This window comes from Mesoplodon bidens (assembly GCF_964165515.1).
Source record: "Mesoplodon bidens genome assembly, chromosome: 2".
Taxonomy (NCBI): Eukaryota; Metazoa; Chordata; class Mammalia; order Artiodactyla; family Ziphiidae; genus Mesoplodon; species Mesoplodon bidens.
Window position 1 is genome coordinate 77848154 of NC_138177.1, and position 69661 is coordinate 77917814.

General features: G+C 43.7%; 9 protein-coding genes and 3 pseudogenes across 12 annotated transcripts; 6 read left to right on the top strand and 6 right to left on the bottom strand.

Moving 5' to 3' along the window:
- Positions 1-675: 675 nt before the first annotated feature.
- H3C15 (H3 clustered histone 15) lies at positions 676-1585 on the bottom strand. The gene has a single exon (XM_081224071.1). The coding sequence runs from the start codon at positions 1566-1568 to the stop codon at positions 1158-1160; it is 411 nt and encodes a 136-aa protein (XP_081080197.1). The 5' UTR covers positions 1569-1585; the 3' UTR covers positions 676-1157.
- A 704-nt stretch (positions 1586-2289) lies between these two features.
- On the bottom strand, positions 2290-3383 carry LOC308611917 (histone H2A.J-like; annotated as a pseudogene). Its single transcript has one exon. The product of its transcript is annotated as a histone H2A.J-like (transcript).
- A 16-nt stretch (positions 3384-3399) lies between these two features.
- LOC308611919 (histone H2B type 2-E-like) lies at positions 3400-5736 on the top strand. The gene has a single exon (XM_081224072.1). It carries the CDS (start codon positions 3497-3499, stop codon positions 3875-3877), a length of 381 nt encoding a protein of 126 aa, XP_081080198.1. The 5' UTR covers positions 3400-3496; the 3' UTR covers positions 3878-5736.
- A 17470-nt stretch (positions 5737-23206) lies between these two features.
- On the bottom strand, positions 23207-24116 carry LOC308610906 (histone H3.2). Its single transcript, XM_081223624.1, has one exon. The coding sequence runs from the start codon at positions 24097-24099 to the stop codon at positions 23689-23691; it is 411 nt and encodes a 136-aa protein (XP_081079750.1). The 5' UTR covers positions 24100-24116; the 3' UTR covers positions 23207-23688.
- A 705-nt stretch (positions 24117-24821) lies between these two features.
- On the bottom strand, positions 24822-25694 carry LOC308610895 (histone H2A.J-like; annotated as a pseudogene). Its single transcript has one exon. The product of its transcript is annotated as a histone H2A.J-like (transcript).
- Positions 25695-26027: 333 nt separating this feature from the next.
- On the top strand, positions 26028-28863 carry LOC308610917 (histone H2B type 2-E-like; the record flags this gene model as incomplete). Its single annotated transcript, XM_081223625.1, has 1 exon — positions 26028-28863. The coding sequence occupies one exon, from the start codon at positions 26028-26030 to the stop codon at positions 26406-26408; it is 381 nt and encodes a 126-aa protein (XP_081079751.1). The 3' UTR covers positions 26409-28863.
- A 4209-nt stretch (positions 28864-33072) lies between these two features.
- LOC308612300 (histone H2B type 2-E-like) lies at positions 33073-34046 on the bottom strand. Its single transcript, XM_081224689.1, has one exon. The coding sequence runs from the start codon at positions 34034-34036 to the stop codon at positions 33656-33658; it is 381 nt and encodes a 126-aa protein (XP_081080815.1). The 5' UTR covers positions 34037-34046; the 3' UTR covers positions 33073-33655.
- A 332-nt stretch (positions 34047-34378) lies between these two features.
- LOC308612298 (histone H2A.J-like) lies at positions 34379-35232 on the top strand (annotated as a pseudogene). The gene has a single exon. The product of its transcript is annotated as a histone H2A.J-like (transcript).
- A 715-nt stretch (positions 35233-35947) lies between these two features.
- LOC308612299 (histone H3.2) lies at positions 35948-36857 on the top strand. Its single transcript, XM_081224688.1, has one exon. It carries the CDS (start codon positions 35965-35967, stop codon positions 36373-36375), a length of 411 nt encoding a protein of 136 aa, XP_081080814.1. The 5' UTR covers positions 35948-35964; the 3' UTR covers positions 36376-36857.
- A 13096-nt stretch (positions 36858-49953) lies between these two features.
- On the bottom strand, positions 49954-50293 carry LOC308612363 (histone H4; the record flags this gene model as incomplete). The annotated part of the gene is made up of 1 exon (XM_081224833.1): positions 49954-50293. One exon carries the CDS (start codon positions 50291-50293, stop codon positions 49982-49984), a length of 312 nt encoding a protein of 103 aa, XP_081080959.1. The 3' UTR covers positions 49954-49981.
- A 4719-nt stretch (positions 50294-55012) lies between these two features.
- On the top strand, positions 55013-55605 carry LOC308612739 (histone H3.2). Its single transcript, XM_081225391.1, has one exon. The coding sequence runs from the start codon at positions 55169-55171 to the stop codon at positions 55577-55579; it is 411 nt and encodes a 136-aa protein (XP_081081517.1). The 5' UTR covers positions 55013-55168; the 3' UTR covers positions 55580-55605.
- An 843-nt stretch (positions 55606-56448) lies between these two features.
- Positions 56449-57109, top strand: LOC308612134 (histone H2B type 2-F). The gene has a single exon (XM_081224416.1). The coding sequence runs from the start codon at positions 56634-56636 to the stop codon at positions 57012-57014; it is 381 nt and encodes a 126-aa protein (XP_081080542.1). The 5' UTR covers positions 56449-56633; the 3' UTR covers positions 57015-57109.
- Positions 57110-69661: the final 12552 nt, after the last annotated feature.

The window sequence follows — 69661 nt, forward strand, 5'->3', positions numbered from 1 at the left end:
CCTGGATAACTTCTCATATAACTACACAGAGGTCACGCCTATGCCTCTCGGGATGTCTTCCAGCAAGAATCAGTCTCCTGCCGTGGAGCCGAGAACAATACCGACAAGACCGAGTCCCCGGGGAGTGGCCTAGGTTATGGCGGCCCTTGAGCTCCCGGCCGTCTATCCTCTTCCCCACAGCTGCTCCTTTGGCTCAGGCTGGTCAAACCCACCCGACTGCATGAACTGAATGCCAGGCCGCAGACACCAGATCCTTCCTCGTCCTCTGGTCTATTCCTGCACAGAGCTACCGGTACTTGTCTGAGTGGGGTTGGCATTTGAAAGAAAAGGAGCAAGGCTGAGGAAAGTGAGAATGTCAAGGGTTTAAAATAACAGGCGAAATCGTTCAGGCCCGCGCGGGAGTTTTGAGAAAGAGAGGGTGGAGTGAGGGGATGAATGGCCTCCGCTAAACTCTTCGCTGAGGAGTGACGCCCGGGCATTATCGACATCCAACACGCAGCCAGGTTGCAGGAACCCTCACTTTCCCCGGCAGAAAGGGGGCGGGAACGACCGACGTGGCGATTTCCCTCCGGAGCCGGAGAGCCACGCGGGGCGGGGCCCTTTCCGGCGCGAGTGAGGAGGTCAGACCTGCGCGCGGCTCTCAGCTGCCTGAAGGCCAGCGCCCGCGCGCTCAAGCCCGCGAATCCTGAGCGTCCCCTAGTGACTCCGCCTGGTCTAACCTACCCCCCCCACTCCCCCCCCCTCCCGGAACAGATTACAGTTCTGGGCCAAGGTCGAGTACGAAGACGCCCTAGAAGAGCCCGACCCTACGGGAGGACCCGTGGCTGCCTCCAAGAAGCGAAACTGGGCGCCCCGTCCGCGCCCAAGAACGCAGCGGCAACCTCGCCAGTCCAGAGAAGCCGACTGACCAAACTCAAAGATCCTGACACCCCGGAAGGCGGCCAGTAAGCAGGGGACCAGGCCGGATACCTGGCCTTTCTTTAGCCTATCTGTCGGAGCCCAATGCTCTGCCCGCTCTAACGGCCTCTCCTCCCGGGGCATGCGAGGGTCCGCCGGGAGAGCACGGACAAGTGGCACAGCTTCTTCCAAGTGCAGTTGTGGGTGGCTCTGAAAAGAGCCTTTGGATATGATGGAACCTCGAGCCGAGCGCACACTTCTTAAGCCCGCTCCCCGCGGATGCGGCGGGCCAGCTGGATGTCTTTGGGCATGATAGTCACGCGCTTGGCGTGGATAGCGCACAGGTTCGTGTCTTCAAACAGCCCCACCAGATAGGCCTCGCTCGCCTCCTGCAGCGCCATCACGGCCGAGCTCTGGAAGCGCAGGTCAGTCTTGAAGTCCTGCGCGATCTCGCGCACCAGCCGCTGGAAGGGCAGCTTGCGGATCAGCAGCTCGGTCGACTTCTGGTAGCGCCGGATCTCCCGCAGGGCCACGGTGCCCGGCCGGTAGCGGTGCGGCTTCTTGACGCCGCCGGTGGCCGGCGCGCTCTTGCGGGCCGCCTTGGTGGCCAGCTGCTTTCGCGGGGCCTTGCCACCAGTCGACTTGCGGGCAGTCTGCTTTGTACGGGCCATAGCGAACCGACACACGAGCTCACCGGCGCAGCGATGCGCAAGGAGAGGAACCGGGATCCAGCCCGCCGCAGCGGTCTTTATAGGCACAGTCTTTTTCCCGATTGGGCGGGACAATAATTGAAAGTCCCGCGCTGGCTGTCCATTGGCTGTGACGTCATCGGCCCTAGCGCCACTGATTGGCTTGGGCGGAATCCCCCCTACCCCCGCCCACCCGCCTCCCTTTCTACTTTCCGGTTTGCCAACGGTTTTCCCTGCCTTGCTTTTCCTTTCTTTCAGGGTGAGAGTCAGTTTTGAGCGTAACTGTGTCAGAATGTTCCTCCTCAACCCTTCGCTCCCTTGGAACGCGCTACCCGCGAAACCCTCTTTCTACGCTTTCTAGCTCCCGAATTGAACCTCAACCTTCTGTTTGGCCCCGCCGCCCCCGGAACGCCTTGTTGCCTTCTCAGAGCCCCCTAGCTTAGTTGGCATGACGGATCGTTGTGGGGTTTTTTGTTTTGTTTTGTTTCTGCCTTTCGGTGCTCTTCGGATCGGAAAGTTATCTGCGCACCCCTCCGGGCGCAAGATTCCGCCTCCGAAAGCCTAAGTGGGTACCTGTATCTCCGCTGCGAAGGCGCCTTTTTTTCCCCCTTTGAGACAGTCGACTCACTTAAGCCAAACCCCAGGTCCGCCACACTCCCGAAAACTGTCCGCTCCCCTAACCGACTGGGGTGAACGGGGCGTGTACGTGTGTGAGAGAGAGGGAACGTCCCCTTGGTACTAGACCTCAAGTGTTGGGCAAAGGCCTGGGGGACAACTATACTATAGAGTTGCTCACTAGGCATCCGACTCCGAGTTAAGGCATCGCGGGTCGCCTGACGGAGTACTTAGAACTGAGTCGACCCTGGCGCCCAAGAGGCTTGCTCCCTTCACCTGAGTTAATTACCCTCCCGGATTTACAACCCGTCGCCACCCACCCACGCATAACACCGGTAAGGTACTCAAAGATTCCAGAAGGTGGGTGAATGGCACTCCCTCCCCCTCTGTACCCCTGGGCCGCACGTCTACTACTGACAAAGCTGAAATTGAGCAAACTAGGTGTTGGAACAACCCTTTTTATTTGAAAAAGTGGGTGGCTCTGAAAAGAGCCTTTGATTTCACAGGTGCCCCTTCGAGTAGGGGGCTTGAGAAGGCTTCCGGAGACCGGCCTCACTTGCCCTTCGCCTTGTGGTGACTCTCCGTCTTCTTGGGGAGCAACACGGCCTGGATGTTCGGCAAAACGCCGCCCTGGGCGATGGTGACTTTGCCCAACAGCTTGTTCAGTTCCTCGTCATTACGAATGGCCAGCTGCAGGTGACGAGGAATGATGCGCGTCTTCTTGTTGTCTCGGGCCGCGTTGCCCGCCAGCTCCAGGATTTCAGCGGTCAGGTACTCGAGGACTGCCGCCATGTACACGGGCGCGCCGGCCCCCACCCGCTCGGCATAGTTGCCTTTGCGCAGCAGGCGGTGCACTCGCCCCACTGGGAACTGCAGACCTGCGCGGGACGACCGCGACTTAGCTTTGGCACGGGTCTTACCTCCTTGTTTGCCACGACCAGACATGACAGCCACTGGTGACACAAACCGCTCTCGCTTGACGGCTAATAAATTCGCTCTCAACAGCGCCGCTTCACCCTTTTATAGGCAGAACGGCGATTGTCTACGGAACAATTTGATTGGCTAAAACACCTCTTTGTCCTGATGGCCAATAGGATAGCTCAACCAGAATCCTCTCATTTACATAACCTCGTCCCCCTCGCAAGAGAGCCACTGAAAACTCGCGAATCGCAACGCGGCGTAATCCGAACCCTAATTTGCGTACAGCCTCTATAAGTACCGAGTCGCTTCCGGTAGCCTCGGTGCCGCTGCTGTGTTTGCGTTCCTGGTGGTCTTTGCAGCTCGTGCTTCCCGTTATGCCTGAGCCGGCAAAATCCGCCCCGGCGTCCAAGAAGGGCTCGAAGAAAGCTGTCACCAAAGCCCAGAAGAAGGACGGCAGGAAGCGCAAGCGCAGCCGCAAGGAGAGCTATTCTATCTACGTGTACAAAGTGCTGAAACAGGTGCACCCAGATACCGGCATCTCGTCCAAGGCCATGGGCATCATGAACTCGTTTGTCAACGACATCTTCGAGCGCATCGCGGGCGAAGCGTCGCGCCTGGCGCATTACAACAAGCGCTCGACCATCACCTCCCGGGAGATCCAGACGGCCGTGCGCCTGCTGCTGCCCGGCGAGCTGGCCAAGCACGCCGTGTCCGAGGGCACCAAGGCGGTCACCAAGTACACCAGCTCCAAGTGAGTCCCTGCCGGGACGCGGCGCTCGCACAAGTCGCCGGGCCGCTTGATTTTCCAAAGGCTCTTTTCAGAGCCACCCACCTAATCACCAGAGAAGAGCTTTGTTCACTTGTTTTCCCTCAGTCTCTTCTCACAAAGTAAGTTGCAGTAGTTGGATAAAAGTAATGGCAAGTGGCACACGTAGCTTTTTAGGCCCTTATGACTTGAGGTTCCTGGCGCGTGATTGGCTTTGCTTTTGAATCTAGGCCGAGTCAACTCCTCACTGTGCTGCTTAGATTTCTTATGAGTCAGTTCTAAATTAGGATACTGAGACTGCTCCTTCCCACCCTCTGCTCGTAGACTGTTGTGTCCTGGTGGCTCTGTTGCGTACGTTTCATCGGTGTTCTAAAACAAAGTGAGTGATTTCGGCCATCCTCATTTAAGAAAGGACCCCAGGACGTAAGTAAGCCCGGGTTATGCGAACACTGCATCACAGCCCTGAAGAATTCTCCCGAGAGTTTGGCAGCTGCTTGGGTGCCCAGTCACCAGTTATGCCCTGCGACGTGACCTGTGGATACCAGTAGTTCGGGGTACTTAGGACTGAACCCGCGCTGCCTGGTCTCAGCCTTTCCCTGATTGGACGACATGAATATTCAAAATCTCGCGCCGCTCCAGAATTCATAGATTCCGGTTTCCACCGCTCACTTTGGTGCTTTGGAATCCCTGTTATTTTTTGGTTTGTGGATCATTTTTGCATTTAATTCTCTTATCTTGGAATGTTTCGGCCTCAAGTAACTGTAAGGCACTAGTCATTTTAGTCTGGGCTCAAACGTCACCTCTCAGAAACCTTCCCAAGTCATCCACTCAGGAGTTTGCGCCTCCTTCCTGCCTGTCCTGGGCCCTCACTCTATTTTATCTTCCTCCTAGCAGCGGTCAGAAATTGTCTTGTTCGTTTATATTCTTGTTTATGGTCTTTCTCCTCAAGCCCTTGACAGAAACTTTGCTGGTTTGGTTTTCCTCTATATCGTCAGTGCCAACCAGTACTGGGCGCACAGAGGACACTTCAATACTTATTGAATTAATATTTGTTGAGTTAATTTTTCTGTCCCACTCCTTTTTTAATCGCTTCCGTGGATGGATGGGTGCGGTTCATTTTCATTAGATGTATGTGAAGAAGTGATGAAAATGGAAATGCTTTTGGAGCTCCTTCCCCAAGTCTGTCCGTGGTCACCTCAGGGCAACAGCTGGGAGGAGGACTTTGTTAAGATTTTTTTTTTTTTTTTTTTTTTTGCTTTAAGGGGGAGGTGGCAGTTTTGTCCCTCCTTTATGTTTCTCAGTTTGGCCTAATCTCTTGGATTTTCATTAAATTCAGAACATTGGTCACTGGAAATCCTTTTCCTTTCTCTATTTATGACATCCTCCTTCCATCCTGATCCTTTGTTCCTCACGGAGATGAGCTTTTAATTTATGTTCACCATCTCATTTGCTTTTCAGGAGACCGTATACAATAGACAAGATTAATATCCCTTTAAAAACGAGATTGAGAGAAGCAAAGTGATTGGTCCACTGGTCATGCAGCTAACCTTGTCCACCTTTGTATCCTCAGATGCGAGGACAATTGTATTTTAGTTTTACTTCATGTAATTACAGAATGTTGAATCTTTCTGTCCAAGCCTTGATTTTGCTGATAAAGACACTGATGGTCTGATGAGTTATTCAACTCTGCTTTTGGATAGGGGTCCTGGAGTTAACCGCAGGGGTTTCATGAATCCAAATGGACTCCAGACATTATCAGAGACTGAATAAATCTATGTTTCTTATATGTGTGTTTTCAGATGTGTGTAGATGCTATTGTTATTAATAAAGTTACCAGTTAATTTAAAAGCTTGGCTGGATTATTGTATCTGCAATATAGTTTTTAACTAAATGAAATGAACAGATAAAACCACTACTGGGTCTGTGGAAAAGCTGAGTGCCTCTGACTTGGAAGATGAATATTTATAAACCATCAACCAAACTTACTTCTACTCCAGAAGTGCACTGGGGCAGAAATAGCCTGTTATGAGGACACTGTTAATGCTCAGTAATTGAAAAATACATGACCACAAAACCAAACAAAAATCACCACAAACAAGAAGCACTATAAACAAGATAGAAGAAATAAAGTCCTTAAAGTTTAGATGATACCTGCAGAGTACTTACTGTATGCCAGACGATGTTCCAGGTCCTTTACACATATTGACTCATTTAATCCTCACAAGAACCTTATGAAATAGTTACCATTATTATGTCCCATTTTACAAATGAGGAAACTGAGGCACAGAAAGGCTTCTTCTCGGAAACTCTCCAGAGAATAAACTCATAGTTCAATGTTTAACGGACTTGAGAAAGTAAGACCCCTCTCCGAAAACCTGGATTTTGGGGGAAATATTTATGCTTTAAAATTAAAATAAAAAGAAATACCGCCTGCTTTATTTTCAGCATGCACCCTGGATATGTCTATGGTGGTGGCTGAAAATCTTGGGTGGTGTGCTCTCATTCTCCATTCCAGAGACCATAGTTCAGCTCAGTTTAATTTGTCCCCATAGTTGTAGGGCTCACCAGCTGAAATACTTTTACTAATGTGAGAGAGCTTTGGTTATTGACCATGGGCTCCTCCGGTGTTTACTAGGCAGGAAGTTACAGAGTGAGAAAGGGGACGGAGGTGTTAGAGTTTGGTATTTTAACTCTGGAGGGGAGGTGATTAGTGATGGTGAGATTTATCCTCCGAAAGAACCTCTTTGATCTTTCTCCTTCTCAAACATCTGTATACATTTGCTTAAGTTGGAGTTAATAACAATACTTGTTATAATAATAATTGCTTCTACTTCTTGAGCACATAAATATTTACCTTGTCCTCTGCTAAGCGGTTTACAAGCATTGCCTCATTTAATCTTCACAACCACCACTTAAGATGGGTTCCATCCTTATTTTATAGGTAAAGGAGATTGAATTTCAGAAAAGTTAAAGAACTTGTCCAGGGTTGTTTAGGAAGTAAATGGTGGAACTACAACCCAGTGCACACTTTTAAAAAGCTTGATGTTCAAGGCCTTCCATAATCTGCCTCTTCCTTCTTCCACAGCTCTATCTCTTACTGCTATACAGGATTTCTGCTCTAGTTAACATGGTCTAGTCACCTTCCCCTAAACCCGTTTGCTCTTTCTCAGGGCTAGACTGGACTGCCCCTTCTTTCTGGCTTGGCCAGAGCTTTCTTTCAAGCCAAGGCCATAATCTTCCACCTCAAATGACATCTCTCAACTAATTTCTGTACCACCCTCATCTCTTCTTTGAACAAACAAACAAACAAAAACAAAAAAAAACTTTACTGAGGTATAATTGGCATACAATAAACTGTACATGTTTAAAGTATACTTTAAGTTTAGACATACGTATATACCTATGAGAACATGAGTACAATCAAAATAATGGACATATCCATCCACCCCCCCAAAAAAGGGTTTCCTAGTGCCCCTTTATAATTCTTCCCCCCTGCTCCCTTCACCAATGTCCTCCTTTGGCCCCATCCCTGCCCTCAAGCAACCACTGGTTTGCTTTATGTCATTATAGGTAGTTTGTATCATACAATGTATCATTTGTATCTGGCTTCTTTCACTCAGCATAACTGTTTTGAGATTCATATATATTTAGGTGCATGTATCAGTAGTTCATTCCTTTTTATTGCTGAGTAGTATACCATTGTATAGCCGCAACTGGTAATTCAGTTACTTGTTGATCGATAGTTGTGTTGTTCCCAGTCCTTCCTCCAGTTTTTTTTCTTTTTTTTTTTGGCTGCGCCCACATGGCATGAGGGATTTTAGTTCCCCAACCAGGGATTGAACCCGCGCCCCCTGCAGTGGAAGCGTGGAATCTTAACCACTGGACTGCCAGGGAAGTCCCCTTCCTCCACTTTTTAATGCACTCCAACTTTGTGTCGTGTTGGTTCCACAGATGAGCACAATAAACTTTCTGCCTTCAATTGGGAAGGAACTCAGATGGTGGATGAGCCATATACACAAATACTTATTCTATTCAAGTGGGAGAAAGTATTAGGGTTTCACTTTTGTTCTCCGAGGCTCAGAACGTCTCTAATCCATTTTATGTCCTGTGGCCAGAGTAGTCATCTAAAGCACAGACGGTGGCCTTCCTCGCTGACTCAGTTTGGCCTTCAAAAGAAAAACATGAGAGTAAAAAATGTAAATGTTCTTATACCATATTTGGTCTCACAACATGGTCTGGGGAGCTCCGCTCCTTTAAAAGGGAGGCTAATATAGCTCACAATATGGCTAATCAGTGGTTGTGACACAGGGAGGAAGCCTGAGGGACAGCTCTGTTCAGGTTTCAGACACTGACCCTTAACTAGAAGACTGTCCCTGTGGCTTGGGAGACTAGGTTTAATCATTCATTTAATATGGGTGATTGAAAATCTGTATCTGCTAACTTAATAAATAATTATTAAGTATCTATTAATATTATTAAGTTCTGTAAGAAAGGCTCCCTAGGACCACTCTGACTCCTGAGCATTGTTAGGCATGATATAATTAAGTCATTCTTTCATTCAGTGATTTATTGAGTATCTGTTAGATAGCAGGCAATCTAGTTTAAGGTTAAACGGAACAGAGTGGCTTCTGCCTTCCTGGACTTTTAGGGGCTAGAAGGGAAAATAGATATTATACAAGTGACTATAATAAAATGTGACACGTGTTAAGATGGGAGAAGTACAGGTACAGAGAGTGTAATGGAGGGAGGCCTAACTTAACACCGATGGGGCTAAGGAAGGTCTCTCTGAAGAAAGACTTGAAGGAGAGTGAAAGACAGCAAGCTCAGGGAGATAGGAGGAACTGCAAGAAATTTAGTATGGGTAGTATTTAGGGGGTGAGGGGGTAGGCAGGTAGAGCCAGACCTTGAGGGATTGGCCCAGACATATGGAAACGGACTTTAAAGAACCCGATTAGCTTCTGGGCCAGCATGACTGTGGAAACATCTGTACCCGTTCAAGCAACCTCTACTGCAGATGACACCTTGACCCTCGAAAGAGTGTCCATTCATTTCAGTGGCTTCCCTTAATGTGGAAATGGCTTCATCAGGCCATGAAGGCTGATGCCAGCCACCATCATGCTCTGAGGGGACCATGAGGTTCTGAGGGGGACTGTGAGATTCATAATTGGCCAAATGCAAAGGTTTGCCAATACCCAGAGCTGGTTGGGCTAGAGAAATGAGGTATTCTCATACACTAGTAGTGAGAGAAGAATTTGGTGCATACTTTTTAGTGGGTAATTTCACAATAACTATCAAAACTCTCTTTTTATATACGAATACAAAACAAAAGCCCCTAGCAAATCACTCAAAGATATTTGTGCAGGGATTGTAAATAGCAGCTTTTAAAAAAACGTATTTTTAATTCTTGATAATTGAGAAATTAAAACATATACACAAACAGATGCCAATGTACCCCTTATCCAACTTCAACAATTATCAACTCAAGGTCAATTATCAGCTCAAACCAATTATCAACTCAAACCAATTATCAACTCAAGGCCATCCGTCCTGTGTCATTTTGAAGCAGATCCCAGGCACCATATTATTTAATCCATAAAAATTTCCTTATGTTTCTCTAAAAGATAAGGACTGTAGTACCAAATCATGTCTAAAATAATTAACAATAGTTCCTTAATTTATCAAATATCTAGTTAGTGCTCAAATTTTTAATTTTAATCTACCTATCTAATCTAATCTATATGTTTTTAAAGTACTTTATCCGAATCTGAATCCAAATAAATCTACACACAGTGGTTGGGTGATGCCTTTTAACTCTAATGTATGTTTCCCATCCATCTCTTTATTTCTTGTAATTTCTTTGTTGAAGAAACTGGGTTGTTTTTCCTGTAGAGTTTTCTCAATTCAGATTTTGCCAATTACTTCCTGATGTAGTTTATCATGATCTTCTGTCTCTATATTTCCTGTAAATTAGTAGTTGGATCAGAGGCTTGATTAGATTTAGGTTTACTTCTCCACTCCCTGGCAAGACTACTTCATAGATAGTGCCATATATATATATATATATATATATATACATACATACATACACACACATATATATATATTTTTTCATATCAGGGGACATAATGGCTAATTGCTTCTCTTTTTGTGATAACAACACCTATTGATGCTTAATACTTAGATCCTTTAAATCACTAGGGGCTGCAAAATAATATTCTAGCACTTCTCTTTTATAAGCTGGAATTAAGAGAAAGCAGTATTATTTTTAATAATAAACACATAGAAACTACTTAGATATCTATTAGCAGGTGAAAAGAAAGTGGTAGGATCCCTTTTGGTATAAGTAAAAAAGGATATGTGTGTATGAATTGGTGTGTCTGCACTGGTAAGTAAGTAAAACATTTTTCTGGAATTTCATATATTAAAGCTAATAATAGTGGCTACTCATCAGGAGAGGAATTTGGTTAGTCCAGAAGGAGGCTTTTACTTTTTCCTTACATCTTTCAATATCATTTGAATGTTTGATTAATGTGCACTTAAAAACACTGTCAACAGAAGTAAGTTATTTGGGCAGTGTGGGATTATTGGCCATAAAAAAAGCCCAAGTGATGTGATAATAATTTTGGTGAAAATAATGTATTTCAGATACCTATCCTAGTGCCTGGCACACAGCAGATCCTTAACTTTTTTAGTTAATTGTAAAAAACAGTTTTTAAAATCTTCAATAATATAACCTAAACAGTAATAACAACAACAACAACAAACTCCAAAAGTCCTTGGGATTTATGAACTGACCTACAGTTCTGGGGCTGGGACTCCACTAGTCCCAATCCTGCGAAAAAAACAATCACTTTAAATTGTGAACATCCACTTTAAAGAAGGTATTCTCTGAAGCGATTTTCCTGACTGGTCAACTTCACTGATGAGGCTTCGGCTACAGATTTGGTCCTCAGCCAGGCTAGGAGACTGGGTCACAGAGCGAAACAAAATCAGGTGAAGACAATGCGTAGAACGTGCCTGGGAGAGTTGGTGTGGGTTACTGAGCAAGTCAGGAGCAGTATTTTGGGAGGATTATTCTGACCTTTAAATCTTTATGCTGACTAAGACTTGCAGGATAAATTGATGCTCCTGAATTTTACTCAAATTTTTTCCTAAAATTTGCAAATCACAATCTGAGGATCTCTTACTGTATTTGCTGTATGCATTTAATAGAACCATTTCCCCTGTTCTTATTTATCATTCCTTTTTATGTTCATTATTTGCTCCCTTTCAGACAATCATTCTAATTTCGCTTCTTTGTGTTCCTGCAAAAAGTGTATTGCTTTCTATGCATTAAAAATTATCCTCGCATACTATATATTCCACTTATGTGGCATTCTCGAAATAGCAAAGCTACTGAGATGAACAGATTAGTGGTTTCCAGGGGGTGGGTGTGAGGTAGGAGGTGGTTGGGAGTGAATTGTGGAGTTCTTTTGAGGTAACTGAACAGGTCTGTATCTTGATTGTGGTGGTGGTTAGAAGAATTTATACATGGAATAAAATTGCACAGGACTTGGGCTTCCCTGGTGGCGCAGTGGTTGAGAGTCCGCCTGCTGATGCAGGGGACACGGGTTCGTGCCCCGGTCTGGGAAGATCCCACATGCCGCAGAGCGGCTAGGCCCGTGAGCCATGGCCGCTGAGCCTGTGCGTCCGGAGCCTGTGCTCCGCAAGGGGAGAGGCCACAACAGTGAGAGGCCCGCCTACCGCAAAAAAAAAAAAAAAAAAAAAAAAAAAAAAAATTGCACAGGATTACATGCACACACACACACACATATGAATGCAGTTTAAAGAAACTGTGAAAAGTAATTCAGGTCTGTAGACTAGTTAACGGTAATGTACCAATGTCATTATCCTGGTTTTGATATTGTACTACAACTCTAAATCATGTCACCCTTGGGGGAAGCTGAGTGAAGGGTACATGGGATTATACTATTTTTGCAACTCTCTGTGGATTTATTATTATTTCAAAACAAAATTTTTAAAAAGCTGCAGAACATACTTTACTACTAACTAAATAGATGCAAAGTTAAACTAGAATGGCATATGCTTTTTCTGTTCCTACTGCTTATATACTCTTCTTTGGTACCAGACAATGTTTTAAACACTTTACATGTATTAAGTCATTTTATCCTCACAATAACCCTATAGGTAGGTAGTATTATTATTTCCATTCTACAGATGTAGAGATGGAACCACAGAGAGGTTAAGTAATGTGCCCACAGTCACCCAGTCATATCAGCAAGAATCATATCCTATCAGCCAATTGACCAAGCCAAGATAAAAATTCAGTCTCCTTTTAGTCACTGTACTACACCACTAATGTCAAAGAAGCAAGATGTTGATGCAGCATTTATAGCAGTTAACAATGTTAGAAATAATCAACAATTTAGGAATGCTGAAATAAGTTATATCAACTCTAAGGGAAAAAAAATTAGTAGTTAGACTTAGTCTAACAAGCCCAGTTTATTGATTTGTTTTCAAGGAGGGAGAGCACACACCAAAAAAACTGTGAGGTGTCTCACTAACAAAAGAAAAACATGGAGTTATTGTAAGCTGTGGGGAAGGATAAACTATAGAGTTTTGATGGGCTTAAAGCAAAGCAGGGCTGTGTGAAAGGAGGGACATCAGAACTAGGCTTTCAAGTGCATTCAGGGTCCTGTTTCCTTGGAAACTACAAAGTATTGATGAAGGTGGAATGTTGTGTTTAGAAATCTCTTGTTTGAAGTTTTGTACCTGGGTTGAAAACCAAGGCTGCTTCTCTGTGTCAGAGTGATTTAGGTCCTCTGGGCAGGAGGGGGACATTTCATTCTTACTGATATGATTTCACACAGCAAAAGTTCTGATAATCTACGATTTTTAAGAGAACAAAGTTTCTCAGTGAATAAGAAAGCAGTGGTCCCTCAAAGAAGGGGATTCTGACTCTTTATAGCTACAGCATGTCCTTGGGACTTGTGTTTCCTGCTAATTTTTGACTAATTCTTTGACGTTCATCGCAGCCTGATGAATGGCAGAACAGATTTTTTACTTTCTCAGTCCTAGCAAATGTCTACTTTCTCAGAATGCATTAAGTGGTATTGTGTTTTATATTTTATTCTCTTTTTTTACTTTCCCCCTTTCTAACGTATATGTTAGAAATTGGCCTTTCTTTCTCAACTCCCACAAAACCCTGCATCTCTCTTTTGTTATCCATGTTGTGATGTGAACATGCACTCTATTGACTGAAGTGCTGCATTGAACTCCAGGATGTGCAAACACCACATCCCCCCCCCACTCTCCCACTGACAGACCTCCACATTTGCTCCAATTCCCCATCATCACAAACATGCTGTTATAAATAAACATCATTGTGCATTTCCCTTATGGACCTATGTAAGAATATCTTTTGGATAAGAACTCTCATTACTAGGGTCATTTATTCTTTATTGAATGAAATAGTACCAGGCTCCGCTCCAGAATGGTAGGCTCAGACTTCCAACACCAAGGCATCAGGACTCCCATGAGACCACTTCCAGGTTAACGCTTGGGTCATCCAACTTTCTAAGTTTGGCCAGACTATCTGGTGTAGAGTGATATCTCATCTTTACTTTCATCTTCATTTCTTTGATTATTAATGAGTTCAAGCATCTCTACATGAGTTTGATAGCTTCTGTGTTTGCTTTTCTGTATATTGCTTACTTATAGACTTTTCCCAACATTGTTTATGGAGTAAAACCTAGCCACTCCATGGTTTGGCATTTGAGGCCCCTAAAACTGGTCACTGATGTCCCCAGTATGAAGAGCTCATTTCTCATTACTGCCCTTTGTCCAGGCTACCTGTGGTCCAACAACAATTCTTCTTTGTTTTCACTTTCCCTTCTGCCTGGGTTACACCACCTTCCTTAGCTCCCAATCTAAACATATCTCAGATCCTAAATATTCCTGAGAACCCACCTCAAATATCACCTCCTACAGGAAGGGTTCCCTTGTTTGCTCAGCTGGAATTGACCTTTCCCTCTCAGCTCCCACAGAGCTCAACCTGACTCTCTTTATCATCCACTACAATAAGCCTTCCACTTTTGTTATTCATGTGGGCATCACCTCCCCATAAAGACAGGCATCAGGTTATGTGTGCAAGAACAGAAAGATTCATAAGGCATGTTCAGAGAAATATTGACTTTAAAGAATAAGTACGATGGTTTTTACTTTATTCTTTGTAGTTTCCTCTAGCCAGTGTTTTTCTAACTATAGGTTGTAACTCATTAGTGGGTTATGAAATTGGTTTACTTGATAGAGAGCACCTTTTTCTCCCTTTTTTTAAGAAGAAGAGAAGAGAAAATATCAGAGTATATCACAAATAGTAAGTATCATTTTCAAAACCTGTTGCAATTTATATTCTTTTGTGAATGTGACTAGGAGGCCATGTAAAATGTGTTTCTAACTGGGGGTTGAGGTCAGGAGAGGTCTGTTCTACTGTACTGAAAGGGTCATAGAACATGCCATCCCAGAATGCCACTTTGGCATATTGATCATTTTGAGCTGTAGGCACTTGAAAAACAGGAAATGCAGGGACAGACTTTCTTTGAACTCCCCTTACCTGCTAAAGGACAGATTCTCCAAAGGAACTTAATTGTCATAAATGCCCTCCCCAGAGAGTTTCACTGACCAGGGAACATTGACTCTTCACAGGATAGGAGACCAGAAGTCGAGACCACACTCAGACAAACTTTGTCACAAACCATCATACCTCCCATCTATTCTTCATTTCTCCTCAAAGTCATTTCTTCTCCCCTAATAGGCTTGTGTCCCCTGTCCCCTTTCCCTATTAAGAAAGATATTTAAGTCTGAATTCTAAGCCACCTCGGTGTGTTACTCATTTTTTTCCTGAGTATCTACCATGTATACATGAGGTATACATTGTTAGTAATCTTCTGTTTGCTTTTTTCTTGTTAATTTCTCTTTTTATTATGGGGGTCTCACCTAAAAATTCAAAAGGTCAGAGGGAAAATTAGTTTTCCTCCCCTACAGTACATGTATTGATGTTATTTGTATCTATTGTGTATATCACTTTTCCTTGAAACACTGACTCTAATCCAAAAAAAAAAAAAAAAATGTAAAACACAAAACTTTGTTTTTCCCCCTGGCTTTAATGGAAGCAAACTCATGAATAATATTTTCAAAACCTATTTCTGGGGCCTCCCTGGTGGCGCAGTGGTTGAGAGTCCGCCTGCCGATGCAGGGGATACGGGTTCATGCCCCGGTCTGGGAGGATCCCATATGCCGCGGAGCGGCTGGGCCCGTGAGCCATGGCCGCTGGGCCTGCGCGTCCGGAGCCTGTGCTCCGCAACGGGAGAGGCCACAACAGTGAGAGGCCCGCATACCGCAAAAAGAGAAAAAAAAAAAAAAAAAAACCTATTTCTTTGCTTAGTTCATTTTCTTTTTCTTTTTTTTTTGAATTCTTCCAATTCATCACACCCCCACCCCCACCCCCACTTTCCCCACTTTGGTGTCCATAAGTTTGTTCTCTACATCTGTGTCTCTATTTCTGCCCTGCAAACCGGTTCATCTGTACCATTTTTCTAGGCTCCACATATATGCGTTAATATACGATATTTGTTTTTCTCTTTCTGACTTACTTCACTCTGTATGACAGTCTCTAGGTCCATCCACCTCACTACAAATAACTCAATTTCGTTCCTTTTTATGACTGAGTAATATTCCATTGTATATATGTGCCACACCTTCTTTATCCATTCATCTGTTGATGGACACTTAGGTTGCTTCCATGTCCTGGCTATTGTAAATAGAGCTGCAATGAACATTGGGGTGCATGTGTCTTTTTGAATTATGGTTTTCTCAGCGTATATGCCCAGTAGTGGGATTGCTGGGTCATATGGTAATTCTATTTTTTAGTTTTTTAAGGAACCTCCATACTGTTCTCCATAGTGACTGTATCAAGCTACATTCCCACCAACAGTGCAAGAGGGTTCCCTTTCTTCACACCCTCTCCAGCATTTGTTTGTAGATTTTCTGATGATGCCCATTCTAACTGGTGTGAGGTGATACCTCATTGTAGTTTTGATTTGCATTTCTCTAATAATTAGTGATGTTGAGCAGCTTTTCATGTGCTTCTTGGCCATCTGTATGTCTTCTTTGGAGAAATGTCTATTTAAGTCTTCTGCCCATTTTTGGATTGGATTTTTTGTTCTTTTAATATTGAGCTGCATGAGCTGTTTGTATATTTTGGAGATGAATCCTTTGTCTATTGATTCATTTGCAAATATTTTCTCCCATTCTGAGGGTTGTATTTTTGTCTTCTTTATGGTTTCCTTTGCTGTGCAAAAGCTTTGAAGTTTCATTAGGTCCCATTTGTTTATTTTTGTTTTTATTTCCATTACTCTAGGAGGTGGATCAAAAAAGATCTTGCTGTGATTTATGTCAAAGAGTGTTTTTCCTATGTTTTCCTCTAAGAGTTTTATAGTGTCCAGTCTTACATTTAGGTCTCTAATCCATTTTGAGTTTATTTTTGTGTATGGTGTTAGGGAGTGTTCTAATTTCATTCCTTTACATGTAGCTGTCCAGTTTTCCCAGTACCACTTATTGAAGAGACTGTCTTTTCTCCATTGTATATCCTTGCCTCCTTTGTCATAGATTAGTTGACCATAGGTGCGTGGGTTTATCTTTGGGCTTTCTATCCTGTTCCATTGATCTATCTTTCTTTTTTTGTGCCAGTACTGTATTGTCTTGATTACTATAGCTTTGCAGTATAGTCTGAAGTCAGGGAGTCTGATTCCTCCAGCTCCGTTTTTTTTCCCTCAAGACTGCTTTGGCTATTCGGGGTCTATTGTGTCTCCACACAAATTTTAAGATTTTAAAACACAAAACTTAGGCTCAAATTCCATCCTGGCCGCTTTTTAGCTTGGTGATCCACATACCCAGGTGTCTCATCTTCACCAGAAATTTTCTTAACTGTAAGACAGGAAAACAAACCTCTTCTTCCTTTCCTGGGTTCTTGTGGAATCAAATGAGAGGACATAAGTGAATGGCTTTTGTGATTCATAAGGCACTCAGGAACCCAAGTATTCTTAATGTCTGGGCCACAGTCTAGCAGAATCTCAAGATGCTAATCATCTAGAGATTAAATAATGTACCAATTGTTTCCTATGTATTAGTTTTTCTTTCCACAACATGATTGTAATGTTCCCAAAGGAAAGATTTAGGACTTGTATCAATTAGTGTTTATCATAATGTTAATTAAATTGACTAATAATTATTAATTTATTGCCATGTTGAAACCCTGCTCTAAGTCTTTTGCATTACTTGTATTTATCTCATTTTATCCCTATGGTAATCCTGTGAGGTGTCTACATTTATTGTCACTATTTTACAGATATTGAAACTGAGACATTGAACTCCTATTCTAGCTCCATATCTTTTCTCTTCCAGCTTTTCCCAGACAAATGAATCCGGGAACATTCTACTATTGCCCAGACAGTTCAGGCTGTCTCATTATTACCAGAGGCATCTAACCAAGGGCCAAAGACATTTCCCTGCACTGCCCCTGAAGCCTGGACTTCCTCAAGTGGAGATACAGCCTCTCCTCTAGGCTCCACACTCATGGGCACAGAGAGCATTAGTAAAAATGCAAAGTTATTGCTCTTAAGTTTTAATACTCAGGTGCAAGTGACTGACAGATGGCCTTTTGGAGGTGGAGAGTTCATGGGCACCTAGACAGAGGGAAACCAGGGGAAGTCTGGGCCTGCTTCCAGAGGGCCCTAGGGGCTCAGGGCTCAGCATCCGTAGTGGTTTGAATAGTGTCCTCCCCCCAAATTCATGTCTACCCAGAAGCTCAGAATGTGATTTTATTTGGAAATATGGTCTTTGCAGATGTAACTAAGGGTCTTGAGATGAAATCATCCTGGATTGAGGGTGGGATAAGTGAAAGGAGAGGGAGAGTTGGACACAGAGATTCAGGGAAGAAGGTCATGTGGAGACAAAGGCAGAAATTGGAGTGATGCTGCCAGAAGCCAAGGAACGCCAGGAGACACTGGAAGCTGAAAGAGGCAAGGAAGGATTCTCCCCTAGAAGCTCTGGAGAGAGCATGGCCCTGCTGATACTTTGATTTCAGACTACTGATCTCCAGAACTGTGAGAGAATAAATTTCTGTTGTTTTAAGCTAGCAAGTTTGTGGTAATTTGCTATAGCAGCCCTAAGGAAACGAACACAGCATCCTTGCAACAGTTTGGGTGTGAGCTGTCCTGAAGAGCAAGAAGAGTTTGCCACTGCCACAGACCACAGCGGAGTCAATCTGGGTTCTTCCTTCCCTGGTATGGCCTCAGGGAGCCCTACAGACGTCCATGGATGGGAGAGGTCAACCAGTGTCTAGAGGCCCTCAGTGCCGCTTGCGAAGATGGAGATGCCCTGAGGAACTCTGGGTTGAGCAGGTCAAGGGGCTCATGAAGGGGTCAGTCTGATAGCTTTGGAGTACCAAGTCTCCCATTCTTGAGGCATTTTCTTCTCTGCCATCTCCCTTCCCTCCCTCCCACCTTTCCTCCAAGTACACTGCATACTCTGCTTATCACACTCAAATCTCCCTTCCCACAAATAAAAAGAAACTAGTGTCTTTCATGAATACAGGATGGTGTATTAGTTTCCCATTCCTGCTTTAACACATTACCACAGATTTAGTGGCTTAAAACAACACAAATGTATTCTCTTGTAGTTCTAGAGGTCAGAAGCCAAAAATGAATCTTAAGGGGCTAAAATCAAGTGCCAGAAAGACTGATTCCTTCCGGAGGCTCTGTGGGGGAGAATCCACTCCTTGTCTCTTCTAGCTTCTAGAGGTTGCTGGCATTTCTTGGCTCCTGGCCTCATCGCCCCATCCCTGCTTCTGTCATTACATCACCTTCTCCCCACTGAGCCTCGTGCCTCCCTCTAATAAGATCTGTTGTGATTACATTTAGGGCCCACCCAGATAGTCCAGGATAATCTCCCTGCCTCAAGTCCTTAATTTAATCACATTGGCAAAGTCCCTTTTGCCATATAAGGTAACATATTCAGAGATTCCAGGGATTAGGATGCAGGCATGCTAATGGGGGGCTGTTATTCAGTCTACCACAAATATGAACCCCTCCCTAAAGCACCTCCCTTCAAGCACTGATCCCATTAAGCAGGTCACTAGTGGTGAACTCTGCCCTCAGCAAAGTTCACCAGAAGCAGTTTAGTGGTTGGCTTTAGCCATCTGTGGGCAAGGGTTACAGCCCAGGGAAGCTACCTTCTGCCCTTTTCTGGAGCCAACCTGCAGGAAATTCCTTCCAGACATGCTGTTGGCCTGCAAATTCCTGAGAGTTCCCTGAGAGCTGGGAGGGGCCTGGATACTGGGTCCTTTTGAGTGAGGATTCAGAAGCCAGCGTTTCTGGGTAAGCAGGAGGAAGAGAGTCCACTGAAGCAATGAGGCCCTCAACCCTGTGTTCAATCAGGCACCTCCTGTCATTTCCCTTCCCAGCTTCCAGTATGTGCCCTTTACTTGGTGTTTTCTGCTTAATATGAACTTTGGAGTCCCAGCACTTTGGTCAGAATCCCTGGCCCTGGCACTCACTAGCTGTGAGAGCTTGAGCAAAATACTCAAAGCTTCCCAGTCTAAAATGAGGATGATAGACCATCTACTTGCCTTGCAGGGTTGTCATGGTGATTAAAAGAGATATAAAATATAAAGCATAGTCAGAAGAGACTGAGCTTAATGCATAAGTGGTTGTTATTTCTGAACTTCAGTGTACAATATGTCCCTATGATGATCACAGTTGCCCCTTGGGACACTTTCTCCTGGTGGTCCTCTTCTCTTTCCAGCTCTCCTTCTGCCTCTTGGTGTTCTCTTCATCTACCAGCCCCATCACTGGTCCTGCGTGCCCAGGATGCCTGCCTCAGTCCTCTTCTCTTCTCCTTGACCCCTGGGTAGATCTCATCTCATTCCTTGCCTTCTGTTACCCTTATCTATCTGCTAAGGGCTTCCCCCAAAGTAGCTCCAGCTGAGCCCCTTTGCTGTTTAAATTAATATTCCCAACTCTTAGTGAATGTATCCTAGATGGATAACAGGAATCTCAACTTCAATGTTGGAAGGGACTTTATGCAGCTTCTTTGTTCCAAAAGCAATTTCTTCTCCTTAAATTCTCCACCTTAGTGAAAACTACCATTATCTCCTAGCTTCTCAAGCCAAGGAGAGGCTCCTTCCTCTCTTCCATTCTCCAAATACCTAAATCTTATCAAATTTACTTTCTACAGTTCCCTCAAGTCCATCACTGTATCTCTGTCCACTCCTAGCCACTGCCTTAACTGAGGCCCCCAACAGCTCTGATTAAAGGACACAAAGTCCAATAAACAATCCAGTTCCATGGCCAACTTTTTCTGGAAACAGGCTGGACATGATGAAACTTTTAAAAAGAATGTGAATTTCTTTTTGCTTGATTTTCTTTTTTGTAATCTGAAAGTGGAAGATTACTTAAGTACTTAAAATAATTAAATTTTGATATTGACATTAAAAAAATTGGGTACTACTTCACACTAGATTTTTAAACCAATGAAGACATTCCAGAAGTTTCCTATTAGGCCTAGGAAGTTTGACCTTCACAGAACAGTGGCAGGAATATCATCTTTGTCCTATTACCCAAAAGGTGTCAAAGCTAAAATGCCTGTGGCAGTTTGGGAAGCCCTGAAGGCACTGGAGAACTCCTCACGCCTCCCAGAACAGGCTCACAGTGAGAACCAGCTTCTGTTGTCTTGGCCTTGTGTGGCAAATCCCCCAAACAGCTGCTGATTGGTGGGGCAGCAGTGTTTTGCCAAGGTCTGACTCTCCACTGGGTGAGAGGGAGTGGGTCAGACAGGCCCACTTCCTCAGAAAGTGAGTGTGTACACACCTGTTTCCACTGCCTGTTGTTTCTTGGCCCCATGTGAGGGCAGGGGGCTGTCAGCTGAGTAGAGAACACTTCCATGGTTGAGGCCCAGAGCCCGGCTGTGTAGCAGCCCTGGAAGAGGGATCAATGATGCAGACAAGGCCCTGCCTTTAAGGGGCTCACCTTTGACAGGAAACCAGGAAAGACCAACCAGGGAGGGCCTCCCCTGTTCCACCAGCAAGAGACCAGTGCTCCTCCCTCTCTGCTTTCTTTCATCATTATCCTTCCACACCCTGCAAGCGTTGAGTTTGGTAAGTGAGCAATCCACTGCTGTGGCAGGAGGACAGAGGTGGGTAGAAAAATGAGGAGGGGGTGAAGGCAGGATATAGACATTCCTGCTAAGCTAGGAACCCCTGACCTGCCTTAGCCATGACAGATGCCCAGGCTGATCCCAAATTTCAGGGCCACAGGGAGATCTTAGATATCTGCTTTTAAATCTGATGTAGTATCCCTTCAGGGAGTATGATCCTGGGGAGGAAGAGCCCTGACATGGAAATCTGTGTGCTCAGGGGTCTGCTGAGCCACTAATGGCTCAGACATGCTGGAAAGTCACTCACTGTCTGAGAACTTCAGGCTGCCTCTTTGAAAACAAACTACAGTGGATGAGATGCTGGGTGCAAATGTGCCATCCCTGCACAGCCCTGAGTCACTGCTGCTTCTGCTTATATCTCACAGAGTATAGATCCTCAGGATCCCATCTTGCAGTGTTGGTCTGAGCAGGGAATGAAACCCTGGGTCTGTATTAGTTTTCTAGGGCAGCCATAACAAAATACCACAGACTGGGTGGCTTAAACAACTAATTTTATTTTCTCACAGTTCAAGAGGCTAGAAGTCCAAGATCAAGATGTGGGCAGGTTGGATTTCTTCTGAGACCTGTCTCTTTGGCTTGCAGATGGCTGCCTTCTCATTGTGTCTTCACATGGATATCCCTTTGTGTTGTCTGTGTCCTGATTGCCTCTTCTTATAAGGACACGACTCATTTAGGGTCCATCTTAATGACCCCATTTTAAACTTAATTGCCTATTTAGGGGTCCTATCCCCAAGTACAGTTACATTCTGAGGTACAAGGAATTAGGGCTTCAACATATGAATTGTTGGGGGGGCACAATTCAGCCCATAACAGGCCCTATTCTGAAAATCTGTGAGCCTGGGGCTGCAAACTGGGGACCCACTGTCAGGACAAGCTGCGGTCCACATTGGTCTTCTTTTTTTCCCCACACTCCTTGCAAAGGGCAAAAAAGTTTTCAAAAGTATGTCTACTTCAGTTTCTATTCCCCTCAGTGAATTCTCACCCATCTCTGGTAGTGCTTTTATCTATCAACTGTGCTGAGACAACAAAAACACAAACTCTGGCCTCTCCCAGGTGCAAACAAGCGATGATCAAGGTTAAAAAGAGATGTCATCTGAGACCCACATAGTAGCTCCTATCTGAGTCTTGTGTAGTGTGGGCTCTACAAGATACTGTCCCACTCCCCCAGTTGAAGAGGTTCATTCCTAAAAGACAGTAAGAGACCTTAGACTTCTGCTCTCATCTGGTGCAGGAATTGCCCCTCTGAGACCACGTCAAATCTCTGCCCTTACAGATCCTGGGGCCAGCAAATGGGTGCAAGGGAGAGGAGCAGGGTCTGTTCTGCCTTCCATTGGTTCACTGCCTCCCACAGCTTGAACTCTGAGCGCCTTGACCTGGATAACTTCTCATATAACTACACAGAGGTCACGCCTATGCCTCTCGGGATGTCTTCCAGCAAGAATCAGTCTCCTGCCGTGGAGCCGAGAACAATACCGACAAGACCGAGTCCCCGGGGAGTGGCCTAGGTTATGGCGGCCCTTGAGCTCCCGGCCGTCTATCCTCTTCCCCACAGCTGCTCCTTTGGCTCAGGCTGGTCAAACCCACCCGACTGCATGAACTGAATGCCAGGCCGCAGACACCAGATCCTTCCTCGTCCTCTGGTCTATTCCTGCACAGAGCTACCGGTACTTGTCTGAGTGGGGTTGGCATTTGAAAGAAAAGGAGCAAGGCTGAGGAAAGTGAGAATGTCAAGGGTTTAAAATAACAGGCGAAATCGTTCAGGCCCGCGCGGGAGTTTTGAGAAAGAGAGGGTGGAGTGAGGGGATGAATGGCCTCCGCTAAACTCTTCGCTGAGGAGTGACGCCCGGGCATTATCGACATCCAACACGCAGCCAGGTTGCAGGAACCCTCACTTTCCCCGGCAGAAAGGGGGCGGGAACGACCGACGTGGCGATTTCCCTCCGGAGCCGGAGAGCCACGCGGGGCGGGGCCCTTTCCGGCGCGAGTGAGGAGGTCAGACCTGCGCGCGGCTCTCAGCTGCCTGAAGGCCAGCGCCCGCGCGCTCAAGCCCGCGAATCCTGAGCGTCCCCTAGTGACTCCGCCTGGTCTAACCTACCCCCCCCACTCCCCCCCCCTCCCGGAACAGATTACAGTTCTGGGCCAAGGTCGAGTACGAAGACGCCCTAGAAGAGCCCGACCCTACGGGAGGACCCGTGGCTGCCTCCAAGAAGCGAAACTGGGCGCCCCGTCCGCGCCCAAGAACGCAGCGGCAACCTCGCCAGTCCAGAGAAGCCGACTGACCAAACTCAAAGATCCTGACACCCCGGAAGGCGGCCAGTAAGCAGGGGACCAGGCCGGATACCTGGCCTTTCTTTAGCCTATCTGTCGGAGCCCAATGCTCTGCCCGCTCTAACGGCCTCTCCTCCCGGGGCATGCGAGGGTCCGCCGGGAGAGCACGGACAAGTGGCACAGCTTCTTCCAAGTGCAGTTGTGGGTGGCTCTGAAAAGAGCCTTTGGATATGATGGAACCTCGAGCCGAGCGCACACTTCTTAAGCCCGCTCCCCGCGGATGCGGCGGGCCAGCTGGATGTCTTTGGGCATGATAGTCACGCGCTTGGCGTGGATAGCGCACAGGTTCGTGTCTTCAAACAGCCCCACCAGATAGGCCTCGCTCGCCTCCTGCAGCGCCATCACGGCCGAGCTCTGGAAGCGCAGGTCAGTCTTGAAGTCCTGCGCGATCTCGCGCACCAGCCGCTGGAAGGGCAGCTTGCGGATCAGCAGCTCGGTCGACTTCTGGTAGCGCCGGATCTCCCGCAGGGCCACGGTGCCCGGCCGGTAGCGGTGCGGCTTCTTGACGCCGCCGGTGGCCGGCGCGCTCTTGCGGGCCGCCTTGGTGGCCAGCTGCTTTCGCGGGGCCTTGCCACCAGTCGACTTGCGGGCAGTCTGCTTTGTACGGGCCATAGCGAACCGACACACGAGCTCACCGGCGCAGCGATGCGCAAGGAGAGGAACCGGGATCCAGCCCGCCGCAGCGGTCTTTATAGGCACAGTCTTTTTCCCGATTGGGCGGGACAATAATTGAAAGTCCCGCGCTGGCTGTCCATTGGCTGTGACGTCATCGGCCCTAGCGCCACTGATTGGCTTGGGCGGAATCCCCCCTACCCCCGCCCACCCGCCTCCCTTTCTACTTTCCGGTTTGCCAACGGTTTTCCCTGCCTTGCTTTTCCTTTCTTTCAGGGTGAGAGTCAGTTTTGAGCGTAACTGTGTCAGAATGTTCCTCCTCAACCCTTCGCTCCCTTGGAACGCGCTACCCGCGAAACCCTCTTTCTACGCTTTCTAGCTCCCGAATTGAACCTCAACCTTCTGTTTGGCCCCGCCGCCCCCGGAACGCCTTGTTGCCTTCTCAGAGCCCCCTAGCTTAGTTGGCATGACGGATCGTTGTGGGGTTTTTTGTTTTGTTTTGTTTCTGCCTTTCGGTGCTCTTCGGATCGGAAAGTTATCTGCGCACCCCTCCGGGCGCAAGATTCCGCCTCCGAAAGCCTAAGTGGGTACCTGTATCTCCGCTGCGAAGGCGCCTTTTTTTCCCCCTTTGAGACAGTCGACTCACTTAAGCCAAACCCCAGGTCCGCCACACTCCCGAAAACTGTCCGCTCCCCTAACCGACTGGGGTGAACGGGGCGTGTACGTGTGTGAGAGAGAGGGAACGTCCCCTTGGTACTAGACCTCAAGTGTTGGGCAAAGGCCTGGGGGACAACTATACTATAGAGTTGCTCACTAGGCATCCGACTCCGAGTTAAGGCATCGCGGGTCGCCTGACGGAGTACTTAGAACTGAGTCGACCCTGGCGCCCAAGAGGCTTGCTCCCTTCACCTGAGTTAATTACCCTCCCGGATTTACAACCCGTCGCCACCCACCCACGCATAACACCGGTAAGGTACTCAAAGATTCCAGAAGGTGGGTGAATGGCACTCCCTCCCCCTCTGTACCCCTGGGCCGCACGTCTACTACTGACAAAGCTGAAATTGAGCAAACTAGGTGTTGGAACAACCCTTTTTATTTGAAAAAGTGGGTGGCTCTGAAAAGAGCCTTTGATTTCACAGGTGCCCCTTCGAGTAGGGGGCTTGAGAAGGCTTCCGGAGACCGGCCTCACTTGCCCTTCGCCTTGTGGTGACTCTCCGTCTTCTTGGGGAGCAACACGGCCTGGATGTTCGGCAAAACGCCGCCCTGGGCGATGGTGACTTTGCCCAACAGCTTGTTCAGTTCCTCGTCATTACGAATGGCCAGCTGCAGGTGACGAGGAATGATGCGCGTCTTCTTGTTGTCTCGGGCCGCGTTGCCCGCCAGCTCCAGGATTTCAGCGGTCAGGTACTCGAGGACTGCCGCCATGTACACGGGCGCGCCGGCCCCCACCCGCTCGGCATAGTTGCCTTTGCGCAGCAGGCGGTGCACTCGCCCCACTGGGAACTGCAGACCTGCGCGGGACGACCGCGACTTAGCTTTGGCACGGGTCTTACCTCCTTGTTTGCCACGACCAGACATGACAGCCACTGGTGACACAAACCGCTCTCGCTTGACGGCTAATAAATTCGCTCTCAACAGCGCCGCTTCACCCTTTTATAGGCAGAACGGCGATTGTCTACGGAACAATTTGATTGGCTAAAACACCTCTTTGTCCTGATGGCCAATAGGATAGCTCAACCAGAATCCTCTCATTTACATAACCTCGTCCCCCTCGCAAGAGAGCCACTGAAAACTCGCGAATCGCAACGCGGCGTAATCCGAACCCTAATTTGCGTACAGCCTCTATAAGTACCGAGTCGCTTCCGGTAGCCTCGGTGCCGCTGCTGTGTTTGCGTTCCTGGTGGTCTTTGCAGCTCGTGCTTCCCGTTATGCCTGAGCCGGCAAAATCCGCCCCGGCGTCCAAGAAGGGCTCGAAGAAAGCTGTCACCAAAGCCCAGAAGAAGGACGGCAGGAAGCGCAAGCGCAGCCGCAAGGAGAGCTATTCTATCTACGTGTACAAGGTACTGAAGCAAGTGCACCCGGACACCGGCATCTCGTCCAAGGCCATGGGCATCATGAACTCGTTCGTCAACGACATCTTCGAGCGCATCGCGGGCGAAGCGTCGCGCCTGGCGCATTACAACAAGCGCTCGACCATCACCTCCCGCGAGATCCAGACGGCCGTGCGCCTGCTGCTGCCCGGCGAGCTGGCCAAGCACGCCGTGTCCGAGGGCACCAAGGCGGTCACCAAGTACACCAGCTCCAAGTGAGTCCCTGCCGGGATGCGGCGCTCGCACGAGTCGCCGAGCCGCTTGACTTTCCAAAGGCTCTTTTCAGAGCCACCCACCTTCTCAGTGGAAGAAGCTGTTATCCAATTTATTTTCATTTTCTGTTATGGTTCTTTTCCGTACCACTTACTCCTTTCGTGGTGTAAATTTGCCATTTTCCTTAGGATGAAGGGCAACACCCAAGGTAGGACCAGATTTTGTCTATCGATCAAGAACTAGCTAGAGTAATTGTTCATTCTCATGCAAGTAACTTGCCTTTTCCAGTGAAACGGTTAGCGATGGGTGATGATCAGTGTAAATCTATCTACTCGTTAGCGATGGGTGATGATCAGTGTAAATCTATCTACTCAGGAGAATGGGGTAAAAAGTTAAGCAGTGGTTGCTCTGCAGCAATTAGATTGGGTCAATACTTTGTAAATGCATTTTTCTTGAGCTCAGAAAACCAAATCAATGTTACTGTTAAAAAAAAAAGCAATACTTTGAGACCACGCCCCAGCACGTATAGAAAATCTATACGTCGACTAAAAAAAAAAATCTGCGTTAAGAATCAAGTTTTATTCGGTGACTTGCTGAGGACTAAGCCCAAGAGACAGCCTTTCAGATACCTCTGAGGGTCTGTTCCAAGGCGGTATGGGAGGAACCAGAATATATACCAGTTTTGCAAAAACAAACCAGGTAGTTGAACGTCAAAAGAATTCTAATTAATGAAAAAAAAACTAAAGTTAATGAATTTAGCATTTCTCTATGGGAAGGTGAAAGAGTGGGCTGATTGAATCATTCATTCGGTATGCACCTTAACTGTCTAGGCCCAGTATCCTGTTTTTCTCCATCCTGAATCCCCTCAGGGTGCACAGTTGGGGTAGCTGCAGCGGCTGATGGCTTGATGGCCACAACATCCTTTGATTACTGATATGGCAGGTGACATTTTTCATCCACATTTCATCTAGACAAATTTTAGTCTAGACGTACGTCGTGTCTCACTTTGCTATTCCTTCTGGTTAATATTTGAACAGAGGCCTGAATGAAGAAAGTGAGCCATAGGATATCTTGGAGAAGAGTATTCTAAAAACAAAAAACAGCAAGTGCAAAGGCCCTGAGGCAGGCACAAGTTTGAGGAGTTCAAGGAATAAGCAAGGCCACTGTGGCTAAAGCACAGTGAGCAAAGGAAAGATCTGCAGGGAGATGTGATCAGAAAGGTAGTTGAGAGTCATTATGTATGCCATTGAAGGGCCTCTAGGCCATTGCAAAGATTTTGTCTTTAATTCTAAGTAGGTTAGAGAGCCTTTGGAGAGTTTGATCAGAGTAATGACATTATTCGACTTACGCTAAAGCTCACCCAGGATGCTATGTTGAAAAATAGACTATAGGTGAACAAGAGTAGAGGCAGGGTGAATACAAAAGGGCTACAGTAATAGCTCAGGAGAGAGATGAGTGGTAGCCATGGAGATGGTGAAAAGTAGTCAAGATATATTTTATTTTTTTATTTTTTATTTTTTATTTTTTTTTCTTTTTGCGGTATGCGGGCCTCTCACTGTTGTGGCCTCTCCCGTTGCGGAGCATAGGCTCCGGATGCGCAGGCCCAGCGGCCATGGCTCACGGGCCCAGCCGCTCCGCGGCATATGGGATCCTCCCAGACCGGGGCACAAACCCGTATCCCCTGCATCGGCAGGCGGACTCTCAACCACTGCGCCACCAGGGAGGCCCAAGATATATTTTAAATGAAACATGAATTGTATATAGATTATGACAGAAAGAGAGAAATCAAGGATTAATTGCAGGTTCTTGGACTGAGCACTTGGAAAGAGCTGCAATTTACTGATACGAGAGGCAAGTAGGTTTGGAGGGGGAAAGCCTAGAGTAATGTCTTGGACAAAATTTTGAGACTACTGGTAGCTATCCAGGTGGAAATATCAAATAGGAAATACCAAATTCCCAGGTTGGGAATACGAAATATGAGAACTGGAGTTCAAGGAAGAGAAAGGACAAAGGGGTAGATTCTAAAACCCTGATTCTTGCTCATTTGTAGGTGATCTATCGTTTTTTTTTTTTCTGGATGCTTTTAGAATCGCTATAACATGTCTAGATATGTTTTTTTCGATATCTAGCTTTGGTCTCAGTGTTTCACTAAAATCCCCTATCCAACATCAGTTTCAAGCTCCAACCTTAGAAGGCAGAATAATGAAACGTCTAAATCAATGTTAATTGGGCATCCCTTGGCTATTGCAACCACATAAATCACTGTTACCTCTAATAAGTGTAGCAAAATATGAACAAAGGATATCATTAAGAGTTCTAGTTAATATATAGATGATCACTCTCAAACATACATAAGACTTAAATATAATGGAGTAAAAAAATCTTATATGTTCATATGTTGAAATTCTATCAGTTAACATTATACTGTAAAAATAAAATGGAATAATTAACGTCTATGAAAGTTTTCTGTACTAGCTTTTTAAGTCTGATTACAAGTTTTTTAAATTTTCTCAATTTTTTGTTTTGTAAAATTTAAACCTATAGAAAAGTTGAAAGAAACTGTACAATGACCAGCATTATCTTCATCTAGTTTCACCAATTGTTACTATTTGCTGCATTTGCATTTTCTGAACGATTTGAAAATCAGTTGTAAACATCTTGACATTTTTCCTTACTTAACATTTTTTAAAATTTTTATATAATTTTTGAAGTTTATTTTCTACTTACAGTTATTACAAAGTATTGGCTATATTCACCGTGTTGTACAATACATCCTTGAGCCTATCTTACACCCAGTAGTTTGTACTTCCCACTCCCCCACCCCTAAATTGCCCCTCTCCACTGGTAACCACTAGTTTGTTCTCTGTATCTGTGAGTCTGCTTCTTTTATATTTACTAGTTTGTTGTAATTTTTAGATTCCACATATAAGTGATATTATACACTATCTTTCTCTGATTTATTTCACTTAGCATAATGTCCTCCAAGTCCATCCATGTTCTTGCAAATGGCAAAATTTCATTCTTTTCCCTAAATACTTTACGTCTCTCTTAAAAATAAGGACAGTCTCCTATATAACTACAGTACCATTATTACGCCAAAAATGTAATATTGATTCAGTAATATTAACCAATATGCAATCCATATTCAAATTTCTCCAGTTGTCAAAAAAGTATCCTTTAAAGCAGCGGTCCCCAACCTTTTTGGCACCAGGGACCGGTTTTGTGGAAGACAATTTTACACGACGGGCGTGGAGGGCGGTTTCAGGCGGTAATGCAAGCAATGGGGAGTGGCATTTGAAGCTTCCCTCGCTCACCCGCCGCTCACCTCGTGCTGTGCGGCCCGGTTCCCAACAAGCCGTGGACCCCCACCGGTCCGCTGCCCGGGGGTTGGGGACCCCTGCTATAAAGGTGTTGCATTAATTTCCTATGGCTGCTGTAACAAATAACTATAAACTTGGTGGCTTAAAACACAAATTTATTCTCTTAAAGTTCTGGAGATCAGAAGCACAAATATTAGTTTCACCAGGCGGGTCTCAAAACTGCTCTCTCCAAAGGTTCTAGGGGAGAATCCTTTTCCATGCATTTTCCAGGTTCTAGAGGAGCATTTCTTGGCTCATGGTTCCTGCCTCCATTCTCAAAGTCAGCGTCGTACCATCTTCAAATCTCTCTATGCTTCCATCACCTTCTTCCTCCCTTGGCTTTTTTTTGCCTCTCATGAGGACACTGATGATTACATTTGGGTCCACCCAAATAATCCAGCATAATCTCCCTATCTCAAAATCACACCAGGAAAGTCCCCTTTGACATTTAAGGTAATATTCACAGATTCTAGGGTTTAGATGTGGACGTATTTAGGAGCCCTATTCAGCCTACCCCAGCTGTTGACTACTGTTACAGGTTGAATTGTGTCCCCTCAAAAGATATGTTGAAGTCTAACTCCCCAGTGCCTTAGAATGTGGCCTTATTTGAAAATAGGGTCTTTGTAGATGTAATCAAGTTAAAATAAGGTCATTAGGGTGGGCTCTAATCCAGTATGACAGGTGTCCTTATAACAAAATGTAGAAATGCACAGGAAAAAACTGAGACAAATGTCAGGGTTTGTTGTAAACCAAATAATACCTGGGGCTACCAGAAGCTGAAAGACAAGGAAGGATCCTGGCCAAGAAGAACCTTCAGAGGGACAGGGGCCTGCCAACACATTGACTTTAGACTTCTAGCCTCCAGAAATGATGACAGAATAAATTTCCGTTGTTTTAAGCCACTCAGTTTGTGGGAATTTGTTATGGCAGCCCTAAGAAACTAATGCAAACTAAAAATTTTAATAATAGAATTATTTAATTTTTAAATAAAATTTCAGACTTTTAAAAATCCTAGACTGTCCTTCATTTTAATGGTAATATTAATCTTTGGCCCTGGTCAAATATTGATTTTAAAACGTGGACATTTAGTCCAAATGTATAGTTGGAGCAGCTCTATTTTTCCTTATCTACCCTATTTGGCCTCTTTGAGACCTTCCAAGATAAAAGGTCTATCATCTTTCCTTTTATTCTGGGAAATTATTTCTCAAATATTTCAAGATCCAAGTAGGGCTCTGTAGGGCTCTGAGGCTGGCTGAACTCCATGAGTGGCTCAGCTTTCCAATTCTTCCTCTCAGCAGTTGCCCTCCTGTGGTCTACAATCATTCTTGCCTTCACACCCACATAACACTACATTCTGCTGCAGCCTCTTGAAAACAAAGAAGATTCTTTACCAAAAGATAAGAGCAATCTACATTCCCAGTAGTTCAATTTCTGAAATGTTTGTGCTGATTAGATTGGTCTAGATTCCTGAGCTAATCAGTGTGGGAAGTGGTTGGGACTACATTTAAACCAATCATGCCAATCATGCTAAGAACTGTAGATAAGATCTGTTTTCTGGGAAACATGTGGCAATGGTTCTCAAACTTGACTGCTCATTAGAGTCACCTGGGGAACTTTTTTTTAAAATTCCAAGTGATGACTGTGTCTCAAATCACTTAAATCAGAGTTTCTGGGGATGGCACCCAGACATCAGTATTTCTAAAAGTTCTCCAGGTACCTGTGGGCAGTCACGTTTGAGCTCCACCTACATAAGGGATTAGGTGAGCTCCTTAATGAAAATCAGCATAACATTAGAAAAACAGAATAAGAAAAATGCTACATAGTCAATAACATATATTATAGGGCTATCAACTACTAAGTTATACTACATAAACATACGAAATCAAATCTCAAAGAATACATTAAGGAAACATATAAGGAGAAATAAAGTCTAGAAGAATAAGGTGATAGCCTTCATCCCCACTGCTGTGTTTAGAGTGTGGACAAAGAATGTCGCCTGCCATTTCAGTAAGCAAAAGATGTTGTGGCCAAAAAGCCCTCAGCCACTGCAGCCACCCCGACGGTGCACCCTGAGGATATTCAGGATGGAGAAAAACAAGATAATGGCCCTATATAGTTAAGGTGCATATCAAAGAAATGGTTTCAATAAGCCCAAACTCTTGTGTCTTCCCATACCTAGGAAAGCACTAAAATCATTAACTTAGGATGTCTGTTTTTGTGATTAGCAGTAATCTTTTGATGTTCAACTATATGTTTGGTTATTTTTTTCAACAAAAACTCCTATGTATCCTGGCTCCTCCCTTACCTCTTTGGAACAGTCCCTTGGATCTGAGAGGCTGTATCCCAGGCTTAAGTCCTCAGCTAAGTCCACCGAATAAAACATACTTCTCAATTTTTAGGTTGTGCACTTTTTTTAAAAAGCAGGTTCATGTTCTCTTCGCTGAGCCCTAGATGCATCTCTCACACTGCCAACTCCATTTATCGAGTTGAATGTTGAATGTCAACTCCATATATTGAAGGTTCTCAATCTTAAATCAGAATTCTGGATCTCCCTTCAATGCCCCAATCTATCCCTCCTCCCAGTATTCAATCCTAATCAACAGCACCACTGTTTACGCAGTTGCTCAGGCTAAAAACCTAGGGGTTTTGCTCCTATTCACAGTACCACCTCCAAAATATAATTCTAATCGCAACATTTCTCACCATCTCCATTATTATCACTGTTCTCCAATCCAGCATGTCTAGACTACCCAGTGGTTCTCACACTTTAGCATGCATCAGAATCACCCAGAGGGCTCGTTAACACGAATTATTAGGGTCTGAAAATTCCACCTTTAATAAATTCTCAGGTAATGCTAATACTACTGGTCTGGAAAAGAGACTTTAATTGAGTCACTGCTCTAGCCTGTAACACTGTAATAGCCCTTTTCATTGGTTCCCTTGCTTCTACTATGGACAATCTAGGATCTTTGATTCACCGTAGCAACCAGAGTGATCTACTTTAAGGTTAATGAGGTCCTGTTATTCATGTCCCTACAGAAAGCAATCCAAGGGTTCCCAAAGCACCGACACTAATCTCTGAAGCCAGTCTCCTTTGCATTCCTAGCTATATTGGGGCTTTCTGCTCCTCGAAATTTCAAATATTTTCTTGCTTCGGAAATTATGCATATCTTATTTCCATTGTATGGACATGTCTTTTAAATTGGGCAAGCTTTTCTAAGAAGTAATTCTCTGGGGAGAACACTATCACCGAGTATTAGGCAAGTTTTATGTGATTTGACCTAAGATGAGGCAGACAGAAGCCACCAGAATAGTTAATTCCTAGGTATCAAGACCAAGCTCCAATTTCCCTATTGGGGAATTTACACATAAACTGGGTACGCAGGTGCTTGTGAATGCAAGATACACAAACGCAAGGAATTTGTTAGTAGTAAGTGAAGGTTGAGTTATCCCTTTTTTGTAAACAACACCGAGCACCACACAACACAAAAAATTAATTACCACCACTGTTTTACCACTTGGGAACACCATTGGTCGCACCTTTGATATTCGAACTTTACCTTGCATACATAAGTTCATAAAAAGCAACATCACTGAAACAGCGTTTCAAGAGTTGACAAAACGCAGCACATCTATACCCCATTAGGTCCTCCCAAACTAGGTAAGAATACTCTGTCACTTATCTGGAAGAAATGGCTGTGTTCGTACTTAACAACTGTGAATGCTCTTAACGTTAACTAGGTGAGGAAACCAAAAAGCAAAGTAGGACTACAAAAAACCCGTGTAAAACAACATGACAGCTTCTTCCACTGAGAAGGTGGGTGGCTCTGAAAAGAGCCTTTGGAAAGTCAAGCGGCTCGGCGACTCGTGCGAGCGCCGCATCCCGGCAGGGACTCACTTGGAGCTGGTGTACTTGGTGACCGCCTTGGTGCCCTCGGACACGGCGTGCTTGGCCAGCTCGCCGGGCAGCAGCAGGCGCACGGCCGTCTGGATCTCGCGGGAGGTGATGGTCGAGCGCTTGTTGTAATGCGCCAGGCGCGACGCTTCGCCCGCGATGCGCTCGAAGATGTCGTTGACGAACGAGTTCATGATGCCCATGGCCTTGGACGAGATGCCGGTGTCCGGGTGCACTTGCTTCAGTACCTTGTACACGTAGATAGAATAGCTCTCCTTGCGGCTGCGCTTGCGCTTCCTGCCGTCCTTCTTCTGGGCTTTGGTGACAGCTTTCTTCGAGCCCTTCTTGGACGCCGGGGCGGATTTTGCCGGCTCAGGCATAACGGGAAGCACGAGCTGCAAAGACCACCAGGAACGCAAACACAGCAGCGGCACCGAGGCTACCGGAAGCGACTCGGTACTTATAGAGGCTGTACGCAAATTAGGGTTCGGATTACGCCGCGTTGCGATTCGCGAGTTTTCAGTGGCTCTCTTGCGAGGGGGACGAGGTTATGTAAATGAGAGGATTCTGGTTGAGCTATCCTATTGGCCATCAGGACAAAGAGGTGTTTTAGCCAATCAAATTGTTCCGTAGACAATCGCCGTTCTGCCTATAAAAGGGTGAAGCGGCGCTGTTGAGAGCGAATTTATTAGCCGTCAAGCGAGAGCGGTTTGTGTCACCAGTGGCTGTCATGTCTGGTCGTGGCAAACAAGGAGGTAAGACCCGTGCCAAAGCTAAGTCGCGGTCGTCCCGCGCAGGTCTGCAGTTCCCAGTGGGGCGAGTGCACCGCCTGCTGCGCAAAGGCAACTATGCCGAGCGGGTGGGGGCCGGCGCGCCCGTGTACATGGCGGCAGTCCTCGAGTACCTGACCGCTGAAATCCTGGAGCTGGCGGGCAACGCGGCCCGAGACAACAAGAAGACGCGCATCATTCCTCGTCACCTGCAGCTGGCCATTCGTAATGACGAGGAACTGAACAAGCTGTTGGGCAAAGTCACCATCGCCCAGGGCGGCGTTTTGCCGAACATCCAGGCCGTGTTGCTCCCCAAGAAGACGGAGAGTCACCACAAGGCGAAGGGCAAGTGAGGCCGGTCTCCGGAAGCCTTCTCAAGCCCCCTACTCGAAGGGGCACCTGTGAAATCAAAGGCTCTTTTCAGAGCCACCCACTTTTTCAAATAAAAAGGGTTGTTCCAACACCTAGTTTGCTCAATTTCAGCTTTGTCAGTAGTAGACGTGCGGCCCAGGGGTACAGAGGGGGAGGGAGTGCCATTCACCCACCTTCTGGAATCTTTGAGTACCTTACCGGTGTTATGCGTGGGTGGGTGGCGACGGGTTGTAAATCCGGGAGGGTAATTAACTCAGGTGAAGGGAGCAAGCCTCTTGGGCGCCAGGGTCGACTCAGTTCTAAGTACTCCGTCAGGCGACCCGCGATGCCTTAACTCGGAGTCGGATGCCTAGTGAGCAACTCTATAGTATAGTTGTCCCCCAGGCCTTTGCCCAACACTTGAGGTCTAGTACCAAGGGGACGTTCCCTCTCTCTCACACACGTACACGCCCCGTTCACCCCAGTCGGTTAGGGGAGCGGACAGTTTTCGGGAGTGTGGCGGACCTGGGGTTTGGCTTAAGTGAGTCGACTGTCTCAAAGGGGGAAAAAAAGGCGCCTTCGCAGCGGAGATACAGGTACCCACTTAGGCTTTCGGAGGCGGAATCTTGCGCCCGGAGGGGTGCGCAGATAACTTTCCGATCCGAAGAGCACCGAAAGGCAGAAACAAAACAAAACAAAAAACCCCACAACGATCCGTCATGCCAACTAAGCTAGGGGGCTCTGAGAAGGCAACAAGGCGTTCCGGGGGCGGCGGGGCCAAACAGAAGGTTGAGGTTCAATTCGGGAGCTAGAAAGCGTAGAAAGAGGGTTTCGCGGGTAGCGCGTTCCAAGGGAGCGAAGGGTTGAGGAGGAACATTCTGACACAGTTACGCTCAAAACTGACTCTCACCCTGAAAGAAAGGAAAAGCAAGGCAGGGAAAACCGTTGGCAAACCGGAAAGTAGAAAGGGAGGCGGGTGGGCGGGGGTAGGGGGGATTCCGCCCAAGCCAATCAGTGGCGCTAGGGCCGATGACGTCACAGCCAATGGACAGCCAGCGCGGGACTTTCAATTATTGTCCCGCCCAATCGGGAAAAAGACTGTGCCTATAAAGACCGCTGCGGCGGGCTGGATCCCGGTTCCTCTCCTTGCGCATCGCTGCGCCGGTGAGCTCGTGTGTCGGTTCGCTATGGCCCGTACAAAGCAGACTGCCCGCAAGTCGACTGGTGGCAAGGCCCCGCGAAAGCAGCTGGCCACCAAGGCGGCCCGCAAGAGCGCGCCGGCCACCGGCGGCGTCAAGAAGCCGCACCGCTACCGGCCGGGCACCGTGGCCCTGCGGGAGATCCGGCGCTACCAGAAGTCGACCGAGCTGCTGATCCGCAAGCTGCCCTTCCAGCGGCTGGTGCGCGAGATCGCGCAGGACTTCAAGACTGACCTGCGCTTCCAGAGCTCGGCCGTGATGGCGCTGCAGGAGGCGAGCGAGGCCTATCTGGTGGGGCTGTTTGAAGACACGAACCTGTGCGCTATCCACGCCAAGCGCGTGACTATCATGCCCAAAGACATCCAGCTGGCCCGCCGCATCCGCGGGGAGCGGGCTTAAGAAGTGTGCGCTCGGCTCGAGGTTCCATCATATCCAAAGGCTCTTTTCAGAGCCACCCACAACTGCACTTGGAAGAAGCTGTGCCACTTGTCCGTGCTCTCCCGGCGGACCCTCGCATGCCCCGGGAGGAGAGGCCGTTAGAGCGGGCAGAGCATTGGGCTCCGACAGATAGGCTAAAGAAAGGCCAGGTATCCGGCCTGGTCCCCTGCTTACTGGCCGCCTTCCGGGGTGTCAGGATCTTTGAGTTTGGTCAGTCGGCTTCTCTGGACTGGCGAGGTTGCCGCTGCGTTCTTGGGCGCGGACGGGGCGCCCAGTTTCGCTTCTTGGAGGCAGCCACGGGTCCTCCCGTAGGGTCGGGCTCTTCTAGGGCGTCTTCGTACTCGACCTTGGCCCAGAACTGTAATCTGTTCCGGGAGGGGGGGGGAGTGGGGGGGGTAGGTTAGACCAGGCGGAGTCACTAGGGGACGCTCAGGATTCGCGGGCTTGAGCGCGCGGGCGCTGGCCTTCAGGCAGCTGAGAGCCGCGCGCAGGTCTGACCTCCTCACTCGCGCCGGAAAGGGCCCCGCCCCGCGTGGCTCTCCGGCTCCGGAGGGAAATCGCCACGTCGGTCGTTCCCGCCCCCTTTCTGCCGGGGAAAGTGTGGTATTTCTGGGGTTCAAGTGTCGGTAATTTGGGGCCTCACTCCCACCCTCTGCTTCTAATCAAAACCCGGGGGTTGGATGGAAGGGTGTTTGTACAGATCCTAAGGCCACTTTGGTGAGCTGGGCGTTAAACATATTGCTTCTTTCCTGCCGAGTTTACAGTGAGACTCACTCTACTCCGCGAAGTAATCTCTAAAAGCTTCAACCTGTGTTTGGATTCTCTGCCCAGATTTGGTAGTGTCTCTACATATTTTATTCAGCCATGTGGGAAATCGGCCCTCAGGTTTTGGATTACTCAGCGAAAGAACAGAAGTGGGGCTCTGAGTTCAAGTTTGGAAGAGATCAAACAGGCAGAACATGGTCCTCCTTTGGGGAGAGGAAGTTACCCACTGTTAGGAAACAGTGAGAATGGAGGCCTTAGAAATGATTCTTGTACCATTTGGGAGGTGGAAGTGCAAGGCCTCTAGTGGGCAGTGGCGTGGGGCAAGGTCTTGTAGAGCCCATCTCCACAGAGCTCAGATACAAAGGCTGTACAGGTCTTAGGTGACACCTCTTCTTAACCTTCTCAGTCACTTATTTGAACTTGGAAAAGGCCAAGACTTATGTTTTCTGCTTTGTCTCAGCACAGTGCCAGGTTAAAAGCATTCATTATAGAGATCAGTGAGAATTCACAGAAAGGAGAGGGAAGAGGAAGGATATTTATTTTTGTTTGTTTGGTTTTTAAGCTTTAGTTATGTCTTTTGAGATGTGTCAGAAAAGGGGGGAGCAGTGTAGGGACTGCGGCCCCTCCTGCTACAGGTTGCAGTGTTCCAGGGTCACAGCAATTTCCAGAGCATGCCTCTGGGTCTCTGCCTAGACCCTTATTACCTGCTTAGGCCCCCAATGCAGGGTGGATCCAGGGCCTGGGTCTGTACTCTGAGTTAAGTAGTGAATTCAAGGGGTGTTTGGGGCACCAACTTTGCACCCGTCATCTCATCCATCCTCATGGTAAAACTTTCAGGGACATACAGACATAGGGCGCTCTGAGGTACAGCTTGAGGTTCTCTGGTGAGTGGCTTGTCTAGCATCTCAGGTTCAGGAGCAGCCGAGCAGACCCTGGAAACTGCAATTTCGTGTCAGGTGTCACTGCTCCACATACTCTGCCTGCCTCTGAGATCACATTGCTTTATTTTACCAGTCTGGGCACCCTTAACATCCAGGAAGTCTTTCTGTATGAATCTCAAGGGAAGTTTAGTGGCATTTTTGATATCCAGTCAGGAATAGCATAAAATTTTGTGTTCCTGTCACTGTAGAGGCCTACCCTCACAGCAAGCTTTCAAATCTATTTGTTTGAGAGACCAGCATAAAAGAAGTTCATCAATGCAAGAGAACAATTTAAAATGTAAGTCTTAACATTTAATCATTTCTGTACTTAAATCATTCTCTACTCTCAGATTGAGAGTTAAAGGAAAATTAAGGGCAAGGTAAATAAATGCTTTTCCTTTAGTGATTAGGTTCTATGTGGTTAGATTGGTTTCAGGGAAAGTCTGCCCCAAACCTGGGATTTTTAGGAATAGAAAACAGTATTTGTTCAGGTTTAAGTCTGCCTTAGTGAGGGTAGTGGGGGACAGGTGCACGGGTGTGTGCAGAGAGGAACTACATGCCCTGTTGATTCTACCTTTGCTTCCTTGGAAGAGCACTTGGCCTTCGGGTTTATACCCTCTCCTGATCATCCTTCTCCTTCTCCAGGTCCTCATCTCAGCCTTCTCATGTTCTCTTTCTCTTCCAGGCCGCATCAATATTTCTGGTTGTTTCACCCATGCTGACCTTGGCTGTTTTTTTTTTTTTTTTCTTCTCTCCTTGAAACTAAAGTGAGATCACAGCTTCCCTGCTTTCCATATCTCTGCTCTCTGCCAAGTGCTCCCAAACTGGTATCTTCTGAGAACCCTGTCCTGAGCTCTACACCAATATTTCTAACTGCCTGATGGCCAGGTCCTTCTGGATGGATAATAGGCACTTCAAACTCAGCTTCTTTCCAAAACTGCATCATCTTGCTTCCCAAAGCTATTTTTTCCCTCCTATATTCCCCATCTTACTGAAAGGCACCTTCACTCCCTCTCCCCCATCTGTTCAGGTCAGCAGTTCCTTTTTTTTTTCTCATTTGTCCAAATTTCATGGGTCAGCAAGTATTATCAAATCCTCTATCTGACTTTCAAGTCTATTACCCTCTCTTCATCCATCTATGGTCCCTGTCTTAACTGACACCCTCACCAGCTCTGTTCTAGAGGATTAAATGTTCAGACTTGACTCTGCTTTGCTACTAAGCACCCACTCTGTGTGAGAGCTGTCTTTTTTAAAATGCATTTTTTTTGAGACTGCCACTTTCATTCTTAAAAATTTTCTGCCTCCCTCTCTATTCCCTTCAGAATAAAGTTCACCTCCCTTTGCATGGCAGTCAGAGCAGTGCAGGTTAATAACTGATAGGGACTCTGGAGTTAGACAAACCTGAGTTTGAATCCTGGTCTCGCCCATATAACAGGTATCTGACTTCAGCAAGTAAATCTCTGTAAGCCTCATTTTCCCATTTGTAAAATGGGGACAACAGTATCTTGCTAATAATGTTGTTGGAAATATTAAAAGTGACAGTTCCTATAAAGTAGCTAGCACAGTGTCTGGTCCAGAATAAGTATTCAATTACTTTTAGTTACTCTATTAATAGTTATTAAATTTAAAAATCCCAATAAAAATTATTTTAATACACATCTAGTTCCTGGTATTTCCCAGAGCCTCCCCAGGTTTCAGGTGCCCTGCCAACTGAACAGAAGGTTCTAGCCCCTCAGAACATCTGCAATCCCCAAGAATACAATGTCTTCACACACTCCATTTCTTCTCTCCGGAATGTCTTCCCCTTTTTTGGTAACGCTGAGAATCCCTGCTTATCCTTTCTTCCCTTTCTCCTCTTTGCTTTTATCTCTTTAGGCCCTCCTCCTTGCTTCTCCCTCATCCTATCCTAACACCCCTTCCTATTCCCTACCCTTGGCATTAGGCTGGCATCATTCCTCAGGGTGAGGACTGGTCCTTGTTCATCTCTGTGGCACCAGCACCCAAGCAGTGCCTGGAACACCATAGGTGGTCAAGAAATGCTTGATGAGGGACCAATTCTCCTGGTCTTCAACTCTTTGTCTTATATGAGGGAGCTGAGCAGAAGATGCTCCCAGTTCTTGGAGTACTTGAAGTTACAGCTCAAGAGCTGGCCTGGACTGGATATCTGGGAAGAACTTCTGAAGTCCTTGGTTGGGGGGGGGGGTTGTCCCAGAACATGGGAGCAGGAAACTGTCTGTGGGCAGGATGCCTGGAAAGCCCAGGTACCCCTTGCCCATGAATGGCCACAGTCCCAGACAGCCTGCTCCTGGTGACAGGAACTGAGAGAAGAGTTCACTGAGCTACATTCCCGCCAGTGCCCTCAGGCTGTTCCTGAATGCAGAGCATCTGGGGAGGAGTATCTGTTTCTATACCCACAAAGACATCAGATTCAGCCCTACTGACAGGATTTTTGGGGATATGGTATGGGATTGGGATGTGATCAGGAGCAGAGAGTGAAGTATGTATAAAGAGCAGTAGGAAGGGGAGGAAGGATAGTAGAGGAGAGAAAGGGGTTGGGAAACAGAAGTCTAGGGTCCTCACTGCAATGAACTGGGGCTGATACCTGAGACCCCTTACAGGGTAGGGCCAGGGCTCCTGACCCTTAACCAGGAAAAGGCTGCAAAGAGAAAAGACTGCAATCTCCATTTCCTCATGTGTAAAGCAGAATCCTAATTGCACCCACTTCAGGATTGCTGTGAGAATGAAAAGAGATAATACAGCCCATACAAAGTGCTTAGAACAGAGCCTTACATATGGTCATAAATCAATATTAGTATCATCATTAATATCAGTGATGTAAGTATTAGTGACATTAATGTGAATTGATGTAAGTCACAGTAATAATCATGTCATGGAAAAAAGAATGACACGCACACACACATACAAATTGGTGAATAATTTTCAACACACAGCCAGCTTCTAGACTGTACACCCCAGGAAGTAAGAATACCCAGGTTCCTAGATGGCTTATGGCTCATCTTTCACTCTCATTCAATTTCACAGTATCCCAGGATGGGAAGAAGGGCGTTTAAAATTTCTGTTGAATAGCTGAAGAAACTAAAGCTGCTGAGGGAGACACACCTGGGAACGTGGGTCATACAGCTGAAAGACAGCAGATGTGGAACTTGAGCCTGGGTCTTGTGTTTTCTTTTTGTATTAGATTCATTGTGTCAGAAGAAACACACACACACACACACACACACAATAATTACATGTAGAGATACACTATCACTATATATGTATAGTAGCTCTGATTTCTGCTGACTCCAAACTATAGCAAGATATAATTTTATATTACTACCTGCTGCACATTCACACATATCTAAAAAATTGAAACAAGTTATACAAAAGGATATGTTCTTGGTTTGGGATGCACCTTTATATTTTCAATCCTATTCTGTTTCATTAATAAAAGATACTGGTTCCTATTCTCTAAATTGATTTTATCATCTGCTCATGGGTTACAACCTGCAACTGAAAACCACTGCAATAGAGAAAATTACAAAGAATAAAGTAAAATCATCACTCAAGTTAAAAAATTCTTACTGTTTTGTTCAACAAGAAGCCTGGCTGGGACTTCCCTGGTGGCCCAGTGGGTAAGACTGCGCTCCCAATGCAAGGGGTCTGGGTTAGATTCCTTGTCAGGGAAATAGATCCCACATGCATGCCACAACTAAGAGTCCCCATACTGCAACTAAAAAGGTCCTAAATGCCACAACAAAGACTCGGTGCAGCTTAATAAACAAACAAACAAACAAACAAACAAGAATCCTGGCAACTGTTCTTAGCTGGAGGCATGTATATGAGTTTGCAGAAATGGGAACCAGGTCCTTAAGCTCTGTGAGAAGACGTGCACTATAATGAAGGTGAGCCATGGTAGGCAGTGGAGAAAGGTGCAGATGAATTATCTGGAAGGTCAGAGGGAAAGGTCAGTTTTAGCCGAGGGATCCACGGAACTCTTCTTGTAGGACAACTTGAGGTGGGGTTCAAGAAAAAGACAAGGAGAATTGTGAGTGGTGGCTGGTCCCCAGGATCCAAGGCCAGAAATGGGAAATGACTTTTCAGGGGTGGGATTTTGAGGCCGGCTTATTGGGGGTCTTGAATGCCAAACTGGGGAGGGGGTAAATTTTACTCTGTAAACAGTGTAGGGAGAGGGATTATAGAAGAGGAAGCAACAAAATTAACATACATATGTAGAGATGCTCATAAATACTAGTAATCAGAGAAAGACAAATTAAAGCAATAATGAGATAATCACTTTATACTCAATACTCTGGCCAGTCATGGAAAGTTGAATAATGCTAAAGGTTGGCCAGGATGGCTTAGGTGGTTGGTGCCCAGCTGGTGGGGTGTGACCTAGGGCAGCCATTCTGAAGAGCAGCCTGGTACTTCTTAGGCCAATTAAGGTTACACATCATGGGAACCAGCAACTCTGTTTCTAGGTATTCATCCAAAGTAAATTCTCACACATATCTATCAGAGACCGTGACAAGTATGATGGAACATTAGAAACAATGTGGGCATTCATCACTGGAAGAGTTGATAGAGAAAATGTGGTAGACACACTCCATGGAGCGCTCTGCAGCAGTAAGAGACAGTGGATTATATGGACACATAACAATAAGGACAGATCTTAAAAACATAGTTCTGAGAGAAATAAGGAAATGAGATCTAATAGAATATTATTTATGAAAATTTAAAAAATTAATAGATTCTGCAATCACACACAGAAATTAAAAGATACTTTAAACATAGTAGAATGGTTTTCTGTGGGGGGTGATGGGGAAAAGATAGGGAAATGGGGACAAAAGAGTAAGAAAAGTGGGGAATGCCCAAACGGGGCAATGCCTTAAGCAGGTGGGTAACATAATCAGGGCTGTGTACACAGAGGGTTAATCCATAGTGGGGGTGCAAAAGGAGTCAGAAGTGAGCAGCAGCCAAGGAAGACGGCCAAGTCCCAGGCCTCAGGGATGTAGCAGATGAGAGGCGCTGAGCATGAGGAGAACAAGGCAAGCAGCCACAGCAATGGACTGGAGGGAAAGTTTTGATGTTATTGCAGGTAGAAGATCGCCTGAACCTGGATGGGGATAGAAGGAGGTGGTTATGGCAAAAAGTAATCAAAGGTGTCTCGAGGCCTTCCTGCCTGAGCGACTGGGAGGATGAGGCCACCATCACAGGAATAGGCAGGCTGGGACGGGGAGCTGCTGAAGCATTCAGGCCACACTGGTCAGAGCTGGCACCGGGCAGAAGCAAGTGGCCATGTCCTTTAGGCAGCTGGGATTGTGGATCGGGAGGCGGATCTAGAGACCAGCTGGATTTTCCTATCTGCCCAGAGGAGCTAGAGGAACCAGTGGGAGTGCCTGGGAAGAGCTTATAGGGAGATCAAAGGAGGGGCCTCTCAGGAATCTACACCACTTAGGGATCTGGTGGGGAAGGGAAGATAGAGTAGAGTTTTGTCCTAAAAGCAGAGGAAAAATATCATGAGGAAATTGGATCAGATGATTTCTTGGGTCTTTTCCAGAATCAATATTATATGGTTCTATTAAATAAATGTAGCAAATGTATTAAAGATCCTCAGATTATTTTGGGGTTTTCAAATTTTAGGCAAATATTTTAGTAAGATTCAGGAGCATCGTAATGTATCAGAGAATGCCAAGTTATTTAAAGTGCACGAACGTCAGTTACTTGCTTTGAAAACGGGAATAACTACCTTTTGGTGTTGTTCTGAAGATTTGTAAACTATGCAAACAATATAAATGGTACGTAGTAGGTATTCAATAAATGGGAACTATTACTCATTATTCTCTTGTTTAAAAATTAATTCAGGGACTTCCCTGGTGGCACAGTGGTTTAAGAATCCACCTGCCAATGCAGGGGGCACGAGTTCAAGCCCTGGTCCAGGAAGATCCCACATGCCGCGGAGCAACTAAGCCCGTGCGCCACAACTACTGAGCCTGTGCTCTAGAGCCCATGAGCCACAACCACTGAGCCCTCGCGCCACCGCTACTAAAGACCATGCCCAGAGCCCATGCTCCACAAAGAGAGAAGACACTGCAATGAGAAGCACGCCCACTGCAACGAAGAGTAGCCCCCGCTTGCCACAACTAGAGGAAGTCCGCGCGCAGTAATGAAAACCCAACGCAGACAAAAATAAATTAATTAATTAAAAATAAATAAATTTAAAAAATAAAAATTAATTCAAATCAAAGAGTGGTATCTAAATTCAACGTCAATGGCCACTTCATGGCTAGAGAAACCAGAGGTTACTGTGCCTCCTTCCATCTCCATCTATTTTTCTCCTTCAATCCTCTGCCACCATTCTTGTCCAGGGCCCTATAAGGCTTGCAACAGCCTCCTAACTCATTTCAATTTCTAATTCTCTGTCCCCTTCAGTCCACCTTGCACACCTCAACCAGACTAACCTTAGCAAAATATCACCCTCAACTTGCTCAAGAATCAACAGAGATCTCCAGGCTCTATTCTACTGTGTCTAATCTCCTCTGCCTGATTTCAAGGTTCTCCAAGATTCATCTCTTGAGGGTGTGGTGAGCCCAGCTGAGAAGCAGACCTATTTTCAGGCCTCATTAACTAAAAAAAAAAAAAAAGACTGGTATGGAAAATCACCCAGAGGATTGCCTGCTGAAAAATAGACATATGTGTAGTGAATTCTTTTCCTTTTCAATTTATAAAATTGAATTCTTTTTAGCAAATTCTTTTCCTTTTCAATTCATAAAATTCTATTTTTTAAGATTTAACTAATATTTATTGTCTGCCATGTGCCAGGCACTATGCTAGCCATTTTGAGATGGTTTATCCCCCTTCCTATATTTTTAAAACATTGAGTGTTTTTTATAATAAAGACTTACAAAGGAAAAACAAAATGGCTCATAATCCTACTCTTTAGATTACTTCTGTTGATACACACACACACACACACACAATAAAAGTGATACTTTACTTGAGAGAGAATCTAACAGTATAGAAAGGAACAAAATGAAAAGTAAAATCCTCCTCTTCCCAGTCTCCTACTTTATTTTCTCTTCATAATGGTAATAACTATTACAGATTTCTTATATGTACTTCCAGAAAAATGTTCTAGTTATTTACCAATACAGTTCTATTTATTTACCAATGTTCTTTTAAGACAATTTACACAGAAGACACACTATTCTGCCCTTTGTTTTCTTTTTCCTTAAAAATATATTTTATCTATAAGTGAAGTGAAAAAAGTATATATATATATATATATATATATATATTTTTTTAAATATAAAAGTGAAAAAAGCAAGGGGCATGACCTTGAGATATATATATGAAGTCCTTCTATCTCAACCCTTACAGATATAAAAGTGTCTCTGAATCAATCTGCTTTATTCTTTTTAAAGGATGCACAGCTTTCATTTAATGGATATTTCTTAATTTATTTACTCAGACTCATATTAATTAATATTTAAGTATTTTCCAGATTTTTGCCACTAAAAACACTGTTACAACTTATTATCCTTGTGCATATAATTGGGGTACATTTTCAATGTATCTGAAGGGTTTTTTTTGATAGGTATTGCTAAACTGTAAGCTTCCAATCTAAAAGTTTTGGTACAACTGACTCTGGACATTAGCAATTAAACTTGGTCAGTTTGTAATTTAGTTTTGAATCTCACGGTCCCTCTTAGACAGGATGAGCAAAATGTTAAGTATTTCCTGATCTTGCAAAGTTTCTTTCTTAAGGCCATGGGCCCTCTCCAACCAATCAGAATCCCTGCTAAGGGCTAAACTTTGCGAACTCACGATTGAATTTTCCTCAGTCAGGTTTTGATTTTGGATTTGTGTTTCTTTGATTGATTTCCCCCCCTCATCTCTTCCTTTTCTACTTGGATTTTGTGTTTAATGGTTGGGAAGTTATTGTATTCAGTCTTATTGCATTGTGAGGTGGTAGAAAAGGAAATGAAAGGCTGGTGGCCACTCATATGAGAAAACTGAACTTTGGCAAAGTTAAGATTTGCCATGGTTCATATAGCCCAGGCTATCTTCCTATTTATCTATGTATCATCTATCTATCTATCTATCTATCTATCTATATTTCTGATTGTCTGGGGTGGGGGGAATTGTACATTCTTATTTTAAGACATCCAAAAAATTCAAAATGTTCAACGAATATAACAAAAACCAACATCCATAAATCACTCAAATTTTTGTGAACATTCTTCCTAATAATTCTCTATACATCCATACATATTTATATATACTAGTAATATTCTGCATTAATGATAATTCTATCCTTTTGGTTCAAGTAGAGAAATAACATGTTCATGAATAGATAGAATATAGAGTTCAGAATAAACGGTTTCAAAGGAAGAAAATAAGAATGTTGTGAAAGATGACAGGAGCATCCAGTCTTCTAGAGGATAATGCTGCTATTCAGAGAAACAGGGAGCCTGGAAAGGAAAGGTAAGACTTCAAACTGGTCCATTGTGAAGTCTGATTAGCCAGTGGGACACTGAAGTGCCTCTATGACCATGGTAATGGAAGTAGACATGCAGACAGGGCAAGAATCATTTGTATACATATATCCTAGTGGAAGTCCTGAATTCACCCAGGGAAGGAAAGACTTGGCAGCCAGGGCTGGCTTACAGAGAGTATTTGAGCCACTCAGGGGTAGAAATGGGAAGGAAATTATTTTGTTAGCAAATAAGAGCACTGGGACTTCCCTGGTGGTCCAGTGGTTAAGACTCTGTGTTCCCAATGCAGGGGACACGGGTTCAATCCCTGGTAGGGGAATTGAGATCCCACATGCCCCGCAGCACGGCCAAATAAAATAAAATTAAAAAACAAACAAGCAAAACAAAAAAGCAAATCAGAGCATTAATTCCTCACTGTTACAGATAGTTAAGAACAACAACAAAAAAGCCATTTATTAAGACAAAAATATGCATAATGCATATACTGTAATTCGGCAATATTCACAGGCTGGATATGGCTAACAGAGGATTCAGTCATGTCCTATTATAATAGTATTTAGTGGAGTAGACGAGGTGGGAACAGGGATCACTATTAAAATCACTGTAAAGAAGATGTATAATTAATGGTTAAAGGACAAGATCTTGGAGAAATTTAGGAATAAAAAAAAGAAACATATCCACTGATTACAAAATTCAATACTGTCAAAAAGACAAACCAGTAGAGAACAAACGTATGGACAGCAAGGGGGGAAAGCGGCGGGGGTGGGGTGGTGGTGTGATGAACTGGGAGATTGGGATTGACATGTATACACTAATATGTATAAAATGGATAACTAATAAGAACCTGCTGTATAAAAAAATAAATAAAATAATATTCAAAAAAATCCCACAAACCAATAATATTTAGTAAAACAAGCTAACTACATTTTTTATTCATACATCTTTTTTGTCCCAAATGCTTTTAGGAAATAAGCTATTTTAACTTTTTCCTCCTGTGATATTTTGTGCTACAAAAATTTTATTAGGATCATTCACCTAATGTTTTTCTTTTCCATCAAAAAAAGCAAAATTTAACATTATGGTAAAAAATTAGGGTAATATATACTCAGATTTTAAATATTTTTGTTTGATTTAAAGAAAAACTGTTACCTAGATCAGTCATTCTCAAACTTTAATGTGTTTCAGAATCAACTGAAAGGTTTGTTAAAATACAAATTGCTAGGTCTCACCTCCCAGAGTTTCTCATGCAACAGGTCTGGGGTGAGTCCAAGATTTTGCATTTCTAACAAGTCCCAGGTGATCTGATGTTCCTAGACTAGAGACCACACTTTGAGAACCACTAGTTTAGATAATGGACATGTTCCCCCACCCCCTTCCTTTATTCTTTGGTTTCTTTTCAAACTTTTGGTATCTCCTTCTCCAGAGTATCTCAGTGAGGATCAGATATATTCAATCTGCATTGCCTTTAAAGTTAAAAAAAAAAAATCACAGTGATATTTGAAATACAAATGCCATCAGTTGCAGTTGAGATTTTAATTTAAAGGGACGAAGAAACATCTTGACCATTGAATCCTCTTATTTATTTCTCACTTGGACATCTTCACAAATGTTATTCTTGCCTCTCACCCCCTGATCCTCCTCCTCACCTTTACTGTATCTCTTAATAGGATACCAGGCATTTGGTTCCTTCTTTTTTTTTTTTAATATTTATTTACTTATTTATTTGGCTGTGCTGGGTCTTAGTTGCAGCATGTGGGATCTAGTTCCCTGACCAGGGATCGAACCCAGGGACCCCCTGCATTGGAGTGCCGAGTCTTAACCACTGGACCACCAGGGAAGTCCATCGGTTCCTTCTTAACAGTCTGACACAAGCCCCACCTCCACAGCCAAGCTTGCTCATGTCCCAGCAGCCAGTGACTTCTGTAGTGTTAAGACTCCTATAGTAATCATCGGCTACATATCTCATCATATCGAATATGTGCCACCATGTACTTTTGGGCTGTGTATGTTATTATGTATGTATGTATATGTATGTATTTATGTATTATTTTTATCCCCTATTCTGATGATAAGCTCTTACAGGCAAGTCTCACATGCTTTGACTTTCTGGCATCTCCATTGCTAAGCACCATGTTTTAAACCTAGCTCACCAAGTGTTTGGTGCTAATGAGAGCTGCCAATGTGACCAATAAAGCAATAGCTGGCTTATCTTTTGGGAGCTGACAGAATTTCTTCTGTAGAATTTTTTCTTGGCTACATACAAGCCAAATTTAGCTGTAAAATCATAAGCCTAGATAGAACACTAAAAAAAAATCTTTTACTTGCAAATGTAATAGCTGCAAAACTATAATTAGGTTTAAGGATCAGAGGCGTGGACCTACATTTCAATTCAAATCAAGGCGATTTAGAAGTGAGAGTATAGAGAATGGCTTCACATATATATATAAAGGAGAATTTACTTTTGCCTCGTCAAAAATTAAATTGTGCTTTCTGTATTGATGGTGGGTATGTTTCTGCTGGTCTCTTACTCTAGGCTACAACAGGCCCTGATGGAAAAGTTACATACCCGAACTGTTTCTTGAAGACTTGCTTTCACATTAAGGTTATATAGTTTGCTCAGATTTTATATAAGGTTCATACTTAGTTGCTTCTGCATTTGTCTCTTTGTAATGTTATCACTGAAAGACAAACCTCATAAACTAAATTCTCCCTTAAATGTAGCGTACGCATGCATGCACAGGCACTACTCTACTCTCAGCAGATAATTGGGAGGGGCCTTTAACACCAAAAACACAGGAAACCAAAAATACTTTTCATATACTAGCCAGATAATTTCCAGATGTACTTAAGTATTGTAATAATGAGCTCATCTCTGGTCTAACAACCTATATTTGTTTCAGTTTTGAATGGTTGGTGACTGGATTTGGTTTTGCTAGTGCTTTTACACCTTTCCAAGTGAGGAGACTGTAATGACACAATTACCCAATGTGCACACAGCGTTAAGCCGCCCAGCCCACTCCCTCACTGTAGACCTGGTAAGTGAAGCCCACACACACCACTTTCCGCAGTCTGGTTCAACGATTACAAAAGATACACGCCCAAAAGCAAACTGAAAAATGCTTTAAATCTGGAGCACGTATAGCCTTTCAGGCTGGCAAAAATTGACGCAGGCAAGTGAAAGGCAGCTTTTGGTAAGTGACTCGGGTTTTCAGGGCTGTTAGCACTTTTGGGCATCGGTACCTCCTAGACTCCTGATCCCACTACTAACCAACCCCCAAACTCAAAGTTACCTATACTTCAGGCAAGTGTCTAGCTCTTCTGATGACTGTGTGGTTGGCCCTAAAAAGGGCCTTTGAGATTGTCACGTAGCACAGAAGCTGCAGCTTAGCCTCCGAAGCCATACAGGGTGCGTCCCTGCCGTTTGAGCGCGTACACCACGTCCATGGCAGTGACCGTCTTGCGCTTCGCGTGCTCCGTGTAGGTGACCGCGTCCCGAATGACATTCTCCAGGAACACCTTCAACACACCTCGGGTCTCTTCGTAAATGAGGCCGGAGATGCGCTTGACCCCCCCGCGCCGAGCAAGGCGCCGAATGGCGGGCTTGGTGATGCCTTGGATGTTATCTCTCAAAACCTTGCGGTGGCGCTTAGCGCCACCCTTGCCCAAGCCTTTGCCGCCCTTCCCTCTCCCGGACATAGTGGATGAGGTCTGAAAACACCTTTGAGACAAGCAAGGTCGGCTTTTCCCCTGATATACAAGAGTAGCGGACCAGATTGAAAACCGAAAGCGCGCGGGCGGGAAGCTGTCTAAATGGGCCCAGCCCGCTCGACATTTCGTCATTTCTTTTCTGCTGTTTCCCTATCCCTCCTTCACCCTCCACAGCTCCCTCCAACGGACTCTCACCGTTTATTTTTATTTATTTATTTAACTTATTTATTTTTGAAGTATAGTTGATTTACAATTTTATATCAGTTTCAAGTGTATCGACAGCGATTCAATATTTTTATAAATTAGACTCCGTTTAGGTATTATAAAATACCAGTTACATTCTCTGTGCGGTACGATATATTCTTCTAGCTTATTTATTTTATATATAGTAGTTTGTATCTCTTAATCCCCTAACTCTTATATTGCCCCTCCCCTCTCGGACTCCAATCTTTTAAAAGATCTATTTGCCAGAGTCCCCGGGAGAATTCGGATCCCAACTTCCGGATCCCGTCGCTGTTTTCGCCTCTGTCTCTCTCCCTGTGTGCCCCCAGAAGGCATTAAATTTAGGCTAGGAAGAAAGGAATAGTGGAGATGACCAGAGGAAGAGCAAATGGAATCCAGAGACGGAAAGGAGAACGGAGCACCAGCGCCGCGTACATCACCGACAGAAGGATCCCAGGCTTCGGAACCACGGTTACATAAAACTGCAGCAAAGGTGGTTCCCACAATTAGACTGACAGACCCAGTAGGCGATCTCAAGAGCAGCGGCACCTTGGATGTGCGTGGAGGGGGAAGCAGGGAGAGCGCCGTAATTCCCGAGTCTCGTCTCTGTTTTGTTGATATGAGGCATGGAATTTCACCTCACCTAGGTGAAATCAGATCCTAGGAAAATTGGTCTGTATACTGCAGGGCTTCTAACATGGAGGTCAGTGAATCCAACTCACTGTCATCCAAAGCTCTGCTGAAAGAAGCAATATATATAGAAAGAAGACTGAAGGGCCTCTGTACCTTCGTTTCTACAGATCCTCTAAATCCGACCCTTGTTTTCAGCTAGAATTCAGTGCCCAAATTGAGGCCCTACATGGAGCTAGCAAAGTTTGCTGGATTGGGTTTCACAAGAGGACATCTGCTCCATGTTGAGAGTCATTACCAGAAACTTCCTTATGAAATCGGGATTCTACTGATAACATGTACATTACCAGGGCCTTCTGTAGAATACAGGAGGAGATGTGGTTTCTGCATCAGAAATAATAGTTTTTCTGTGACATTATTTTTTTGATATATTTTTTAAAATAACGACAACAAAAAACAATTTATGTTCCTTCTTTCAGCTCTTCTTTAGCTCAACCTTCTATATGCTAATGAATCTTAAATCTATATCTTTATCCAAACTTCTAGGCTCCAGACATGTAGATTCTTCTGGTTGTTCTTTAGTCATTTTAAACTCAAAATCTCCAAAAGTCAAAATGTTTAAACTTAAAATCTCCAAGGTATGACTCTCATGGGGGCTGAGGGAATATATTCTCCTTCCCCCACCCCATAAGAATGGGGTTCTCTCTCTGCTCTTTGGATGGTGCCACCATGCATCACATGCCTAAATCAACACCCTGGAATTCACAATAGGTGTTGAAGGGTGGTAGCATATGCCACCCCAAAACATGACTGTAGGAATTCAGGACATGCTACCTCAAAATATGCTGCTTTGGTGTATTGATTATTTTGAGCCGTAATACTTTGAAAAACAGCAAATGCAGGGACAGACTTTCTTTGAACTCCCCTTTTCTGCCTAAAGACAGATCCTTGGAAAGGAACTCAATTGACAGAAATCCCGTCCCCAGGTGGTTTCATCAACCAGGAAAGATTGACTCTTGTCACAGGAAAGGAGACTAGAAATCAACACCAAACTCAAACTTTGTCACAAACTATCATACCTCCCATCTATTCTAAGGGTCCATTCATCTTTCCTAAAAATCATTTACTCTCCCTAAGAGGCCTACCTGACCCCTCTTTCCTGTTAATCTGTCTGTTAATTTTCAGACCCAGCCAGGGACCCTAAGGGGGTCAAGGAAAAATTTTCCTCCCCTACACAACCCTTCACTGTACAGTACAGGCAGTAGTGTTAAGGACTGGTAGAAAAGAGGAAGTGTTTATCAATGAGTAGGATGTTGGGGGAATGAGTTTAGCTCAGAATGGGGTAAGAAAAAAAGCTCAAAATCATGACTTCTCAATTTGGTCTAGGGCTGCAGGCTACTCAAAATGAAAGGAAAGCAGGCACATGGCCAGACTAACCCACAAACCAAAGATTCAGTCTCAAAATGGGGTACTTGAAGCCCTGGCGGTGCTTGAAGTCAAAAACTAAACACAAACTGTCGTCCTGAAACATATATTTTAATTTAGTTCATTACTTTTGTATTAAAAAGAAACACATTCGCATATAAAACATTATATGCCTAATAATTCACTTACTAACATTTTCTCTTGCCTGTTTATTCCCTATGGCAAAATTTAAGCTTCTCATCCCTGTTTTCTTCCCCTCCTCAGTACTAAATAGTGAAATTTCAGTGCTGTCTCAAAACTGCAGATTCTTATTATTTCTGATGAAAGAAACTTCAGAAATTTTAAAGGAGAAAAATATTCCGTCTTCCTCACAGCTGCAGCAAAGCAGAGGCTCTTCTTTATTATAAACTTGCTTCTGATAAAGTGGTGTATTGAGAATGCTCACAGGAGTATCACTCTATTGTCCAATGTGGAGAATAGGTGAAGTTGAACTAATATGAATCAGAATTCTGTTATTAAAGGTGACTTCTAAGGCAACCATATATCAGATTGTTATATTCAGAGAAATGTTACCTATGACCTATAATGATATACTATTCTGATTATCTTATTTGATTTGTTGCCCCGGAGTTAATATTTTAATTGGCATCACTGTTTTTGAGTAGAAATTCTTATCAATTTCTTTATTAAACCAGAGGAAGACTCTTGGAATTTTCTTATTCTCTGCATTATAAAGGTAATATAAGTCCCATTACTGTTAGATTCTATATAAATAGCTTGAGAATCTTTTTCTTGTTTAAATGAACACATCCATACAGCTTGGCTAAGAGTGTATACATTTAAAAAAAAAAAGAAAAAAAAAGAACATTTCAAAGCAATGTGTCATTTGGTTGGGCAGCTTTGGGCTGTCATCGACACCTGCCCTGGGGTAGTTTCCTCTTCTGATGGGAATAGTTCAGTTGAGTAATTCGATCATATGTTGTGAAGATTCTTCAGTGCTTTAAAATATACCCCAAGCCTGATGAAACTGGAAATCCATTATAATTTCATTCTTTTGCTTTAGAATATTACGCAGGCCTTGTTGCTTATCCAGGATGAGCCATAACTTCTCTGAGACTCAGTTTATTTATCTGTAAAATGAGGAAAATAACATCTATTTCACAGAGTTGGGATTAAATGAGATAGTGTATGTAGAGAGTTTTACAATACTGAGTAGTGCTCTGTATATGTAAGACATTATTACAAAACCACCACAGGAGGGGGTAACAGTTGTTCACATCGGCTACTTTTGCGCTGACAGTTTAGCTCTTCTCCCTAGAGCAGGAGATTGATGCTGCCTAAGGAGACTTCTAATGTGAATCAGAATTCTCTTATTAAAGGTGACTTCTAAGGCAACCATACATCACAGGTTGCTATAAAGATAAGTTTCTACCTTGTGTTTAACGTTCAGGAAATCCTTTCAAAATCACTTTTATTTTATTTTGACTTCAGGAAGATGGTCATTCATACTGACACCATAGAGGTAAGTTTTGAGCCTCTTGGGGCTGCTTTTGTTCTCAGGCTTGAGTTTTTATAAGATTTGGATGCAATAACGTTTTTTTTAATCAAATAAGCATACGAGTAAAAGTTTTTGTGTCAGTTATTACAATTTAAAGCATTGGTAACCTTACATAACTGCTGTTTTATTACATGTAATTTTCCGGGAAATTCTTCAAAGCATATGAAATAAAAGGCAAAGGATCTTCAATTTCCTTACCGAGAATAGAAAAGATATGAAACTTTAAGCGTTAGAAAACACTTTATTGAAGAAAATATGCTAGCAACTCAGTAATCAACGAAAAATGTATTTGCTTTGACACTTTAAATTTAAATCTGACTGATAAGCAACTTTATTTAAAACTCTTCACCATTGTAAAGGAGAAATGAATATTTCTGGTCTTATCATCCGTTGCTTAAAGCGTTCCATCTATAGGACCAAATTAACCATTGATGGATTGAGGAGGAGGAAACCGCATTCCAAGGGGAAAAGGCTGAAGGCTCTACTCTGTAAATTGGTACGGGTCAGCACACAGCTTTGGCGGAGATCCGAATCAGGTAAACGTTAAGTTTAGTTTTTGGTTCCTTCAACCACATATTTTGTTGAACCTCAGTCATAATGTAACTCTAACTTGCTTAGCTCGGTGTCAGAAGCTAAATAAATGTTAGCTATGGGAGGGGGAGTTACAGTAACTAGTAAGTGGAAATGCAGGCTGAAACCTAGGGCATGCTTGTATTTCGAAAGAACCTGCTAATATATAAATCCGAAGCGTGTAAAAACACTTTATAAATTGCTCTTACAAACGTTACAGCAGTTTAAAGAAAAGGTCTGAAAAGAAAAATCTGTGATCGATAAGATTATAGAAAAGTACTGGAAAGGGGAGGTTATAAAAGATTAGCATAACAATCTTCTGCCCAATAAATAGGATTGATTTCTAGCCAATGAGATTACATTTTCGGAAATTCCTAGTTTTTCTGGCCCAATCAAGACGAGGCTATGTCTATAAATAAGACTGCCTAGGGGCCGGTGAATAAAACCAGTGAAATATCATGGCCCGTACGAAGCAGACTGCCCGCAAGTCGACCGGTGGCAAGGCCCCGCGAAAGCAGCTGGCCACGAAGGCGGCCCGCAAGAGCGCGCCGGCCACCGGCGGCGTCAAGAAGCCGCACCGCTACCGGCCGGGCACCGTGGCCCTGCGGGAGATCCGGCGCTACCAGAAGTCGACCGAGCTGCTGATCCGCAAGCTGCCCTTCCAGCGGCTGGTGCGCGAGATCGCGCAGGACTTCAAGACTGACCTGCGCTTCCAGAGCTCGGCCGTGATGGCGCTGCAGGAGGCGAGCGAGGCCTATCTGGTGGGGCTGTTTGAAGACACGAACTTGTGCGCCATCCACGCCAAGCGCGTGACCATCATGCCCAAAGACATCCAGCTGGCCCGCCGCATCCGCGGGGAGCGGGCTTAAGGCACGCGCTTTAAACTAGACGATCTAAAGGCTCTTTTCAGAGCCACCCACGTTTTCATAAAGAGCAGCTGTGCCAGCTTTAAGTTTGGTGAGTTCCTAATGCACAAGTGTTAAGGGTAAAGTGGGTCGGGGAGTCTCGCACGTGTTGGGTGGTGAGGTTATGGAATTAAGGCAGACAGACGCTAGAGGGACCACCAGAGCCAAGGTCTGGGTCGTGTCGGTCAAGTACTGCTTTTACTTGCTGGCTTGATTTCTTAGTCCAGAGCGCCAACCTTGCTAAACTTTGCAACAGGATAGAATCTGTTCTAACAGTCATTTGTAACGCGTTCCAAAATGCTAGTACAAAACGTTAGCACAAATCTGAATACTGAAATTAAGTGACACTTTAGAAGGCCGTCATTATGTGATAACTGTTGGGATGGCAATCTGGGTTTTCAGCCCGATTGTACAGTTACTAGAACTAGGCCGGATGTTAGATAAAATCCTCGATCCCCAAGTAGTTACTCGGGATTTCAACTAAGAAGAATGGGGGCAAGAATCCCGAGATGTGTAAGAACCCATCTTCCTCGTTGCATAAGACAGAAGGCGCAAACCGCGAAAAAGAAAAAGAAAATGTGGGCTGAGATATTGTTGCAAAAACCAGAATCAAACTTCCACAAAGTAGTATAGAGGAGTAAAATGATGCAAAAATAAGAGAAAGTTAACTTGTCTTTAGCTGGCGCTTCAGATCTCCATGTAAAAGTGAAAGCCAATTAACAAGAAAAGACCACAAACAGGTTAAACTACTTTACATAATTTAGTGGTTAGTGTGAAATGGAACATTTTGATTGGTTAACAAGACATTTGTTCTAAGGGCCACTGAGGGAGCGCAAGCAGAACCTTATTTACATGGACTCCGCCCCTCTATGACGACACTGTTGGATATTAACCAATAAAAACGTAATGCTGTGCTAGTCTTCATTTGCATACAGGCTCTATAAGTAGCGCCTAACCAGGCTGCTTCGGTGTAGTCGGGATCACTTCTACTGGCGTGTGGGGATTCTCCTGTGTGAAGATGCCGGATCCAGCAAAATCTGCTCCTGCTCCTAAGAAAGGTTCTAAAAAGGCTGTCACGAAAGTGCAGAAGAAAGATGGTAAGAAGCGCAAGCGCAGCCGGAAGGAGAGCTATTCTGTTTATGTATATAAAGTGCTGAAGCAGGTTCATCCGGACACCGGCATTTCATCGAAGGCCATGGGCATTATGAACTCCTTCGTGAACGATATCTTCGAGCGTATCGCGGGCGAAGCGTCGCGCCTGGCGCATTACAACAAGCGTTCGACCATCACGTCCCGGGAGATCCAGACGGCCGTGCGCCTGCTGCTGCCCGGCGAGCTCGCCAAGCACGCCGTGTCGGAAGGCACCAAGGCGGTCACCAAGTACACCAGTTCGAAGTAAGCGTGCAAGAGACGAACTAAAACATCTATTTTACCCCAAAGGCTCTTTTCAGAGCCACTTAAGTTATTGGGGAAGTGGCTGTAAACACTTGATAAAAGGTGGGTTTATTTGTTGGTTGGGTAGGGTGGGTCTTGATCACTAGTGCTTTTGGATTTGGGGCTAGATTGGGACAGTGATTGAAGATTGCCCTGTTAAAATCTAGGACCTCCCATGGTCCAGTGGTGCCACCTAGTGGTATGTGTCATGTTGCTGGTAACAAGTGATTGGTCCTTAAGGTGGTTCCTACCTAGTCCGAGTTCTCAGTGGGAGTTTAGGTACAGAGGAGCGGGGAAGGGCTGTCCCTTATTATTAAACTAGTAAGCGAGCTGGGTTTTATTTTATTCTAGCGTACAGATAGCCCTATAGTTTACCCAGTTCCCGCTGTTTCTTAATGTTTTAATCTGTTTTTAACATATATCTCTAGGTGTCTCACAAACTTTCAACATCGCCAGATGCTTTAGTACGTTGGTCTACCTGTAAATCCCAACCTAGCCCCGTGACCCTCAACCAGATAGGTTTCCCACCCCACCCCCTCCATCACCCCCCCCCATGGGATATTGGCAATATCTGGAGATATTTTTGATTGTCATCACTTAGGGAGAGGGACACTACTGGCATCTAGTGGGTAGATGCCAGGGATGCTGCTAAACATCCTATAATGCCTAGGAGAGCCACTACTACCAAGATTTGGTGAATGACGTTGACCCTTGCGCCAAGGTTGAGAGACCCAGTGCCCAAAGACTTCCCTTCCTTCAGGATTTTTTCCCTTCTGGGTTTAATCCTCATTTAGGTCAAACCTTTCCCCACTCCTACCCTGCTTTTGGTGAAAACTGAGCAGCACTTAACTTACTGTGCTTGTTTACACTCCTCCACAGGAAAATTATCTTCTCCAGGGCAAGGACCTTGTCTTGGTTCTGTAACTTTCCTGGTTATAAGGCCCACCTCCAAGCTTGCTAAACATACTTCCAGGTGCCTCTCCTGAAGTTCCCTGATAAGGTCCTGTTGGAGGTGGGGGACTGGTGAGGTGGTTTTTATGTTCTCAGGTGTATATTTTTAGAACAGATTTTGGGGGCAAGGTGTACAAAAGGGCAGTTAACATGTGGGATGAATTTCTAAGGCCCTCTCAGTTCAAAACTTGCATAACTCAAGACCAATCCCGAAAAAGCCTGGATATTCTACCAAATAAAATATACCCTTGAGGCAAAAGGAAAAATCTTAGTTTCCAATTCACTTGACAGTCGAGTTTTGAAATCAAGCCATTCCTGGTTAAACTTGGGGAAATTTAAAATGAATTTTTTTAAATGCTTAAAATGAATTTTATTCATTTATAATGTAGGAGTTCGAATTTACATCTAATTAAAAGTTGCATAAAGTGGGCTGTATGTGATTTCTTTCTTTCACTGGGAAATTAAGATTCTCAGTGAGTCATCTTTCCCTAGAGACTATCAGACAAGAGACCAGGGAAAGATGACTCAACTGAGAATCTAAAATTTCTAGTTGAAAGAAAAATCATTATACAACATACTTTATGGTAGGAAAAATCACTCTATAAGTGAGAATTTACATGTGCCAGACCCTGTGCTAGGTGATGGGGATATACAGGTGCTCTCCTTCCCAAGTCCATGAAGTGCACCTGGAATTTTATTTGCGACCAATATATCAAGTATCCTCTGGGAAGTTTTTTTTTTTAAGTTTTAGTTTTACCCAATTTTCACTGTAACATCTTTCAACTTTTTAATCATCTGACTTTTGTAAAATGGAATTCTTCATCGTTCCATTTAAATTCTGTGACTAGATGTCATTATTTCTGTACTCCTCATCCAGGTTGTAACATTTTCTTTTCACTTTAATATGTCTCTTTAAATTTAAAATTTTCACATAGACTATTTTTTAGGGTTTTTCATTATATTGGAAAGCTCTGGCTGTCCCACTCTCTTGCCCGCAAAGCAATTTAAGTCACGTTGTACTTGGCTCCCAGCATCTCAAACCTGCTGAAGCTTTCTTTGTTCACCATGATCCTAGCTTGAGATAAATTTTATTTTCTTGTTCCCTGTGAGATTCATTTTCTTTTGCAGGGGGCATGACTACAGTAAAGCATGGGAATAAGCCTTTCTCAGTCATCCCAAATAAAATTTATCAGAAAATATTGTTGGCTTAAAATGTCCCATATCCAACCATACTTGACACTTTCACTGCTGTCTTCCCACTCCAAGCCACCATCACACCTCCCAGGTATTTGCAATGACTTTCTGACTGGTCTCTTTGCTTCTGCCTCTACCCTCACTCTATTTTCCACAAACCAGCTAGAGTAAACTTTCTGAAACCTCTAAGTCAGATCATGTCACTCCCACACCATCCTGCCCAACTGAAAATCCCCATATGGCTTCAGAGAGAAGGTCCACACTGATACAATGGCCCACATCCACCTCCTCTCTTACCACTCTCCCTTTTGTTTGTTCTGTTTCATCACACTTGTCTCCCTGCTCTACCTCGAATACACCAAGGCCCTCCTATCTCAGGGTCTTTGTGCTTGCCATTTCTTCTGGAAAAGCTTTTCCCCCAGATATTTATATGACTGGCTTCCTCATTTCTTAGGCTTCTGCTCAAAACTTCCATTACTCTTCAGTCCTTCCTTGACTTATGTAAGATAGCAAGCCCACCTCCCTCTCCCCCCATTTCTTGGTACTCCTTGTCCCCATACCTTGCTAAAATTTCTTCCGTGTATCATCTGAATACTAATGTATTTATTTACTTATTTGTTTATTACTGAATCAGAGACTGCTACTCATAAAAGCTGTTCTTCTTTGCTTACTTTAACCCCCTGCTTTATGGGTGCATGGCTTCTCAGTTAAAAGGCTAATTTACCAGCTTTTCTTGCATCTGGGTTTGTTCATAAGACAAAGTTCTGAGCCAATGAGATATGAATGGAAGTGATACATATTATTTCTAGTTTGTGTCCTAAAAAGGAATAGATATGTGCTGCCCTTGCCTTTTTACCCTCTCCTCTGGCTGGGTTACAGATACAATGGCAGGAACTATAGCAACCACTCTGGGCCCAGAAACAGAAGCCATGTGATGAGAATGGCAGAACTGTTCTACTAACCCTGGACGTGAGAGATGAATAAACTTGTATTTTGTTTAAGCCACTTTTTAAAAAAAATATTTGGCACAATAATTTAGACTGTTCTCCAACCAATACATTGTCTGACTCTCCTCCTACCTTCTCAGAGTAAGTCCTATGAAGGTAGGTACTTTGTTTTGTTCACTGCTCTTTGCCCATCATCTCGAGCTGTACCTGGAATAGAGTGGGCACTCAGTAAATACTGATGGGATGAATAGATTGATGAGGGAAGGAGTGGTTTAGAGGGAGGGCAGTGGGATTGGATTTATGAGATGCAGAACTCTAAAAAAAATGATTTAAAAAATCTTTTGCCCTCTGAATGGGGAACAGCACAATACAGAGTGAAGGTCTAGGTGAAGTTGCAGACACCGTGGTCCACAAATCAGTTTAGAAGCTTCATAGTGTAAGTTGTTGGGTATTTAAGGATACTTACCTACACTAACTCAGAAGCAGTAAGAGGGTAAAGGAAAACTTTTGTTTCCTCTACTATTCTCAATACTTCTGGCCACCAAGTATGTGGGTTTTCCACACCAAGCAATCCTGACATTAACTACGTGGAGTTAGTGCAGACCCCACGGGTTAAGGGCTCAGTCCAAAAAGATTGCCCCTCCACCCCCTATACCAACTTCAGACGCCAATCACAAGTAGTGGGTCCCTAGGTTACACACACCTCTGTCAGTCTTGGCTACAAATCAGGAGTTCCCACAACCCCCTCCTCAGATTCAATAATTTGCTATAACAGCTTACAGGACTCAGGGAAACACTTATGTTTACCAGTCTATTATAAAGGATATAGTAAAGGATACAGATGACCAGCCAGATGAAGATGTACATAGGGCAAGTGTCCTGAGTGCAGGAGCTTCTGTCCCCGTGTAATTGGGGTGTCCATGTGGCTTCCTGGCATGTGGATATGTTCACTGACCCAGAAGCTTTCTGAATCTCATAGTTTAGGGGTTTTAATGGAGGCTTCATCAAGTAGGCATGATGGATTATTAACTCAACCTCCAGTCCCTTCTCTCTTCCCTGGAGGATGGGCCTTTCTGGTGACCAGCCCCTGTCCTGAAGCTACCCAGGAGTCCACCAAGAGTCGTCTCATTAGAACAAAATATGCTCCTATTACCCTGGAAATTCCAAGGGATTTAGGAGCTCTATGTCAGGAATTGGGGTCAAAGACCAAATATTAGAACAAATGATGTTCTTAGCACCCCTATCACTCAGGGAATTACAAGAGTTTTAGGAGCTCTGTGTTAGAAACTGGGGGAAGAGATCAAACATACATTTATTATGTCACAGTCCAGCCCCTGGTCTCTGGCCATGGACCCCTTATAGCAAACCAATTATAAAAGTCAAAAGATACTGGCTGAAAAGCAGTGTACTGTAGTAGTGATGGGCATTAGCTTTGAGTCCCAGCTAACCCACCTAAGAGCTATATGACCTTGGGAAAGTTTCTTTACTCTTCTGAACCTCAATTTCTTCATCTGTAAAATGAGAAAAATAATGGAACCTACCCTCAAGACTTGTGAAGATTAAATGAGATAATGTACTTAATGCACTTAGTACAGCAGCTGGAACATGGCAAATATTCGATCAGTGTTTCTCCCATTATTGTGGCTGGGAAGGCACTTGCATGAGCACCCTTGTACCTCCAGAGCACATTTCCTTCCCAACAAGTTGTGCTTTAAGAGACTTCTAGTGATTTGAGAGTCAACTCCCTAAGCATCTTGCAGTAGAGCAGTAAGACCTTCTTTATCTTAAAAACATCCAAGAAGGCAATGCCACAATTTACTTTTTGGGCCTCTGATACTGTAGAATCTTTAAGTATCTGTTATGTGTCCCAAAAGGGAAAAAATGAATTAAATAATAAAAGACCTTATTTCTAGTGTCTGTTACTAGTGCTCTGTAAAGACCAATATAATCTTTGGCAAATACCTTTAAAAAAATATCAGATGATGTTTGCAATACTTCCCATCAATGCTTTTGGAAAAAATTGAAATACTTTCATCTCAATACTTCTTTCTGATTTCTGAGTTGAAAGCTCTGAGTTTTGAGGATTTAACACAAGAGCAAGCCAAATGAATAGAAATGATCTAGGCATACTATCAGGTAGCACAGAAGGACACACCTTATAACCAAAAGGAGAATGTGCAGATATTTGGGAAATGTTTAATTAGAAATTCAAAAATGGGCTTGGTGGAGTCAGGTTGATGACTTCTTAGTTCTTCATTTCTGCTTGTTAACGTACTTCATGTTTTTCCTCTCAGTATTTTCAAGATGAAGCTCTTGTTCCTGTCACTATTCAGGAATGAAAGTTTCCCCAAGAATATAAGATTTTCTTATTCAAACTACAGTCCAAGGAGTGGTAAACAAGTAAGATGGCAGTCCCAAGACCTCAATATTTCTTTCCTTTGACCAAGAACTCATTACACAATAGATGAGATATTTCAGATGGTTCTGCTAAAAAGAAGCATAAGAATCTAGAGAGTATCACTATCAACCAATCCAAGGAACTTTGCTTTAGATGGCCAAAACCAGAAACAGAGAGCAAAGTAAGACAACTAATAGAGCTTGAGCAGTTCTTTAGCATTTTGCCTTGAAGGATCCAAACCTGGATGCTGATGTATTGTCCCAAGGATGGTAAAGAGGTAATGGCTTGGGACTGGCTGAGTATTTTGAGAGAGAGAGAGATTGACAGATCAAGATCTCAGTTGATCTTGGGACTGAGGCAGCACAAGGCACCCAGAAAAAGGAATTCTTGTGGCAAAAAATGGAGGATGCAGATTTGTGAAATGAAATAAGGAACAATTTATCTCTGTTGTTTTACATGATCAAAGGCAATAATTTTAAATTATCAGAAGGTAGGGGAAAATCCATATCACTCTTTTGATATCAGTGTTTTTAACATTCAGGTGAACAGAAAATACCTAAAGATATCAGCTTTATTTTTTGTTGTTGTTGGTAATGATGTTTGAGCTTTGTGTAGGTCTTAGTTTCCAGTTAGTGGGATGATCATTTTGAAATGCATTGAAGGAAAACTCCTTAGGCCAAGAGGGAATGTGAAACAGAGTTCAGACACACCACAGATATAACCCTGGACAAAGGTTATTCAGTGTTCGTAATAAAAATCCCAGTCCTAGGGATGGGCCTTAAACTACTTGAATTTCTCTCTGGAGATGTATATTTCCTATAGTTTGGCATGTCTACTTAGTCAAGACCCCTATTATAACATGTAGAATAAGCAGGAGAAAGGCATACTGATTAACTTGTATATGTATCAACCATAAGATTACTTCCAGCAAGGGAGCATATCCTTGTTTTCGTAGGCTTCTTCCTTCTCCTCCCTGCTGCAATATGAAAATCGAATAAGAATGATTTTGTTCAGGGCTTCCCTGGTGGCGCAGTGGTTGAGAGTCCACCTGCCGATGCAGGGGACGCTGGTTCTGTGCCCCGGTCTGGGAAGATCCCACATGCCGCGGACCGGCTGGGCCCGTGAGCCATGGCCACTGAGCCTGCGCGTCCGGAGCCTGTGCTCCGCAACGGGAGAGGCCACAACAGTGAGAGGCCCGTGTACCGCAAAAAAAAAAAAAAAAAAAAAAAAAAAAAGAATGATTTTGCTTATATAAGCTTCTTTGTAGGGAACTTTTCCTGTGATGTCTTTTTAAGTATTTGAATTTTGATTTTCACAATTTTTTCACAATATCAAGGAACTGGGCAACAGAAATTATTATTATTTTAAAATTTTATTTATTTATTTATTTTGGCTGTGCCAGGTCTTAGTTGCGGCATAGGGGATCTTGTTTTTTTTCAGTTGCCACATGCAGGCTTCTTAGTTGCAGTATGCGGACTTCTTAGTTGTGGCATGCATGTGGGGTCTAGTTCCCCAACCAGGGATCAAACCCAGGCCCCCTGCATTGGGAGCGTGGAGTCTTACCCACTGGACCACCAGGGAAGTCCCCAGAAATTATTCTTAAGTGAATTTTTTTTCAGAAGCAGCAAGTATGCATAGAGAACACAATTTTAGGATTAGCAAGAAAGTTAACCAAGGTAGAATTGGAATTTCAATTCTTAGCCTAGGGGAAAAAAAGGAAGGAATCTTTTCATTTGTCTAAGGGCATTTCATTGTATTTATGATTGTGGGATGTGTTTAGGCAGGAAGGGGCATAATAGATAAATCTTTCTGGATTAGTATATGCAAATCATTTATAATGGGAAATAACAAAGTCCCAAAGATCATAAGAGTAAAACAAAACAACTCTGACTATTCTTCCTGACAGGAGAAAACAGTAGTATATATACGTACATGAATTACAAGCATGACTGAGTCTTCTAGATTGAGTTGGTGGATAACCATGTAGCAGGGCCCCACAACAGCACAGAGGTGTCAAAGTAAATACATAATCTGGCAGTGCAGAAGGATGATGTGTTCTTAAAATCTTCTGAGTATGCCATTGTATTAGTAAAGAGCACAGGCTCATAAAACAGATCACCTGGTTTGTAACCCAGCCTTGCTCTTTATCAATAGTGTGACTAGGGCAAGTTTTTTAACCTTCTATACTTTTTCCTCATCTTTTTTTTTTTTTTTTTGGCGGGGGGTGATGCCGCACAGCATGGCTTGTGGGATCTTAGTTCCCCCACCAGGGATTGAACCTGGGCCCTGGCAGGGAAAGCGCTGAGTCCTAACCACTGGATGGCCAGGGAATTCCCTAGTTTCCTCATCTTTTTTTTTTTTTGCAGTACGCGGGCCTCTCACTGTTGTGGCCTCTCCCGTTGCGGAGCACGGGCTCCGGACGCGCAGGCCCAGCGGCCATGGCTCACGGGCCTAGCCGCTCCGTAGCATGTGGGATCTTCCCGGACCGGGGCACGAACCCATGTCCCCTGCATCTGCAGGCGGGCTCTCAACCACTGCGCCACCAGGGAAGCCCAGTTTCCTCATCTTTAAATTGAGAATAATAGTAATGCTTACTTTATAATGTTTTTTTGAAAGGTGAATGAGTAAATACATATAAAAATTCTTAGACTGATGCTTGACACAACATTTCAATAACTGTTAGTTGCCGTTGATAGCAGCGAACTCCTGTTGAGTGCTATGTAAGTTTTTCATCTCTAATGTACAGTGAAATATCTACTAATTCAACATAGTGTCCCAAACATATGTTGCATTCTTCCCATTTTGCACCCCAAATTCCTTAAATGATAGAAAACTGACAAAAAAGATGGCAAATCGGTTAAGAGTGAAGAGTGCAAGAACAGGGCTTCCCTGGTGGCGCAGTGGTTGAGAGTCCGCCTGCCGATGCAGGGGACACGGGTCCATGCCCTGGTCCGGGAAGATCCTGCATGCCACGGAGCGGCTAGGCCCGTGAGCCATGGCCGCTGAGCCTGCGCATCTGGAGCCTGTGCTCCACAATGGGAGAGGCCACAACAGTGAGAGGCCTGCGTGCCACAAAAAAAATAAATAAATAAAAAAGAGTGCAAGAACAAACATCTTGGAAATTTAAAATTTGGTTATTGACACAAAAATTCAACAGTAGGACTGAGTCCAGAATAGAATCGATACAGCTGGGAGAAAATAGGGGAGCTGAAAGATGAAGCCTAGAAATTCCCCCACAATGCCATATAAAAAAAAAATAAAGATAGAAAATATGAATAAAAGTTAAATGACATGGATGATAGATTCAGATGTTCCAAAATTCACCCAATAGGAGTTTAGAAGGAGAGAATAGAAATAATGTAAAAAATAAAATACAGGTCTACCAAATAAGGTTTGCTGATTGTACACTGTACAGCTTCAGGAGCACCATTTAAATTATAATCTTTGTGAATGGTATCCCCTGCAGTTGTGCTGTGCACAACCCAAGTGTCATACATGGTGGTCCTGAGGAAATAAAGAAAAGGAGACTTTCACAGAATATATATCTTCAGACTGCAAGGTCCCATTAAATGCAGAGCATATAGATATGAATTAAAAGTATCTTTACCTAGAGACATGGCAATAAAATTTCAAAACACAAGAGTTAAGGAGACGATTCTAGAAACACCCAGAGAAAATTCTTACAAAGAAATAGAAATCAAATTATGTCAGACTTTTCATTTGGACAACACTGGATATAAGAAGACAATCGGTATTTTTTTTTAAATCTAGGGAAAATAATTTTGAAACTGAAGTTCTATGTCCAGCCAAACTATCATCTAAGTGTGGGTGACTTTTCAGGCCCTCCCTGAAAGAATTTCTGGAGTTGTATTCCTGCAAGAATCAGAAAAGATTCTAAGGGGAAGATGTGCGATACCAGAAGGGGGCCATGTGCCCAGTACAATATATATTGCTAAGTCTAAATAAGTTTAGATTCTAGAAAAATTTCTTTAAGGCTTAGAATACTTGGTATTTATTCATCCATCTAATTTCATAATTAAATAAATTTATTGAGAAATTAGAAATCAGGTGATAGGAGAGAGATGAAATAAATGAAGCAGAAAAGGTTCAAATAACAAAGAAATATAATACATATACCAAGTTACCTGTAATACAAATTTAAAAAGAAATGTGCTATAAATGATAGATACAAAATACTGTGAGGTTAGAGATACAGATGACATTGTTCATGATATCCTGGGTCATACATGAAGCATTAATTTATTGTATCCCATCATGTCTGTATTGAAATCTCCCTCTGTTTTGATTACTGATTCAAGTTTGGATTTTAAGATTTTTGTTTAAGTAACTGTGATTACAGAGTTTTTTACATGTATGGTTTCTGCTCCACATTTTGTCTACTATTTTGAAGAAACAAGAGCTCAAAACTGTTAGTGACTTCAAATATATACGTCTTTTGGTGTAGATCCTAAAAAATTGAAAAGAAAATCTGGACTTCAAATTCCAGATGATATTGATATGGCGAGAATGAAGAGAAATAAAGTAAGCTAACTAATATTTATGTTATATTTAGGAGGAGGATATAGATATTATTCTAGAAGTTGTTAGAAAAGTGTAAGTTTAAATATATATGTATATACAAAATGTATATGTATAAAAGCTGACTATAAAGCACTAGAAGAGGGATATTTCATATTCAGAAAAGCAGAAATCCATTAAGCAGTGATCAAGAATTGTTCGCACTTGAAAGGCGATTATAGGAAGAAAAATTCCAGTTGAACTAATATGAAACCCATTTGCTAATTGTGGGAGGGGAAATAAAGCTTTTAAATTATACAATGTAAAAAAAAATGTTTGCACCTAACAGGTACACACACATGCATAGACTCACACGTGTGTGCATACAACAAAGATTTTTAATAAATCAACAATAAGTCAACAATAAGTCAACAATCATAGTGGTGATTATGTTAACACAGACACATCTTTCTCAAGAATTAAAAGACCAAGTTGACTAAAACTTGTTTGAAGATATAGAGGATTTGAAGAACATAGTTAACAAAAGTAATCATAAGTATAAGATTATACCTACACCATCTTGTATCCAAAATGGAAAAAGTACATTATACTGAAATTCACATGCAATACTGATTCAAAACTGACCATGTGTGAGGTGACAAATGAAAACTCAACAAGTGTTGAATAAGCTGAAACCATACAAGATATATTTACTAATCATAATGCAATGAAATAACTAAAAATACTTTCCTTGATCTATACTGTTAGGGAAAAGCACATGGTTAAAGAAGATATTGAAATAAAAATTATATAGTCTTTAGAAATAAACAAAGTGAGCACTATATATTAAAACCTATATGAAGTGGTCAGAGGACCTCTTCCTAGCTTTAAATGCATTTATGAGAAAATAAGAACAATTAAAAATAATGAATTAAGCTTTATATTTAAAAGCTAATAAAGGAACAATAAAACCTGAGGAAAGTAGAAGGAATAAATTAGGATACAAATCATTGGAACAGATCATACTTCCCCACTCTGCCCAAAACAGAATTAATCAATAAAATCAAAATCTGGTTCTTTGAAAGAAAATTTAAAAGTTAATCCTTTGGTAAATTTAATATTGAAAGAAAAAGTACACAAATAACATCAGCAAAATTAGATATTGAAGTATTAAAATGGTATGTATATTTTGATACAGATATTTACAAATGTAGACAACTCATTTTTCAATACAAATGATCAAAGTTGCCTTAAGAAGAGTAGAATACCTGAATAAAAAATTAGCTATAGGAGGAAATGAAAAGATAGGCAAAGATCTACCCTTAAAAACAGCACCAGGCCCAGATAGTTTTACCAGACACTAGGGGAAGAAACAATACTTATTATATAAATTGATCATGATAATGGAAAAATATTAAAAACCACCTAATAATATTATGAGGCAATGAGAGCAACAAATATTATTAAGATTAAGTGAAATAACCCCTGCAAGGCAAATGAAAGAGTATTTGGTACATAAAAATAATCCATAAAAGTTAGATATTATGAGCCAGAATATAGATTTCAAAGTAGAGAGGTAATTGGGATAAGAAACTGCAATACAAGGAGTTATTAAGTGTAAGGTTAAGATTTGAATTCTAGTTTATTGTGCCCAAAGCCTGTGAAATTTCAAGAAATTATTTCTTTAAAGTTAGAAAATATTATTTTCTAAAATAAATATGATACTTACAATCCCATTGTACATACCTATTTCTTTTCTTCAAGGCTTTTTTCCTGCCTGGGCAGAAGTTGTCCTCAAAGCTACAGCCAGACTCCAGATGATTGCTGTTTCACTGGAGATCATGCCATTGCTTCCTCAAAATTAAATTATCTTTTCATAGAACACCATATTTGGGGAATTTATTTCTCCAGGATGAGTAAGCCAATTATTTATAGCCTTTCTTAGAGATTTTCTATCTCCATTAACTCACATACCATGTTTTGGCATCGTTCCCTTTCACATATGCTCCTTCTCCACAATTTATTCTTTCGTATTCTAAGCCAAAGGGTTAAGGAATAATACGTGCTTAGTGTGACAAGAAGATGAAAGGGGAAGGCAGGAAGATGAACTTCTTACCCTTTTGGGGTTTTGACCCCATATTTAGAAACAAACAAAGATATGAGGAATAAAGGGCAGCAAACAATTTTATTGGCTCCGATTTTACTGCCAGTGTGCATTAACAAAGTAGTCTATACCTAAAAGACCTTATGGGGGGTCCAGATTTTCAACTTACTAGCATTTTCTTTTTGACATCCTGCTTTCCATTGCTAACCTTAATATACAGCTCTCTTAGGTAGGGTCTTTCATTTTTTTATACTATTATCGCTGTGAGACCTTTTTCTGTTTTTTATTTGTACTTTCCACTTAGATTGTCTCTCTGGTCCCATGGCTCTGAATACCACATATATATGATGATTCTCAAAAGTTTATCTCTAGTTCAGGATCCTTCCTTGAGCTCCACACATGTATCCATTGCTTTCCCAACATTTACACTTAAATGTCAAATAGGAATCTTAACATGTTCAATAAAAACTTTTGCTTCTTGCTACTCCTCTCTCCCCTGC

What these genes read in the sequence shown, in the direction of transcription:
- H3C15 (XM_081224071.1), bottom strand. Translation starts at nt 1,568, where the DNA reads ATGGCCCGTACAAAGCAGACTGCCCGCAAGTCGACTGGTGGCAAGGCC.
- LOC308611919 (XM_081224072.1), top strand. Translation starts at nt 3,497, where the DNA reads ATGCCTGAGCCGGCAAAATCCGCCCCGGCGTCCAAGAAGGGCTCGAAG.
- LOC308610906 (XM_081223624.1), bottom strand. Translation starts at nt 24,099, where the DNA reads ATGGCCCGTACAAAGCAGACTGCCCGCAAGTCGACTGGTGGCAAGGCC.
- LOC308612300 (XM_081224689.1), bottom strand. Translation starts at nt 34,036, where the DNA reads ATGCCTGAGCCGGCAAAATCCGCCCCGGCGTCCAAGAAGGGCTCGAAG.
- LOC308612299 (XM_081224688.1), top strand. Translation starts at nt 35,965, where the DNA reads ATGGCCCGTACAAAGCAGACTGCCCGCAAGTCGACTGGTGGCAAGGCC.
- LOC308612739 (XM_081225391.1), top strand. Translation starts at nt 55,169, where the DNA reads ATGGCCCGTACGAAGCAGACTGCCCGCAAGTCGACCGGTGGCAAGGCC.
- LOC308612134 (XM_081224416.1), top strand. Translation starts at nt 56,634, where the DNA reads ATGCCGGATCCAGCAAAATCTGCTCCTGCTCCTAAGAAAGGTTCTAAA.